The following is a 72,089-nucleotide window of genomic DNA, read 5'->3' as shown; positions in this document are numbered from 1 at the left end:
AGAATGTACCCACACTTATATTGTTTTTAAGGTATAATTTGGTGAAATTTTAAGAACAAAACTCTCGTTACGCAAGTGTGACTCAAGGTAATATTACCCTTGAGTCACACTGCAATCATTTTCTCTTGAGGCCTTCCATGTTAACGAAATAGAATGAGTTTCTCGACAGGGTTTACAATTTTAAAAACGCATGCTGACCTGGGAGATCATTTGAGCACTACGCATTTATCTTCTTACACACCCGCAAAAACACGGACACAGACACATACACACACACACAGTCACTTACCAGGGGTGAAGAGAGGGGGAGGGGGCTGTGTGATGGGGGGTCTCACCCCTGATGTAACAATGGTGGGCACTGAGCTGGTAACGGAGTTGGGGGGTCCGTCCATGCCCGAGGGCTGCAGTGCTGGGAGAGGGGGTGGGGGACCTGGTAGGGCAGCACCGAGGTCAGAGGTCAGATTAATATAGACAGCAGATGTCAATCATATAAATATCAGATAAATGTAAATAACAGACGGTACCCTGGGCAACCACTCACATGGGAAGTGTTACATACCAAAACAAAACTGCAATGACCAGTAGGCTTTGCATGAGAAATGAAACACCATAGATGCCTTCTAAAGCTTCACCACAAGTTGGAGCAGAAAAAGAGAACTCAAATGGCCACACTAGTCATGTGATACACAGCCTTTAAAAAAGGTTCTCTTTCAAAGAAGATATAACTGATATATGGGGCTCTTCCAGAGAGGAAGTACAGGCTATGTTCATGTGGTAATACACAGTACCACTAGCTGATGCCCAGCGGTTCGTACCTGCGACTGGAGGGAGACTGGGGGGCATGGTGCCTGGAGGGGGCACAGGCGGCCTGAGGTTGACAGGTGGCAGCAGGGGCGGGGGAGGGGGCAAGCCGGGGGGAGGTGGGCCGTCCGGGGGTGGCTGGAAGAGGGGGATGCTGGGAAGGTTGACGTCCTCCACTACCACAGGGTCACTGCCGTGGTCAAAAGGACACATGTCACCTCGCATGCAGAAGCCCTTCTCTGAGGGAAGAAAGAAAGAGCGAGACGGAGAGGTTAAGTCAATTGGTAAAGAAATGCAAAGAAAAAGTATACTGCACAACAGTACCCTTTCACCCTTTTTGAGGACATCCAAACAGGCAAATGATATCTGATATGATCTCTGAAAACATGGAACTATGGAAAGAAATATCTATAAAAAAAAACACAGTAGTCCCTTTAGTACATGGCAATTCATGACCTTTACAAAGCCCCTCTGATACTGAAAACAAAATCGACATTAGAATAAAGTGAACAATAGATTAAAAGGACAACTCAAGAATCTGTTCAGATGTAAAAGTGAATGAGAGGCAGTTATTGTTATGAAATGTCAAGTCAAGCAATTCATAACTTTAGAATTGGACCATCAACCAGTTCATGGTACATTTAGATGTATCCAGGGGTCTGCATTCCTATGTAGTCAAATCGTTATCATTAAAACTGTTCCGGTTTCTGATTTGTATCTGTGAAGTTACACCCCAAGTACATTTCGTTTTAAACTAAATAGGCGTACTTTCTTAATTGTCCAGAATATAAACGTTTCAGCCAAAGTGACTGTTTTAAAGTTAACATAAAGGAGCGTGCGGCTAATCACTTTTCAAAGCTGCCATCTTACCATCATAGTCACGGCAGCGTTTCCTCTGTGGAGGCGGCGGTCCTCTGGGGTAGGGTGGAGGCGGGTGGTCCAGCTGGTGGTCTGGAGGGAAGTCAGACCAGGTTTCTGTGACATTGTTGCCGTGGTGGGCGGGGGCGATGACTGTGATGGTGCTGCTGAGCGTGGGGACGGGGAAGTGGGTGGAGGAGGGGCCAGGAAGGAGGGGCGGGTTTGAGTAAGCATCAGGAGGTCCTCCTTCTGGCCGGTCCACCCGGTCCTGCTCGTACTTGCTCTTCCCAGAATCCCTCTCTGTTAAGAGACACAAAGGACATGCCATCACGACTGGGAAATGCCATTTTTGTGGAACTTTGTGTAAAGAGACATATCGAAGGTTTCTCCTTCTTTTGTTGGCATGCTTAACTGTGTCAGTTTTACCACCTCTGCCACTTATAAAGATACAATTTCCATTAATTTCAAACCCAAATGATGACAACGCTCAAAATTCCTCCAATTATCCTCTCCAATGACTGCACAATCTTGGGAGTCTCAAGAGATTTACTGTGCAATGGATCTCACCTGTTGCAAAGATACATCTCCAGCACAGACAAATATACACATGTAGCGGGCCCTTTGGTTAAACCCACTTGAATTCAGGTTGGACGTACTGCTACTATGCAGGTTTTGATCTTTTTTGGGTTTTTTTTTCCCCTGCCCACGCACTCCCCATTTCTCTCAGCAAACTCACAAACACGGGACATTTTGTTGTACCACGGGTTCATTGCCTGCGAAGCTGTTCTTTACTCAGCAGCCGGGCTGCTCACCTCTGCTGCGGCCAGGGCTTCTAGATCGTGAGCGGCTGCGCGTGCGATCGCGGTCTCTCTCACGGTCACGTTCCCGCTCGCGTTCTCTGTCACGGGGGCGCTCTTTGCTGCGACTTCGGCTGCGGCTGTAAGAGCGGCTGCGGCCCCGTCGGCGGTTGTAACGGTCACGGTACGAGTCGCGCCTGGGAGGCGGGTTCCGCTCGTACTCACGCTTCCGAGTGCGGTCATCCTTCTTACGGTCGTCAACTCTCCTACGGGATGCACAGAAAAAGTTGAAAAAGTTCCAGACAGGGAAGACAGAAGTGCCACAGAGAGAAAATAAACTACACTGTTATCAGTCTTTATATTTAACCTATATTACAGGTCGTGGTCTTGAGCTTCTGTTCAGCTCTTACCTGCTGTCCCGACTGTAGCGACTGGGCTGGGGGCTGTGGTTCACCCTTCTGGAGAACTTTTTATCTCGGTCCTCCTCACGACTGGGCTGTTTGGGCAAATTACCATTAACTGGGGTGTTTAAACACTACAAAAGGTCACAGCTCTAAGCAAGTGGAATGTACTATTTTTGAACAAAGGGAAACCACCACAAATGTGTCATCCAACAGTAAATGCTTTTGCTTTGGTTCTTTTATGCCTTTTGTTAGTACAAACTACCCAAATTGCAGACTGTGCTATTCAGATGCTTGGGATTTGCACACATTCTGAAAAATGCATTAAAATGTGTATGGCTGGATTACAGCACCACCTTAACTTAAATTTCACTATACTGAGTGATAGAAATAATTGTTAAACTCTGACTATAATCAAGGATACATGCCTTTGTATTAATCATATGCCTTTGTGTAATAGATGAAGGCTTTTCTTTGTTTCAGTATAACTTTGATTCTCAAGTGCTGATGCCTCTATATCTGTATATGTGCTTAGAAGTGAACATTGTGTGTGTGTGTGTGTGTGTGTCTGTGTGTGTCTGTGTGAGAGAGAGAGAAAGCAAGGACCGATAAGAAGAACTACTTATCCTTCTTCTCTGCCTGGCTAAATGCATACATTGCGGAAGAAAAGCGTGATGGCCTCAGAAGAGGGAAACCCACCATGTGATTATCTCTGCTGACATAATACTACGGCATCAGAGAAGGCTCATTTTAAACATATATAAACACCTGTGTTTAACTTTGCCTCACTTTCACCTGCCAAGTTGTGACTGAGCCCAAAAAGCTTGTTGTTGAATACAAATGTAATTATTCACAACTCCGGAGTCCGAGGTAAACCTTGAGTGTGAATTTTCACCTAACACAGAGCTTTTACATTTCTGTGTGGATTTGACACTTTCCTCTAACCCACTTGCAATCCCGGAAAGGTTCACTGCTAGTACCTTGTGTCACCACTTGGTAACACATTTCACAACTCCACACATTCCCCCAACCCAACTATTACCCAGGGCGCACTCACCTCTTCCTTTCTTGGCTCATCCTTGTCTGTGCGCTGGTGCGGGTCGGCTGGGCGGCTCGTTGAGGCAGGCTGCTCGGGGACAAGCTGAGGTAGATAACTCTTTGAATTCAAAGCTTCAAAAAGTTTATCCACGAATATTTGGGTCTCTGCAAAAAGTCATGAAGTCAGTAAGCATAACTTCAAGGAAAAAATTGAATCATAATGGGCAGCAATATGGTCTCTGTTGGCAACCTCGGATTTGAGGTTTTACTTTTTAAAAGGTTTTAACATAAATATAGCAAAACATGGTGACCAGTCTCCATCACATGTTTAGTGCAGTATTTTTAGAACAAGTAACTGGTGTATTGATCAAAAGTTACCTTTCTGTAGAAAAACATCCAACTGGTCGTTGCATAGTGCTTTCAATTCCTTCTCCGACTTATCTTTCTTTACCAAGGCGACAACATACTTGGCAAGGGCAGATGGGTCTGCATCACATCTGCAAAATAGAGGAGTATAAATACGACGTGAATGGAAAACAGAACTGTGCAAGGAGTAACCTGTCATATCCGTTGTGAGGATGTGTTTACTGCCTGACCAACCTACCTAGCTAACAAGAGGTGGAAGACAACGGGTGACCATCCTCACTCTGCCAAATTGACAGCAAGCATTAATGTTACTTTTCAGCAGAAGCACCCCAGTATATACCTATAACAATGCAAAATGCTCTTAGCTAACCATTTAGACTGAACTTGCTATTTTACGTTCCATAGCAGTTAACTTTAGACCAGATTAGTATTAGCTAGATGGCTACCTTACCCTAACCTATTCTGCCACTACAGAATACATACGCCTAACCACAACATACGTGGCCAACCTGCAACCTTACCAGGCATTCCCGCGTATAAGCTTGACTATTTATGTCACCATGGACTACTAGGTGGTGATTTAGCGAGGTGTTAATAATTCTTTATTAGAGCAATGAAAAGTCTTTCATTGCAACGCCACTTCTTAGCCGGCGCTGTTCACTCCAAGTCACGTTAACGTTAGCACGTAACTAGCTGGCTCGGTCATTTCCAACTTACATGGGTTCAAGCGTTTTGGAGAGCCACGTCTTCAAGGCATCGAGGTTTTCAATAATCATCGTTAATATGTATCATAAATGATCTCCAGGTCTTCAGGGCTGAAACAATTCAGAGAGAACTGACTAGCCAGGCAGTCACCTAGCTGTTAGCTTTAGCTAGCTCCTGTCCAATGTGCCAGTGTTCCCCAGCGTGGAGGCCCAGAGACGTGGTAGAGTAATGATTTTGGAGGCGCCTGTTCTTTATTCCTCACTTCACAAATGATTTGACTATCTGGGCTGGAGAACAGCACAAGTTATTCACAGGCGTTAGACTTCAGACATTCACTTGCCGGGCTATTGACAAGCCATTCGATACTCTTTCAGCTGTTCAGTTTTTATTCCTCTTACTTTCTAGAAATGGCGACTGTTTACTCCCGTTGTAAAGCATCGCGAGATTTAATAAGGTCCCAGACAAGCCTAAGGTTTTCAGAATCAGAATCAGAATTGTATTTATTGCCCATTAGGTTTACACCTACCTGGAATTTGCTTTGATACATATGTGCATACAATAAACATAAAACACAATAAGAACTACACATAAAAAAACAATATATAAAATAAAAGATACATAAAAAAGTAAAGTAAAATGCGAAATGCAAAACAGGAGTGCAATGTGAATGTGCTCTTTGCAATGTGCAATGTAATGTGTGTTCATGTAACACAGACTTGAGGCGTGGGGGCGGGATAATAGTCCAAGTCAGGTGGGGCCCCAGGCCTTGTTGATAAGGCCAACTGCAGCCGGGAAGAAGCTGGTCTTGTGGCACGAGGTTTTGGTCCTGATTGACCGCAGCCTCCTGCTGGAGGGAAGTACCTCAAAGAGTTTGTGACCCGGGTTGGAGGGATCAACCCCAATCTTACCTGCAAGCTTCAGGGTCCTAGAGGCGAACAGGTCCTGTAGAGATGGCCAATTGCAGCCATCACCTTCTCAGCAGAGCGGATGATACGCTGCAGTCTGCCTTTGTCATTGGCAGTGGCAGCAGCGTCCCAGATGGTGATGGAGGAGGTGAGGATGGACTCGATGATGCAGGTGGACCATCATTGTCTTTGGCAGGTTGAACTTCTTCAGCTGCCGCAGGAAGTACATCCACAGTTGAGCTCTCTCAGCTCCCACTTGAGGTCCTGGGAGATGATTGTGCCCAGGAAGCGGAAGGGCTCCGCAGTGTTGTCTGGGGAGTCTCTCAGGGTGATGGGGGCGGGTGGGGCTGGGTTCCTTCTAAAGTCTACAACCATCTCCACTGAAATGCTTCATGGAAATGGCTCTCTAATGTGAATCATAGATTATCATCCTACGCTGGTTCAGTTTGTTCTCTCGACAAGTCTTCATTCTCAATTTTTTACTACATGTTTTTCACAAGGTCTCATCTACTGCAGGTGGATAACATTTTAATTATCACTTAAAGTCTATGGATTTGAAACTGATGAAAAATGTTGAGTAGTGTTGAATGAGTTAACATAGACAGAGGCACTTACTCATCTTATGAATTGCTATACATCTGGTGATCTTCCACAGTACTCTGACCGTTTAATTGTTATCATAACATTCTTAGATTAATCAAAATGATCGTTCATTTTGAATATTTTAAAAGCAGTTAATAAAACATTCATGTCAAGTGGGAAGGTAATTTAGCCTTACTGAAAAGTGGTGTTGCTTAAGACAAAATGGCCATTGAAGATTTGGCAGTCAGAAATCCCTGGGATAAAACATGCAGTCAGACAGTATACTGTATATGATTTCATATTATGATTGTGCTTTATTTAATCAGGAAACATGGTGACAGGACTAGCAGGTGTAAAGCTAAAATGGACCTACTTTTTAACCAAATGTACTGTATGTTTCTTGCTTGGGGCCTGAGACTTCACTTTTTTAGGGGCCTTTTTGTCTTTATGCCTTGATTTTTTGTGTTTCTCAGCATTCTTTGCAGGTCGTGAAGGGGCCCCCTCTTTTTTCTGACCGTCTGCCTTGTTCACAGGTTCTTGCCCATCCATGATGTACACAATTGATGGAGCATTGTTCATCGTCACATGGGACCCATCTGGAGCTGTGGGTGTGGGCCCTAAAGGTGTAGAGGGCATTGCGCCCACTTTGTTCCTTTTGTCTGGTGGTTTCTCAAAGCACCGTCCGAAGCAAGAGATAAATAAAACAGTCATGAACAAGGTAATGATCAGGCAGAAGAAGAGGAATAGGACAACGAAACCAGCAATGTTCCACATGTCATGGAAGCTGTCATCAGACAGCTTGGTATAGAGCCTTTCATACAGGTAAGAAACAAATTGCTTTGAAGACATTTCCATCTTTGCCTGGATCTGTGTGTGTTACCCTGAAGAGAACAGATCTTGATTAGAATTAGGATTGTGTACTGTCTGGTATGAATTCAAGTCATTTAAATACTTCAACATTCATTATTCATCCATTACTGCACCACAGTCACCTACCTTTTTTTTCAAACACCCAGCTTATGGAATTTTGGCGAGGTTACTACATGGCAGTTACATCAAACTGCAGCGCTATAAAAGTAAGACAAGTGCAGGTGGTTTTATTTTCACTGACAATTTTAAGCAGATAACCTATGAAAGCAGCAATACGGAGCTCTGTTCCAAAACTAGTAAGCTAACTACCTAAAAGGCATGCAAAAACCTTATAAACACCGCCAGGATGACAGGAAGCGAATTAAAAACCGCCAATGACATCCTTGGCTTGGCATCACATTTTAGCATATGGTCAAGTTTGCTTTCATTAGGCCTTACCATTTAACAGTTGAAGAAAAGTTGATTATTTACAGACATATTCTTGAATGTTAATTTAACCATTAGGCTACGTCTTACTTAGTATGACTGAAACAACTGCACGATAAAGCGGGTAAAATAGGAGGGTGAACGCCTTTGGCTTTCCTGTTTTACTATTCTGTTTAGCATGCAAGCAATTAGTCTAACTAACGAGAAATAAGTCGCCTATTCATCGCTATATGCCTACATTTAGCTAATGGAAAAAACTACAACCTAGCAATGACCTAATTTGGCTTGTCGTTTTTACCTGCTTTGTGCAGATAACTGAGTCCTAGCAACGGCTTCACACAGTTATTTCAGTCAAGACTAATTTGCATAGCTATCGGTGCCAAGCTTACGTTAAATAACTTGGTTGCAAACACAATAGCTAGCTTAATTAACAATAACGTACAATTCATGAATCCGTCAAATTACGCAATTACCTCATAATAGTCTGAGCTGTTTTCCAAGCCACTACTGAGCAAATGTGCTCTTCCCTAAAAACCAAGTTAGCTGACTAGCCTACAGCTGTTTTGTATTTGCATTTGCTATTTTTTGGAATATTATGCCCGTAACTATGGTGATGTATCATCTGATGGTGCTACCATAGAATTATTTGTTGTCTCTACGCTACGTTGTTGCCCTCAAACAAGTTATAGGGCAAGTTGTATCACTGATGGCCAGATATATGCGTATTGGAAGTTTGTGATATTGCTGTACAATAGTTGCTGTGCTATTTACATTCTATTATTAAATACATCAAAGAGAACCATACACCTATAAATAATTTCGCATTACGAGCAGCAGATCAATGACAACATCTTTAGGCCTACACCACGACTAAAACAAGTTGCATAGGGCTGGAATAGCTGAAGCCACTGAAATATTGGTTTTGCTCAGTGTAGGAGGTTTGAAATGTCTTACTAAAAGGCCAAGGTGTGTGCTTTACTTCAGTAGTATAAAATGTGGGCACGCTTAAAGTTCACTACTGTAACCTATATGTATTTGTTTGGTTTGGAATATGGTAGCCTATCTTGCAAACCAAATATGAATGATTTACATTTCTAATATGTAATTGCTGTTAATAAGTGGATAATTTGATTTTGGCTATTGGATTAGACCTACCTAATACAGATAACATGCAATCTTACTGCCTATTACACAAGTATCCTTCATTCCATTTAATAATGTACTAAATCCATTCAACACAATAGATGACACCTCTTCAATATCGACTGGGGTATGCCACATGACATTATGCAAAGACTCTCTTCAGATACACTGAATCATACTTGGCTATAACAAACAACAGAAGTGTTATGATTATATGAAATGAATATCTTGTATTTATTTGTGCGCTCACTGGTAAATAGCATATGGCATGACAGTGGCATCTAGCCAGAGCGCATCTTTAATACATAAAAACATCTATTGTTTATAAAAAAAATAAAAATAAAACTCAACGTTCTAGGATCTGCGAAGGCAACTAGAGCCAGAGCTTGAGGACATTTTTCCAGAGATTTTCATGGATATTCTGCTTTTGTGAGATGCTCTTGCTCTGGGCCATGTCATTATCACAGAGAAGAATGGATGCTAGATCACTCTATAGAACTGAGACCCGAGTACATGTAGACAATGTATAAACTGAACCCCACACATACAATATGAATTGCTTTTGATGATTTCTGCTTACGAAAAACATTATCTGATTTTCAGGAGGGTGCCCAACATTGCCCTTTGACAACATAGAAAATCATTTCTATATCTAATGTCATATCAAGGGCAAGTGTGTTTGTGTGGGAGAGAGGAGAGAAAGTGCAAAAGTGGTAACTGGAAAAACTGTTCAAAAATTGTGAATAGAAAATAGCCTACATATAAGGGATTTATAGGTACCAAAGGGGATTTTGTCCATCTCGGGAAGAGGGGAAAGTATCCATGACAGCCTTGCATTCCTGTAAATGGGTTATTAGAGAGCAGCTGCACAGGGCCATGTTTCATGCTGAACCTGCCACACTAACACCCCTAATTGGTGAGCGACTCTCGCCAAAGGATTGTCAGAAATTGATGCACCCAGCATGGAAGACAGTCACACTGATGTCAACCACCTCCTTACCACCTCAGCACACACACACACATTCAAACACACATAAACACACGGCCACATACACACATATGCGCGCACGCACACACACACACACACACACACAGGTGTGACAAACACACAGGCATCCGGTTCCTGATGAGACAGCTACCAATTATTTAGATGGCTCAGAGCTTCAAATCCAATCAACAGGATTGTGAACATTATGAAATGGTAAATAGAATGTGAAATGTGTAGCTCATCTGAGCTCTCAAACAGGACTTGATAACTCAAGATAGAAAAATGGTTTTACTTTTTAGGATTTCGAGGACAATCTCACAATATCAAGTCTTACCATATCAAGTTTACATACAATATGAGTCTGTAACTAGTCTTATACAGTTTTTTACCTATAGACTTGTACTATACTTAAAGTTTAGTTTTTTACAAATAGACATTCACTTAACATGATATGCAAATCATAAACTGTTTCTCCATTTATTTTTTATTAAAATTGTTCTTTGGGATGTACTAATTTCTTTCTATTTTAGTCTCAAAGTAACAACAAATTGTGTTTCTTAACACTGAACATATATTGAACACACACCGCACACAGAGTTGTGATCACTCCGTGAACACTGTATTTGACTTCTCCTTTTTCAGAGAGCATCAAGAATCCAAACATGCGTTTCAGTTCAACAGGGGCAAAAGCTCAGCTCAGCGTAGTAAAGAAGGGTATTTCAGAAGGCACACACCAATCCACCCGCTCGACTAATACGACACAGGCTGGCTAAGCAAGGATTTGGCAGCCTTTCTCCAGATCTTTGCATCTGCCTCTTTTGACTGGGCTCTGGCTTAAAAACTGTGTGACAGCACTGCTGAGTCTGAGTAATGGTATAGTGTGTGTGTGTGTGTGTGTGTGTGTGTGTGTGTGTGTGTGTGTGTGTGTGTGTGTGTGTGTGTGTGTGTGAATGTGTGTGTGTGTGTGAATGTGTGTGTGTGTGTGTGTGTGTGTGTGTGTCTGTGTGTGTGTGTGTGTGTGTGTGTGTGTGTCTGTGTGTGTGTATGCCCCTCTGCACATGAACTTACATATATGTGATTCCCCAGGGGAGATAGAATAGGATAATCCGTTCTCTTTAGTGCTGGAACTGAGAGAATAGCTGTTAGCACAGACCTGGATATGCAGCCGAGTTTGTCAAAGTACATGCTCACATTTACATTCACATGCAAGCCAAGCAGTGTACTGACACAAACACGCACGCACACAAACACACACACACACACTTTCCAGTGCAACAATTGAATAACTGTATTAGATTCAAGGAGGATATAAATCTATAGACTCCTTGCCATATTGCTATTGGTACCATCAGTTTTTAAGACACTTCTGAAAATCCATCCTTGTAGATGCATCCTTGTAGAAGCACCCTGCCTAAACTTCTAGCTAAACAAGGAACACAGAAAGCGCTGTTATTGTATTGTTCTAACAATGTGAGCTAGCAGTCTAATCCTATTCAGGCGAACTTGAGCATATCAGAGTGAGAAAGGAACACAGTATACACGCTTGTCACAGAGGAGTTCATAGCATCTGCAGACACTGTTCCCAGCCTTGACTCCAGCGCCTGTGACTGTGCTGTGGCTCCGCGATTACATCGCTGTACCATCCTTGTCCTCTGCGAAGCCGTCAGAACAATAACAGAGCCTATGGCTGCTTAGGCAGATAAATAAACAAAGAATGAACTATAAGACAATCTATTGGAGGCATAGAGTAAACTTGTTGTGTCTGAGGTGCCTTTGAGCGGCACCCTGGGTAATAAGCAAACATTTGAGAACGGAGATAACTGCATTCAGAAATATTGTTATTGCAGCTGTCCTTAGTGCCATCTCTGACGGTCATCTGTGGTCCACTTTTGTTCGTTGCTCTTTCAATATTTCCAACATGCGCAAGCGCAAGCGCTCTCACACACACACACAAACACACACACACACACACACACAGTGACCAAACAAAGAGAATGGAAAGAATATGTCAAGGAGAAACAGAGAATGTGAAGAAATACTAAATGAGAGCGAGATAGAAATGTGATGGGATTTCTTGCTTGAGTATTTGACTTTAGCAAATATTTCATGCTGTGCTCATATTACTTTCTGTATTTCTCACAGAATAGACATAAAGACATAGAAAGCGAGACACTGTTAGACCTATAAACAGATAAACATGGACACATACATAGCTGACCACATGGAGAAATAATGCAATTTCATATTTTTGGGTGTTTTGTGATTTATTTTACTGTGTTAGAAGAGACACACTGGATACTTCATGCAGTTCCGATGCTACAGTAATAGTCTCATGGCTTTCTGAATGAATCTCATAAATTAATCCACAGGTGTGTGTGCGCACCAAATTGTTCCTGTTTAATTACTTGAGGTGCTCAGGGGACAGGAAGATCTGGGGCCAGTAATTTGATGTTTCTCTTCTCTTATTGAGACAAATGACTGAGAGGAGCCCTTACGGGTCTCAGAGGTGTCCCATCAGCATTTAGAATTTAAACAACTGCAAAACTGTATTTGGAGAATACGTTGTTTCGTACCTTCTGGACTTCCACTCTTTAAACTAGTGTGGCAAATGGCGATGTTAAGGATTTTTCAACCCGGGCCCTATTTTTGCTTTTACTAAGGACAATTAATGATCAAAATTGGTCCAGTATTGAATTGGAACTCTATAACTAGCAAAATGTGGCAAGCATTTGTGTCAAAGTAAACCCCGGACAGGCTAATGTTATTATAAATGTCTGGCTACATTGAAAGGATCCCTACAGAGATGGATCTGTGTCTGTTTACCTCAATAACTGTAACTGTAGAACATGACTGTTTATACAGATTCTGTAGTTTAAGCTTCTGTTTCTGCAGAAAATGACTGTTTCTATGACACTGAGCACAATCAGCTGGTCTTGATAGAGACCAATAATGACATACTTTAGGCCTACTTGTAGATGTGTTGCTATAACTAAGAACCAAATAGAATGAAGTTTTGTCTGTCCATAGGTTTCATCTTACCATGACCCGTATAATATAGCAAGTGTAGTGGCAATGTCTTCTGAGGAGGCTGAGGTTGTGATCCTTCACCCTGGCTTATCCCTGGATGGTGGATGGCCTCCAAGGCATTTTCAGTTGCTAACCATAATTTGAATGCAATACCACTTGCAGCCTCACTTGTGTGTTTGGTCTGTGGAGAACTCCCATCTTCTCACTTCTTTAGGATCTCCTTACATACCCTACTGTGTTCAGTTGTATCATGGTTTAGTGGCCACAACCCACTGCCACACCTTTGCATGGGTAATTTATGTCAGCTGCATGCATGTGGAATACTGAGGCTCTCCTTCCATTCTGCTGAGAGAAAGAAAGAAAGAAAGAAAGAAAAGGAGAGAGAGAGACAGACAGAGAGATAGACAGAGAGAGGGAGGGATCCCCAACCCAAAACTATTTTTAGTAGACACAGCTACATGGGTTCAGCGGGTTCGCCTAGAAGGTGGGGCCAGTATGAAGTATTTAGACCAGAGTGTATGGTGGTGGGCCTATGGTAGTCACCATGAATTATTCATCACACATTATTTAAGTTCCGTGTCTGAAAGAGATAAAAGCACAGTGGAACAAATCCTACACTCTTGCTGTAAACCATACCATTTACTAGTTGAAATGTTACGTGAAGGACAAGCTTGTCATGTTTTGCTCAAGTTTTTATTTATTTATTTACTTACTTTGTGATTCAGTGTAAGACATTGCTTTTCAACACCTAAGGGTTTTCATGCCTTTTCATAATAATAGCGTGTATTTAAATATTTCCAATTACTAGGCTTCAAGCAAGCCAAAAAAAAAGGTTTTTCTGAAAACCATTGGCTGTGTGCTCGCTCCCATCCGTTTGCATCACTGTAATGTTAGAGGACGGGACCGCGCCTGGGAGCTGTCCCAGTCATCATGGTGCTGAAACCACAGCAAGAGCAAGCATCCTCCGGCTCAGTTAAGGGAACCAGCCATGCTATACCGTATGATTACGGATTGTCCTGAGCGACCTCGACCAAGACAGTTCTTTATCGAAGACGGACGACAGTTTTAGCCAAAATCTTCCAAAAGACAGGAGAGAATGTCATGACCAAAAAGCACCGAAGAAAGAGAGAAAGGCAACGTTTTTATCGCTGTCGCTTGTGGGTGTGATGTTTCGGGATTGTCTGATATATTCTCTTCTCCCTCACAAAATGCCTGTAAAGACTACTTTCAGATTTTCGGGATTGGGATATTCAGTCAGTAAGAAAGAACGACTTGTTTGGTCCACGAAAACGGAGATAAACCACTGTTACGGATAAAGAATTACGGCAACTGCAGGCACCTCACCTTACCGTGGTAAACGAGAGGTTCTTTCGCCAAACCTGGAGAGTCATTTTTGCAACCGATAAACTAAAGATATCGACAGGATTGTATAACATGTGCAGCATCGGACATAAACGTGTAGGTTACTGTTTTCTACACAAACCTATTACAAACTAGTAGCCTAGCCCGGAAAAGCTCAGTATAACATCAGATAAAAATCGCGTAGCCTACCTTGTTTAGTTTTTGTCACAACCATGCAAGGCACTCCTTGCCTTCATTAGGCTATAAGGTGTTGTCAAATGAGTAGTTCATGTTAATCACGTTAACGTGACATTAAAGTGTTTTACTTCAGTAACACAAATAAAGAAGTAAACCTCGTAGAAGAATTAAGAAACAGTCGTTTGCTGATTAAGGCCTAACAATCTGCCACGTTGTGTGATTTTCTCTTTATGATTAGCTTATTAAAACGTCGACCCAGCAACCTGACAGGTTTTGTCTGAATCAACGTGTGTGCTAAATGTTACACGAGGCGTGTAGCCTGTTTGCTAAAGAACCTGTTGTCTGCTTCCTTCCGAACGTAGAACCCACGTCAAACACAAACAATTAACGATAAATTGCATTCGAGTGAACTCGTAAGAGGAAAGAGGAAAAAGTTGACAGCCAGCTGAAGTTGCTTTGCTAGACAGAGAAGATATTCTTCCACGATAATGTTACCTCCACTGAAACCGTAAGTTTTTGCCATACTTGAGAGGTTAACTTAAATAGATCTACTCAATTCTCATCATAATTAAAACGGGCACATGTTGTTGGATATCAGTGTTATTTTATGGTGCCGGCTATTGTTGAGCCGTCGCCAGGGCATGCAGAAAGGCCGCTGTTGCGTCTTGTTCAGTGACCTGAAGGTTTTCCTGCTCAGGCCACAAACACCGTCGGCACCGCCGCCAGCGCTCCCACTCATGAGTGTACAAAACACGGACAGCCATGTGACGGCCGGCGCCGTGGAGGGGAACAACTCTCCAGCGGAGGCCACGGAAAGCAACAACGGTTGTTTACATAATCCAGCGGTTTGCACAGAGCACCCGTCGTCAAGGGAAGATGTTGGGACCAAGGATGAAATGGAAGAAGAGGCGTGGGAAAGCACAATGGTGGAGTCGCCAGATAATATGGATTGCGGCAGTTTCTCAGAGGACTATTCTAAAGAGAAGTATGACGACAGGACATCCTTATTCAGCTGTACAGACAGCGGTGTAAGGTCTCCCTTATGCCGGATCTGTTTTCAGGGCCCTGAGCAGGTAAGACCATCTCATACTGCCTAGACCAGCTTTCATGTAAAATACTCTGTTTTCCATTATTGGCAGATTACTGTCTGTAGCCTTTGTCATTAGATGCTTTGAGACTTAGACAAGGCCGATAATCGATGATAATTCACCTTAGTTTACTCTCCTAGGGTTAAGTATTATTTGAAGACAGAATGGTGTCAGTTATCAACCCTGATGGTGACATGATCGTCTGTGTCAGTGTGTGATTTAAGGTGTCCAGTTACTGCCAGAGGGGAAATTGCTCCAGCACATCAAAGGTCACCGATCAAACCGCCTGAAGACATGCAATCTCATGACGGAAGCCATGAATACTGATTAGGGACCATGTCCAAGCATGGGTACTATGTTCTACAGATTGATGAGGGATGCCATCTTAAATTTACATCTGTCACTGAGGCTTCTCACAAATCCACTCCAACCACTTGTTTTCCTCAGAAAATCCCTTCACTCCCATGCTATCACACACTTGAATGTGTTTAGAACCTTGAATGTCTTTAGATCAAGGGAAGTCTCTTGGAGACTTTTGGCATCACTGAGCTGTCACTGTCGAGTAGCACAGGAGTAAAAAACCCAGTTATAGCGCGTTGGGTAATTATGTTTCATCATAGCAGAATAAAGCCGGTTGCTCTCTTCTGCGCTCCATTGATCACTCAGACGGGGACGGTATCCTCGGCCTTGCAAGCGTGATGGACAGCCTGGTGTCTGTAATAGGAGTGGAACGGCAAACAGATGGCTGTTGTGAGGATAAACTGCTCTTGGCTCCTGACCATGCCTCCACACGCACACACACACACACACACACACACACACACACACACACACACACACACACACACATGCCTCTCCTGCCTCTATGAACCTGCTTGAGATGACTGACTTAACGCAGCACACCTCAAAGCCACGGGGGGAGGTTTGTCTTCTCTCCAGCTCTTTGATGAATGTGGATTGTTCAAAAGGAAAGGTGGAGGAGTCTGGTGTGTGTGTGTATGTGTTTATGGAAAGAATGTAGGAGAGTGTGAGGGAGAGTCTGTTTGTGCAAGAGCTCAACACTAGCGTGTGGACACATCAACACACAATTACATTGTTGAGGACATTCAAATATTCCCTTTTTTACCCCATTAGTTCATATTGCCTGCTCGCCGCCCCTCACTGGCCAGTATGATAAACGTGCTCCACGTGTCTAGATAACCCATCTGTAAAAAAAAAAAAAAAAACAGGCAGAAAAACACCCCCCTCACTTCCCTCCTATGATGAAGTAAACCCAACAGCAGATCTGTTGAGAATGTTACTGACAGCCTCATTCCGTAGTGTGTTCTGTGTAAATAAGGTAGCGGTGCTTCTCCATGAGTCAGATGAGTCTGTTTAAAGGTCACGGCATAATGAGCTGGCTGAACATAAAACAGGCGAGTGCGCGGCACACAGTCGACCGGTGGAACGTCAGCTGGAGAGGTTAGTCATGTGCGGCCAAGTCAGGGCAGGGGTGAATTGACGAGGGAGGATATGATGCATTATGGGATTGAGTAGCCAGGAGGCACAGCATAGCTAAGCTTTCAGAGAGAGAGACACACAAACACACACACACTCTACTCTGGACCTAGGCAGCTTTAGCATTCTAGGATGGCCCTGCATTATTGTCTCTCTCTTTCTCTCTCTCACACACACACATATGCGCACACACACACACACACACACATATTTTTTATACTCCAAATCATAGGCGGAGATCCCGGGGGGGACGGGGGGGACACGTCCCCCCCTCGCATAAAGTTGTCCCCCCCTCAACAAAATAAAAAAAAAAGTAATATGAAACAAACGCACGACTACACAAGCGCTGCTTATTATAAACGTAAAATAATGTGCTTTTTAAGTGTTGAAAAATCATGATCCCCCTATTCCTCAAAGTGGTTCGGGTATGCTGTTTCCAAAGGGCGGGGCGAGCACCGTGTTTTAGTCAATCTGCCCACACGGTCAGGTTGTGAGATTGTTTCTTCCTCTCTCCCCCTCCCGCTATGATACACGATATGTAAAGATATTTACCTCATTCTCGAACGAAGTAACAACATGTAAGAAGAAGTTTTTCTAAACGCCATTTACGAAGTTCCAATCGATAATCACAAGTATTAATACGTTTATTAATGGATTGACATGACAACGTGAACGTTTGCCATAACACACGCAGGTATCTATAATTACCACCCTTAGCTAGCTAGACAGTTAGGACACGGTCCTGTCAGGGGCAGGTTAATGCTTGTTAATAAACGTAGGTCTAGATGTCAGTGCCTCTCCAGATTAGTTAAATTAACTGAAAGTAAATTAATGTCATTTTTTCGTGGGGTCAATAAATAATACTGGTATTTTCAGCATCGGGTGAGAGTGGTACAGTGGATAGAGGGGTCGTGAGTTACTGAGAAGGTTGCTAGTTCAATTCCCAGTCGAAACGTCCTTGAGCCTTTTGAGAACTTACTTTGAGCATCAAGTTCTCTTGAACTTTGGACATTATTTGTCTGTGAGTAGATATTTCGCGTTAGTTCATATAATGCCGTTTAGGTCATTCAAAAATCACTTCGAATTTCTGTTTGTAAATGTGATACAATAATTCGGTATTTAGCAGTTTATGCTAGCTCTCGTGAAAGCATTTTTTTTCATGTCCCCCCCCCCGGAATTACTCTCTGAAATGTTACCATGTATTGTCCCCCCCTACAATGAAATGGGATCTCCGCCCCTGCTCCAAATACAAAATAAATAGCAGTGGAAATTGAATTTTCTGAATAGTCACACGCTTCATTAGTTTATCATGAGTAGTATTGCAGTTCGTGGGCAAAGGAAGGATCTTTTTAAAATGCCAGTGCTGCTTGTATTTGCTTGTGCAGGCCTTAGAAGGCCACACTCAACACGCTTTTAAACAACCAGAACAGAACTGGAAACTAGATACGTAGTTATTAGAGGTTCATATGTCATTGTTTTTAATGTTAGTGATTTTTGTCCAAAAACTTTAATGCATGATAAAGTATTCATTCTGAGGTTCCATTAACTTTGTGCTGGCTGATAAATGGTAATGTTGGACAGACAGCACACATGCATGCATGCACACACACACACACACATTTCTCTCGTCTTCTCTTTCATGCTCTCTCTCTTTCACTCTCTCTTTCTTTCCCTCCTAAGCTGAAAGTGAGGGGTAGTGGGCCGGCAGCCAGCCGTTCTGTCGATGGCTTAGCCTCGGCTTCAGCGGAGCGTGAACAGCCTCTCTTCCTCTCGCTCGCCCTCCGCACTCAGAATTTCCGATTCGCCCGTGGATTGCCACTCCGCCTCGTGACTCCAGGTCACTGCAGAGTCCCACACCACTTAGTCACCCGGCGCACACCAAATCTATAATTTAATATTCCAGACGGACGGCGTGAGGGCAGGGTTGCTAAAGGGGAGTTTGGTCACACTTTGTCTTCTCTCGCTGTGAAAAATCATTTGGGTGGACCATGAGCTGGGAGATCCCACAGACACAACACACAGACGCACACAGACACACCACACACACACACACACACACACAGACATACAAGTGCTCACACACACACAGCCACGATTGCATGCATATACACGCAAATCCGCGCTCATACGGGTCTGATATTCTCTTTCTGGTGTTCTGCCTAATAGATGGAAAATGTGCCTCTGGGGGCCGGGTGTCTTTGAAGCTCCCCCAGGAGGAAAGAGTGTTCGGCAGGAGCTGTGTGTGTGGCCCTGGTCCCAGAAGGGTGTAATCCCATGCGAAAGCGGACCCTTTTAGGAGGAAAGGCAGCTCGTCTACTGAAAAAACTTTCTGGGATTATCTGTCTAAAACAAGACTCTGTTTCAGCTTCCAGCTTGTGAGAGCCTATGAGGGTGTGGCCTGGCATAGGCTCCTCTATGTATCTCTTTGCTGTGTGTTTGTGAAGGGACAAGCAGGGGGATCAACCCCCACATCATCTTCACAGCTGATCTGTGTACAGTACTCCCATGTCTGTCTACAAAACCTGCTAGCACAGCGAGAACCTTGGCCTGTTGAGGTCTAATAACAGTTCAATCAGGTATCAGATGAGGATGATTTGGAGTAGACCATGGCTTTTGTCAAAGGGTGTGGAATGTAGACAGTTCTCTACAAACAGTTTTGTCTGGGCGTATGGGAAGACGTATGAGCATTTAAGCCATTGGAATAGGCAGCAATGTGGCATCCATCTCTTCATCTCATTCTTTCTCTCTTTCTTATGGTCTTTCTTTCTTTCTTAACAGTCTAGCTCTGTTATTGATATATGTTTTAAGTGCACAAGACATTACATATTCAAGTAATTTCACTCAGAACATCGCGCTTAATGTTGTGCTGTGCTGTGTTTGTGCTGCATTGAGTGTTAAAACTGCCATTGTTTTGAACTACTGTCTACCCCATTGCACCTTGATATTGTGAAGCGGTATGAAGAGCCGTCTATGTAATATAGTATAATAATATCCTGAAATCTGAAGGAAGAGGAGAGGAGAAAAGCAATGTCAGGAGAGAGGAGGAATGAGCTCTGTCTATTTCCTCTTCCTGCTCTTTATTATTCCCCACTTTCTTCCTGTTTCTCTTTTTCCCTCACTACCCGCTCTTTCATTCTTTACCATATCTCTCTCTCTCTCGCTCTCGCTCTCTTCCTTCTCATATGCTAATAACAGAAAATGGGATTTGCTTCATCTGAGCTCAAGGCTGTTTACTGGCATTACACTTTTTTCAAGCTGATTTCCTAAGGAGCCTTCCTGCCTTTCTCACTCTCTCTCTCTCTCTCTGTCTCAATCTCTCTCTTTCTGTCTCTCTCTCTCTCTCTCTCTGTCTGTTACTCTCTCTCCCTCTTAGCCTGGGTGGAGGCAGTTTTTCTCATTCCTCTCTGTTCTTCTGTTTTTCTCTATATTTCTGTTTATCTGTCTCCCTCTATCTGTCTTTCTTTCTCTCTCCCTCCCACTGGCTAAACGTAACCTCTTCAGAGGGATTAATTGTGCTGTAACATTACGTAACTGGTCTTGCCCGGAGCACGGGTGGACTAATGTGTTTAAAAGTAGTGAAGCAGTCTTCCTTCAATGCTTCCGGCAGGTCCTGCTCTGATGTATTGGCAAGGATGTCCTCAGCTCCAAAAAGACTAGATGAGTCTTACCATACCACCCCCCCTTTGTCTGTGAGGCAAAATAAAGTCCTGTTGTCTGTTAACAGAGACCTGTGGTGGGGACTTTGGCCTCATCTCGGTTGCACCCCATCTGATTCCCAGAGTCGTCCAAGCCGTGGTAGTGAAGGAGCCACATCTCGGGCCCCCCCCCCACACTCCCCTGCGGTGGCCACGGTTCTCCTCAGATTTCTTGGGAAGCTGCCGTAATCTGTATTGAACAACGCACGCTTCCTGGGTGATTAAGGTCTGGCGAGTCCTAATCCTGTTAAAGAAACCCTGAGCTCTTCCCGCAAGTCTGCCAAGCACTGGCTCCTGCTCCTGCTCCTGCTCCTGCTCCTGCTCCTGCTCTCACTCACTCTCAGACGTGCTGTCCCATCCTTTCTTTTCTTCACTGGCCACCTCTCATTTACAGTCTTGTTCTTGGTGGAGTGTGTGTGTTTTTGAGTGTGTGTGTGTGTGTGTGTGTGTGTGTGTGTGTGTGTGTGTGTGTGTTTGTGTGTGTGTGTGTGTGTGTGTGTGTGTGTGTGTGTGTGTGTGTATGTGTGTGTGTGTGTGTGTGTGTGTGTGTGTGTGTGTGTGTGTGTGTGTGTGTGTGCAGACCTAGGAAGTGGCCGTGGAGCTCTGAATGAGCAGGCAGACGGCATTCTCTGCACATGTCTGCAGTATGAATGGACCCGTCTGCTTCTCTGTCTGAAGTCTCAGACCAGCTGAGGACTCCCAGGCAGGCAAAGTCTTAAGAGGCAATGGGGTCCAATACGTTTCTTAGCTGCATTGTGTGTGTGTGTGTGTGTGTGTGTGTGTGTGTGTGTGTGTGTGTGTGTGTGTGTGTGTGTGTGTTCGTGGGTGTATGATTCTCTGTGTGTTTGTGAGAATCTGTGCCAGCATCTTTTTTTTTTGCAGGATGACATTTAGTTTCTCGAATGTGAATTCCCAACAACATCCATTTTGGCAGACTTGTGTTCAGCTTCTGATTTGAGCCAGACACAGTACCTGAGACACGGACGAAGTTCCTGAGTAAAAGTTATTGGTATGTTCTGAAAGGCTTTAATTCAGTGAACTATGTGGAGTTCAGTTACAGGCACTGGGAGCTACAGATGTGTGTGTGTGTGTGTGTGATCAGACACTCCCCTAGGCTGTAGTGTGTGTGTTTGGAGTCACATCCTGAGCTACAGAGGCAATCTTCCTCTAGCGCTAGCCGAAGCCGAGAGTGTTCGTACGGAGCCCTGTGGTTAGCTGTGGGTTCAGAAGACAGAGGGGGTCTTAGGCTGTTGTGCTTAATTATCTCCAGTAGGGGGAGCACCCACTGGCCCTGCTCCTAGTGCTGGGTAAGATGGGCTGGCACACTGCAGTGCCACGCCACATGCTCTCCCATAATCACTGCTTATCATAGGCATTGTACTAATGGTGTGTGTTCGTGTGTGTGTGTGTGTGTGTGTGTGTGTGTGTGTGTGTGTGTGTGTGTGTGTGTGTGTGTGTGTGTGTGTGTGTGTGCGTGTAAACATTGTCCCCGTTTCCAGCTATGTTCAACCTTCCCTTTGGGTGTTCAGGCTTTCAGAAGTGTCCAGAAACCTCAGGTTCAGAATGCAACTGCATAGAAGTACTTTCTGAAGCGGCATTGCTGCTTTGGTAGCTGAACTAACACAGCTTTGATAACAAAAGAAACAGGTACCACAGATAGTAGCTCAATCTGGCCCTACTCTGGGTTGTGTGTGTAGACCTAGTTATGTTGCGTTCTGCATTCGATTTATACAGTCTGTGTGTATTCATGTGAACTGATGTGTGTGTCCTGCAGGGGGAGCTCCTGAGCCCATGCCGCTGTAGCGGGTCGGTGCAGTGCACACACGAGCCGTGCCTCATCAAATGGATCAGTGAGAGAGGCTCCTGGAGCTGCGAGCTCTGCTCCTACAAGTACCATGTCATCGCTATCAGCGCCAAGAATCCACTACAGGTGTGTGGGCTTTGGTATTAGTGATGGTGGGTGGGTGGGTGGGTGGGTGTGTGTGTGTGTGTGTGTGTGTGTGTGTGTGTGTGTGTGTGTGTGTGTGTGTGTGTGTGTGTGTGTGTGTGTGTGTGTGTGTGTGTGTGTGTGTGTGTGTGTACAAGGACATCAAGATCAGCAGCAAGAGCCTCTGGTTTAGGTGTGTGTGTGTGTGTGTGTGTGTGTGTGTGTGTGTGTGTGTGTGTGTGTGTGTGTGTGTGTGTGTGTGTACAAGGACATCAAGATCAGCAGCAAGAACCTCTGGTGAAGGTGTGTGTGTGTGTGTGTGTGTGGTTATCATGATCAACATTGAGAAATAGCCATTCAATGTGTGTGGAAGACCGAGAGAATCTGCGTGTGTGTTTGTTTGTTGCTAATTATCAGGCCATCACTGTGAGAGAGAAACAGTAGATCTGTGTGTGTTAAGAAAGATCCTTGCCAACCACACAATGAACCGTCCAGATGGCTATTCTATTATTTGTATCGTTATAAGCTGTAAGTTTGACAGAATAAGTTTGTCATCATCATCATTGTGAGCAAAGAGATCACTATACATGCATGTGTAAGTGGTCACTGCCTTCAACACATGCTTGTGTTAACATGCATGTGTGAGTGGTCACTGCCTTCAGAACAAGGACCCACTTGTCATGCTGTGCAGTCTGTGCTGCGCAGTGCACCCGTGTCTCTGTGTGAATATGAATGTATTTATTATCATGGGTATTCATCTCTCAAATGCATATCTGCGTGTACTTCATTTGTGTTTGTTGGGGAAGTGTTTTTCTGTGTGTGTTGTCTGGTGTGTGTCTGCAGTGTTGGAGTGGGTGCAGAGGAACAGGAGTAATCTCAAGTGCGTGTGGGTGTTTGTGTGTGTGTGTGTATGTATGTGGGTGTATGTGTGTGTCTTCATACAGTGACAGAAGAGGTAGATGAATGTGTGTTCTTATTTTTTTTTTGTGTGATGGCCATATTTGCGTGTGTGTGTGTGTGTGTGCGTGTGCGTGTGCATGTGTGTGTGTGCGTGTGCGTAGGACTTTTTTCTGACATTGATAGATAAGATACATTTGAGTGTAGCCAACTTACATAGGTACATGTATGTATTTTTAAGTGTGAGCACTTGCATCTTTGTGTTTTTGCTATGACAGGTAATACATCTTGTCATGATAGTACATGTACTCATGTATGTGTATGAGTATATGTATGTATTTGTATATGTATATGTATTAACATGCATTCATGCATGTGTGTGTGTGTGTGTGTGTGTGTCTGTGTGTGTGTGTGTGTGTGTGTGTGTGTGTCTGCTCAGTGGCAGACCATCTCTCTGACAGTGATTGAGAAGGTGCAGATCGCAGCGGCGGTGCTGGGCACTCTCTTCCTCATCGCCAGCATCTCGTGGCTGGTCTGGTCCTCGCTCAGCCCCTCGGCCAAGTGGCAGCGGCAGGACCTGCTCTTCCGGATCTGCTACGCCATGTATGGCTTCATGGACCTGGTGTGCATCGGTGAGGCTCACTGTTGTTGTGAATTTGTATGTGTGTGCGTGTGCATCTGTGCGTGTGCGTGTGCGTGTGCGTGTGCGTGTGTCATTGATGAGACACTGCCCTAAACAATAAAAGGGGCTATAAAGTAATAGGGAGAGGGCTGTACAGATGAATAGAGATGTATGTCTATCTTAGTACATTGGCTTGTGTTTGCGTGTGTATGTGTGTGTATGTGTGTGTGTGTGTGTGTGTGTGTGTGTGTGTCTGTGTGTCTGTGTGTCTGTGTGCATGTGTACATGTGTGTGAGGGGAGAGAAAGGAGATAGAGATTGAGAAGAGAGAAATGACTTTAATGGTAATTGCCGCCCTCATAAGTATATCTCATCTCTTATCAATTTTCTCTGATGAGGAATCTGAGGAAGTGGAGAAAAATAAAAAACCTAGATCCATTTCAGCGCTTGAGAGTAATTTAATCTGCCCTCTCAATTTCCTCCCTCATTCTCATGGTATTATCTTATATTAAACCCTCACTTATGCCAGTGTGTGTGTTCCCATCCTTAAAGAACATTTGGTTTACCATAACATTCACATCTAAAAAACTAATGATAAGGTCCTCTATGCTATTGGTAAAAATGTGGTCGAATTACAGCAAACCAACATAACTTAATGTATGGCCTTAAGGTGCTTATGCGTGATAATCCAGCTAATGTCCCTTAGACACAGAGACACACACACACACACACACACACACACACACACATTCTAACAGATACAGACACATTTTCATTTTCATTCTCAATCACTCTCTCTCTCTCTCACTCTCTCTCTCTCTCTCTCTCTCTCTCTCTCTCTCTCTCTCTCTCTCTCTCTCTCTCTCTCTCTCTCGATCACACACACACACACACACACACACACACACACACAAACTCTTCCCCTATCATGTCACCGTAATGGCGAGGGTGAATGAGAAGCTCTCCCAGAAGAAAGAACAAACAATGGAATTTGACTTTTATGTTTCCCGCAAACATGAAACTAATATGGACAAGATTCTGGGGATGACAGCTCTCATTTGTCTGTCCTGTCTCCAGCCTATACACTATATAACAGCTGGGGCACGATAGAGCTCCCCTAGTAATGCACTGTGATGTGTGAGGGGTGTTTGATGTGTGATCTGATATGAGAGGCTGTCTGGTGAAATCCTAGTTGTGTATTTGAGTGGAGGATTTTGGAAGGTGTGAGATGAATGACTGTGTGGCTCATAAAGCCTCGGCTTCCCCGGGAGTTTTATTTATTTATTTTATTTTTTTTTAGCTGCAGTTGCTCTGCAGTAAAGTGTTTCGCCCGAGCACATGGGGTGGTTTGCAGAGCGATCACACAGACCGAACTGTCTTAACTGTTTATCGCTTGGGTCTGAGAGAGAAAATGGTCCCAGTGTGTATCTGTGTGTGAGACTGAGTGGTTGTGTCTGTGAGTGTGTTTGTGTGAGAGCGAGAGAGAGAGAGAGAAAGAAAGAATGGAAATGTGTGCGTGTCTGCACATTTATACCACCGCACTTAGGTGTGTGTGTGTGTGTGTGTGAATGGGTGTATGTGTGTGTGTGTGTGAATGGGTTTGCGTGTGTGTGTGTGTGTGTATGTGTGTGTGTGTGTGTGTGTGTGTGTGTGTGTGTGTGTGTATGTGTGTGTGTGTGTTTGTTGGTGCACACCAGGAGTCTGAGAAAAATCAATGGGTGAGTCCTTCAGAGTCTATGGATGATGCATCAGCCTGTCTGCTTAAGCATTTAGATGGACTGGATGTATGAACCTACCCTCAGAGGATATATATATAAATATATATATATATATATAGAGAGAGAGAGAGAGAGAGAGAGAGAGAGAGAGAGAGAGAGAGAAGGAAATGGAGAGAAAAGAGGAAGGACATGGGAGGGAAAGAAAGGGGCGTCAAAATCAGATTTCCTAGCAGTGCACTCTTTCAAAGAAACATGTGCATGTTGTTCTGTTTCTGCAAGAGAGCGCCCCATAGGCACGGACAGGAGGTAAGTGGGGACATTGCACAGTGTTCCTCTCCCTGTACCACGGACCGACTGGGCCTCCCCTGTCCCATTGACCACAGTTGGACACGTTAGCACTGTGCATATGCATTTACACACTTAGCTAAGTACGTAGGCGTGTCTCATTTCTCTCATTAGACACAGCTCAGTACACATGATGGAGACCGTCTCCACACTCTCACTACTTTAGAACCTACTACATTGTTAGTTGTATCCACACGCCACATTATGACACTACAGTGTTCAAGTGCCCTTAGCCAAGTGTGGAGTAAAAGAATCCTTTCAGCAGTCTTGCTCAGAACGGTTGCATTATATTCAGGTATGCGGCAGACTCCATTCAGTGCAGAGAAGATTGGAGTGACACATAACAGTTATTTGTGGATAGGAAGGAGGAGTGATCATAGAACTCAATAAGCCCTGCATTAAAAGCTGTCTGGTAAGCCATTAGCTTGACAAGTAAGGTTGCCATCCTTATTCTCAGTCCAAAGGCAATTGTGTGGTTTAGCGGAGTATATTTGTCATATACACTCATAAGCCAGAAAGATGCGTGTTCGTGTACCTTGAGTGAATATGCACTTTTGGTGAATGTACGTGAATGGGCTTTTACGAAGAAACAACATGTCGGTTTTTTTTAGACGCTTAAGTTGACCATTTACATAGCAACAGCAATCCAGTAACTCTGCAGTTGGTTGATTTGCATGACAACCACAGCAGGAACCTTCCTTTCAGGGTAGGCAGCACTTGGCCAAGTTTAGATACGGTGTGGGCTAGATTTGATGCAGACAGTCAAAAGTCTGGCTTCCAAAAATGAGGCCATGCTTATGAAGTTCATGTGTTAGCACAAATTTTAGTATTGTGTTGCAGAAAATCTATTGATTCTGATGAATGCTTCTATGGCGGAGAACTGCACCCGCTCCTCTCAGTATATGAGACTCTGTTGATCGTGTCCTACTTCCAAGCATTTAGCCTTAATGCAATCTGCCCTCATTATGTTATACCTCCAGTAACATGAACGTATCTGTTGAATGTCTTCATGTGTCGCAAGGGAAATGGACATTTCAGTGTTGCTGTGAGGGACCCATCACCCTGTTCAATACATATTGGACATTAGAGTCTTGTTCTGTCTCACCTCCTGACAGATGCAGCCGTCCAGGGCGTGAGGAATTAGCCATTTTAACTAGGCTAGAAGGCAGTAATACCAAATCTTAGGAAAGAAAAAAAAAAAGGGGGGGGGGGGGGGGGGGAATAAAAGATGGATTATGAATCTAGGCAGGTAAGCTGCTGAGGCAGCGGCTTTGGGTGTGGGGCTGTGCATGGCCTGCACTCAGCTGCTGCTGCTGCTGCCTAATTGCGACCGAAATTAGCACTTCCCTTCCCAGCAGCCAGCAGGGACGCCTGGGGGGGATATAGGAGAAGGAGGAGGAGGAGAGGAAGAGAGAGGGTGCACAGAGGGAGGGAGGGAAAAACCCTAATTAGATTTTTGGGATTCGAGTGCAGAAAAGAAGAACATTGGGCATGTCTCCAAAATTCTAAAATCCAAAGCTGCTCTGGGGTTTTTCGTTGCTTCCCCAGTCGGATCACTGTGGGGGGATACATAGAGGGAGAGAGAGCGAGAGAGAGCGAGACAGAAAGAGAGAGACAGCAAGAAGAACAGAGTTAACACAGAAAAAAACTCTCTTTGCCTCATAGAAATGCTGAGCATTCCTCCACCGAGTTGGGGGGGGGAGGGGGGATTGCTGCAGACTTCACTCGATCAATGCCCCCCGCCAAACTCTCCTCCACCCAGAGTCTTATCAGAAGAGTGCAGGGGACTGCCCCTATCCCGGCCACTTGAGCAGCAACCAGGCCATCACACATTTACACCGAGGGCTGGGGCCTGAAACAGTTCAGCTGATTCACACGATTAATTTGGTTCCCTCAGTTCCCTCAGCTGGTTCAAATGAGTCCCATAATTCACAGGATTCACTCAGCTCTCATGATTCAGTTCATGATCTGTTCAGTGGTGGACTTGAGTCTGCCTGGTAAACTCTCTCTCCTCCTTAGTTGGAATTGAATGTGTCTTCTTGGCAGCAGAGACAGAGACAGCCTCCTAAAATAGAGCAAAGGCTCATCTCAACTGGCTCAACAGATTGGAGAGGGGAGGATGGCATGTAAGAGTACACACATATACACACACACACACACACACACACACAGACACACACACACACACACACACACACACACACACACACACACACACACACAGACTCCAGGCAGAACATACTGTACCTCAAGAGAAAAGAGTTAAACTCCCTATTTACTCATGAGCTGAAAATGGGTCAAAGCCCTCCTACCCACAACAAGTCTGTTTCAGCTTACTTAGTGTGTGTGTGTTTGTTTATATTCATATATATATATGTGTGTGTGTGTGTATACATACATATATACACACACACGTGTGTCCTAGAGAGAGTATTTGCAAGCTGTCAGGTATTTTCAAACCTGATTTATTTAAACCTGAGAGTTGTTTTCAGATTCTGTTCATGATTTCTCCTTTCGGCCTTGGTCTTACAGGATGTGTGTGTGTGTGTGTGTGTGTGTGTGTGTGTGTGTGTGTGTGTGTGTGTACGTAAGTACCTTATTTTCCTCTCTCTCTCTCTCTCTCTCTCCTTAGTTCTGATCGTACATGAGGGCCCGTCTGTGTTCCGCATCTTTAACCGCTGGCAGGCGGTCAACCAGCAGTGGAAGGTGCTCAACTACGACAAGCTGAAAGACACGGACGAACACCAGAAATACGGGGCCAGCCTGCGGACCCTCGCCTTCCCCGGCCCCCGCGGCGGGGCGCCGCCCAACGGGCTCCCCGGCACGGCCGAGGGCTCCCCTTCATCCTTATTCTCCCTCATGGCTGCCACGGCGACACCCACAGCGACGGCAGTGCCCGTCAACGAGGCAGCCGGCCCCGAGATGCAGGACTCGTCTGAGCCAGGCAACCACTGTGGGTACAACATCCTGCAGCGGCTCAGCCAGCTTAGGCAGTCGGAGCCGCGGACGCAGACGCAGACGCAGACGCAGACGCAGCCAAGGGACCCAGGCAACCGCGAGGTGGTCATGAGGGTCACTACTGTCTGAGGAAGCAGCCGAGGTCTTACCCAACATGCCCTTCACCAAAGAAGTGCCACCCACCCACCCCGTTTGTCTCGGCTCCCTGCCCTTTGTATGAGAAAAACGGTTTTACATGAGCGCAGAAAACAGGAAAAAATATTCAACTTTGGGTGGAGGGTGTGGGCAGGCAATGTGCCTGAAAGGAGGGGGGGGGGGGGGTATTTATTTATTTTAAAAGAAGCCTGAAAGTAGTGAGTGTGGTTTAAGACGATGTGTGAAAAGTTTGGTCTTGTAGTCAGATATTCCAATTGTGGTGGAAAATTGAGTAGCAAACATATTTACAGAATGCTGAGATATAAATGTCTCTGTGCTCATCCTGCCATAATGACTGCTGTTGTCACAGGTACTTCAGCAGGCCAATGTTTCATGCTCTATAAGCAGTTCAAGCACAAACCTACAGGACAATCCAGGTACAAAACACACACACACCAACATGTCTGAAGTCCTATGTTGTTGAACACTGAGTCTTTATCTGTTAAACTCAGTGCTTCTCAGGGTACCAAGTGGAAAAAAGTTTTGAAATTGCAAAAAAATTCATGCACACAATTTCAAGCATGTACCTCTCCCAAATATCTGCTGAACCCAACAGGCTACCTGAAAAGGGGTCTCTCTTTAGTGGCGCATTGTATTGCTTTTTGTCGTAAATGGTTGAATTGTCCTTGAATGAAAAAGAGAAAATAAGTCCTTGTGTAGGCCAAAGACACTCACATGGTGGCATTTTGATTGTTTCAGCTGGTCGTTGTGGAGAGTTGCAGAGGGACCACGGTTGTGGTGGCATTTGGAAAGTTTTCCTTTTTAGGCTGTATGTTGCCATCAAAGTGACACACCGTGAGAAAGATCACCCTGTCAGGCCAACACCACTGATGGGACTCAAATCTGAGCCTTGTTTTGTTTTCCTGTTCTTTTGTAAAAAAAAAATATGTGCATAAATGTAAAAAAGAACAAAAAAAACATTACTACATTAAAAACAGTTCATGACAAAATGTTGTACTGCTGAATTGCCTTGACAGTCTGTTCTGAAAAGCCAGAGGTGAAGGATGGAGACAGAATTGATTGCATCACTTGCAACTTCTTGACCGGCAGCAACAAAAACACTCCAAAGTTGGCAGAGCTGTGGAAGCTTCCAGAGCTTCAGTTGCGTCATAGCTGGCTCCTGTCTACCCACAGAACTCTAAGGAAGGTCCAAATCAATTAGAGCATTTTTTTTTTTGTTGCTTTTAACTTTCGAGAAACAAATTTGGAATATCTGAGCATACAATCCATCCACCCTAAAGAATTCCAAGGAAGACTATAGTCTACCATCCTTTTATATTATTAATTATTAAGGTTGGCAATAGTATTCGTCTTCGCACCATTTAAAGTAACATGCTAGTGAATAATATCTTTGAGCCAGGGGCAGGATGCCAACCCTATTCACAGCCATATACACTTCTTCTGAGTTTCCTGGTAAACTAATCCAAATTAAAATATGTGACTGCATAAACAACTAAATAAAACAGCCTAGGTGGTGAAGTAGATACCAGATATGATTGCATAATCAGAGTGAGGCCCCCTGGTGTTGAGCCATAAGTGTGACATCAAAAGTGTCAACTCCTCCACTGGGCCTGCAGCCCTGTCAAGTGGCTGGCACACACACACACACACACACACACACACACACACACACACACACAACTAAGTGGCATACTACTGTGAAGCAGCTGCTGAGCTGACAGTGGCAGGCCAAGCTGTTGGATTGAAACCCTGAACAATCACCTCAAATCAAGCACACACTGAGCAGATACAGGATTAGAATTGGATATGTTTATTGCATAAAATATGAATTCCCCCAAAAGTATTTTTTTTACAAAAAAAAACTTTTTTTTTCTTTTCAGAAAACCATTTACAAACAAATCAGAGACTCGAGGCGTGTTGGAACGAATAGTGCAGGGGAGCCAGGAGCCGATGGGGGTCAAAGGTTAAGGGTCACGCTTCTGGGCTTGACTGCTGCGGCAACAGAGCAGCAACAACAGAGCAGCAGCTACTACCAGAGGTCATGGCAATCCTGCTCGCATCAGTGTGATCTGAGCAGCAACCTTAATCAATCCATACTAAAAACATCTGAGCGATAGATGTCTCATTATGTACATGTAGACACACACACACACACACACACACACACACACACACACACACACACACACACACACACACACACACACACACACACACACACACACACACACACACACACACACACACACACACACACACACACACGATCAATCATACAAACCCCTTAACAGGCTAGTACAGATACCACACAAACAGACAATTCTTTCGTCATCCTTTGATCCCCCTAGAACAGAGAGAGTGCTGAGGAAATTGTTTATTCCATCTTTGCTCCAGGGTAGATCGCACCTCTGGCTTTTTTTTATTTTTTTGGGGGGGGGGCTTCTGTGTGTGTGTTTGGATTTTAGATGGGATTTCTGAGCGTCTCAGAACCTCAGTACCTCCAGACTACACACACTCAATAAACCAACGAAAGAAACACCGACATATTCTACTTCAAACATTCTAACTATTCTCACTCCTAAAGGATCTCAATGTGTTTCACTACAACTACAGAGGGAGAGAGTTGAGAGATAGAGATTGCTCTACCAGAGCGAAGGGGAGGGGGAGACCTAGTATGAACACCACCCTCCTTCAGTGCCCTCTCCAGACTAAGACTGCATAAGGCAGAGAGACAGCAGCCCACCCGGAGATCAAGCTGCTGGAGGCAGACGTGGGTCTTTGCATGGCAGAGACAAGTTAGTGGAATTTACTGTTGAGTCACGTGGCCTAAGCGCTTGACAGGTAATGCGTGTGGTACAGGAGTAGTTCTAACGTGTGTGTGTGTGTGTGTGTGTGTGTGTGTGTGTGTGGAGAGGAGATATAGCTACAAGTCAAGAAGGCACAAGTGTATGCACATACGTGTGATGGCCTTGCCCTATGTGCGGCAGCCCCATGTCAGGCCCGTGGGGGGCAGCAGAGTGCATTTGAGCGATGAGAGAAGCCCCTGCTAGAGATGGAGCAGAAGAGTTATACACTAACCCAGTTATACACTAAGCCACATAGGGAAGGAGAACCGGGGTGACAGGCAGTGACAGGCAACCCTATTGGTGTAACAAGGGAGGGAATGTGGCGCCTTCTCTAGAGGTGGTTGCTTTGTAACTGGGTTGGTGTGTATGTGGGGTGACTGAGGCACAGTGGGGCAAGTCTGGAGTGAGGGGGGCAAGTGGTAGCGACAGCCTGGGGGATGGGGGGATAGATTAGGTTCCTCAGCTCAAGGTTACTCCAGCTCCACGAGAAGGTCGCCCTCGCCAACGGTCTCCCCAGCTTTACAGTGTACACTCTTCACCTGTTCAAACATGAGAAAGGTGGGTTTAACACAAGGGGGTGTATGCGGAGTGTGTGTGTGTGTGTGTGTCAGTGATAAGTGTGGTAATGTCTACTGACCTTAGCTGTCCTTGCAGCGGTCATGCTGTTTTGCATCTTCATGGCTTCAATGACACAGATCTCCTGACCTCCGGCCACCTATGAAACACACAGACAGACAGACAGACAGACAGACAGACAGACAGACAGACAGACAGACAGACAGACAGACAGACAGACAGACAGACACACACACAGACACACAGACACACAGACACACAGACACACACACACACACACACACACACACACACACACACACACACACACACACACACACACACACACACGATAAATCCTGTTAAACAAACTTACCGGAAATACCTGCATTATTCATCAAACTCTGTACTTGTTCTATTTTGCCATTAACCCAGTCCCACTCAAACTATGGAATATTCTAGAACCTGTTTCCCTCTTCCTCCACGACCATTGCTGCTAACATACCCCAAAGTATCCCAGCACATCTCCCCCTACAGGATACTGGATACCTCCAGTGTTCACTGCATATATATCCTTTGAACCAGAGCCAAGATACTGGAGTTCAGCTCCCATTCATCAGTGAGGAGAGCCATTAAAAGATCTGGCTCTATAAACATATTTAGGTGTATGAATGGAGTCCTGGGTCTCGGAGCAGATTCATGAGCAGATCAATGACCCTACCATAATGTGTGGTAAGTAGGAGGAAGCCGCACTGTTAAGACAAAATGATATCCGGATTAAAAGGCGCTAAAAGCCTGACTTACTGGAAGCAGAGACAAAGAGAGAGAGAGCGAGAGACAGAAAATAAATCTGTAGAATGAGATATAGAAAGAGATAGAGACAGAGAGAGAAAGATAGAAAGAGACTGAAGAACAACGAGAAGATAAGAGAGAAACGGGGGGTGGGGGGGGGAAGAAAATCTGTGGAATGAGAGAGAGACAGTGACTGAAGAACAAGAGAAGATAAGAGAAAGAGGAGAGAGAGAGAGAGAGAGAGAGAGAGAGAGAGAGAGAGAGAGAGAATCCTGGAGGAGGACAGGAGCACAGACGTGGTGGTGTTAGCTGGTGCCAGCAGTCTGGTGTATAATGCATGAGGCATTAGCACTCCGGCCGGACCATGACATCATGCAGCCATCAGCTGACAGCCAGGGCCAGACCTCAGGCCTGACGTGTGTCAGCACCACTCACCAGAGCGGACCTCACGTACGTTTGGTTCATTTCTCTGGTGTAGTCTGGAAAACACTCTACAAGCCTATGAATGTGTTTACTTAGAGAGAAGAAGCTGTCTCTGTGTGTGTGTGTGTATCTTTCTGTGAGTTTGTTTATTTGTGGTGTGGTGTGGTGTGGTGTGAGAGCGACAACATAGCGGGGTGTTAAAAGATGGCTCGATCTCTGTGTGTGTGTGTGCTGTGTAAGAAAAAAAGTGGTTGAGTGTTGGCTCAATTTCTGTGAGTGCATTACCGTGTCTCCCGGCTTGACAGACACTGCCACCACGGTTCCAGGCATGGGTGAGCGCAGGATGCTGCTGGTGTCTTCTGGAACCTTCTCAGGCATGTGCTTACTGAGTGCCGCTGCCAGCTTACTCACCACGCGCAGCTTAAACTGCAGGGGAGAGAGGGACAGCGTTCACACACAAACACACTAAGCTCTGTCGCACAAATATGGCTTAATATATACATCACTGCGTTTATGGCACTTCACATAAAATCTCTTAACTTAACACGATGCTTATCATCATGTCACCACCAAAACTGTACGAAATACGTAACATTGAATATTTACAGCTTAAGATTGCAGAAGAGCGAGAGAGAAGCTAGTGTATACAAACACACACACACACACACACACTATAACCTGCACTTTGACTAAAGAAGTCAAAGAAACACCGAACATGTTACCTTCACACACATAAATTCAATATGTACACACGTTATACTTCACACAGCTTTACTGTTAACACCAGACAGACAGACAGACAGACAGACGCCGCACGCACGCACACACTGTATCCCAGTTGCTCATGTCCCAGGAGTCCCACTCACTCCCAATCATCTTAAGACCTCGGTAAAGAGCCCGTCCTTCTAAAAGTCCCTGGAGGATGTCTACCAGGTCCATTAGACAGAGAGAGCGCAAGAGAGAGTCTTCATCATCATCATCATCATGTCCTCACTGCGAACCCACAGGCCTCTGTCCTCCTTCTCCTCCTTATACCCACATATACATATAATAATAATAATAATAATAATAATAATACTACCTTTATTTTATAGGGCGCTTTTCAAATACCCAAAGTCGCAATATACCCATATACCGTCACATTCATATTCTACACTTCTACACTTCTACACTTCTGGACCCCACCACTGTGCCATCGCTGTGCTCCAACTCTAGTCTAACATACTTCTCACCACCTCGTTTTGAGGTGCTGTGCTATTTATTGCAGTATTGTCCTGTGCATGTATGCGTGTGTGTGGGGGGTGAGACTACAATATGTGGATGATGGCCATCCTAAGCAGCATGCTGAGACTGTATTCTCGTCCATGTCTGCTGGAGTATCTACTACATTAAGTCTCAGTAGTGACGTGCCCCCATTTCTGCAATGTTACGTGGGTGGGATGACAATGGATGAGACCTAGCTTGGCTCTACTTGACAAGGGGGAACTGACTCAGCCTTTACCCTCAGCGGACAGGAGAGGGCAGTAAAGGGCAGACCCTCAAACCACCTCGGCTCTACCTTGGCACTGTAACTGCAGAGGCTGAGGAGATCACTGAGATGGAAAGACTTATTCAAGGATCAAGTATAGCAGTCATAGGTTTTAGTTGTCAGAGGGTTTTATTTATAGCCAGTTTAGTTTTATTCGTATGGCTTTATATTACTAATTTCTCAGCTGCCTTTTCCTTTTATTTCTCCAACTTCAAAATAACCACCGGGTTATGGTCGAGGCTCTCACCAGACCGCTGCATGTGGCAACTGGCAAAAACCTCTTCCAGTGAGCAGAGAGAAAGGTACACCAAAGGAGAGGTGGTGAGAGTCAGAGAGGAGAAGAAGATGAAAAGGAGAGAGAGAACTGAGAGAGAAAAATACTGCTTTAAAACACAAACCAAACCTGACATTTAGAGAGTAATATTAATACTAATAATGCTAAACAAACAGAAATCCATAATTTCTGCACCAAGCTGTTGTCCCCTCTCCACTCTGCTGCAGGCCAGTGGGGGGTCCCTGTCCTTGACAAAGCCCTGTCCAGAATCGCCACCCTGAGAGATCACAGAGCCTTTCCCCTACGGTGGCCTGTTGGGTATATTTAGAGCCGGGGAAACAGGAAAGTCAGCGGGGACAAAAGGGTGAAGTAAGACTCGGGCCGTTAATCATGGATTTGGGGCAGTCGAGCGGACGCTTGGGAAGGAAAAGGGACATTCTTTCCAGGAATTTCTCCCTGGAGTGCTGGCATCATCCTGGTTACATCAGGTCACACAGTTAGGGCAGAGGGGTCGCAACCTCTCAACAGGCCAGAAGAGAGAGCCGACAAGGTCACACACACACACACACACACACACACACACACACACACACACACACACACACACACACAGACTATAAAATACTTCAAAGTCAGGTTGGCTGCAAACTCACGTACCCTCACACACAGAATTAGGAGCTTGGCTTCTTTAAAATCATATGTAATTGCACATTTATGTTAATAATACAATTTCCTTTGAGGGCACCCATATCCAACCACAAATATGAAGCCAGATACCTCCATGGCTCAGCTGAGTACAGTACAGCCGGAGATGGGTGGCTGGACAGGGCAAACACTAACCACTACAGCAACTTCACTGACTACACACACCCAGAAGAGGGATGCACACTCTTCCTTTCTATAAAATAACACTGCATAATGCTCTTCTACCATACACTCCCTTTTGACAACTACTCCATGTGTACAATTACAGTTATTGCTGGCTACTGCCACAAAGGTCCAATATTTCTGCCTAATACTACCTATTTAAACACTCCACACTGGAGTGCTGGGTCTTCGGCATCCCTTTATAACCCACTGAGATTCAGGTTCACATGTACGGACTTGTGGCCTTCGCCCCTACATGCGGCAGGAAAGCCTCCTCTGGGGGGGCTGCCAGAGGGGGGGGGGGGGGCACAGAAGCACTCAGAACCCCGCAGGGGGCTCCAGCTGAAGCAGCGGGTCAACAGGACACAGATGGATGAGCGTGAGCGAGCGCCTGACTCTATATATACACACACACACACACACACACACACACACACACACAGGTGAATACCCACCACATTAACACTTTAAAACCTTAAGAGTGGGCCTGCTTGGGATGAATTTATAGGGCTTGGTGTTGGTGGTTCAGGAGGGCTGGGGAGGCTTGTGAGACAAAGGAGGGGGGGGGGGGGGGGGGGGGTTGTCTTTGATCAGCATCCACCCCGTAGGGCTAGAGTGTGGCCTCTGCTAAATACATCACTTCCTGTTTCCCTCCCCATGATTATCCGGTGCTGTTTGTTTGTTTGTGTAAATGGCTGAGACGGAGAAGCAGGGGGGCGGGCTGGCTGAATGAACATCAATTAGAAGACAGTAGAAAATACATGTGCACGTGAACACCAGGGTTTGTTTACCAGTGGCTCATCATGCCGTGTGTGTGTGTGTGTGTGTGTGTGTGTGTGTGTGTGTGTGTGTGTGTGTGTGTGTGTGTGTGTGTGTCTGTGAGTGTGTGTGTGTGAGTGAGTGTATGTGGGTGTGTGATCATTCAGCTCTGATACAGAGTAGCAAAAAGCATGTTGAGAAACAGGATACATGGCCCACTGCCAAACACAATACAGCATCCATCACACACCATGGGGTACACATGGATGCACTCAGACAAAGACCCTACCTCACACACACACACACACACACACACACACCGCAGCTGGACGCTTGCCAGGTTATGAAAGGGGCTTTTCCTCCTCTGTTCACTCCCATGAGCAGCGGAGGAGGCGCAGCGGAGGAGGAGCAGCTGCGTGTGAGTAGGAGGAGAAGTGTGAGGACAGGAGGAGCTGAAGACTCACCGTGGTACCCAGATACTGCAGGCTGATCTCTCCAGCAGCACTACGAGAGAGACACTGAGAGCAGAGGAGGAGAGGAGAGGAGAGGAGGAACAGGACATAGAGGGAGGGACAGTGGAGGAGACAAGGACAGGAGATGGGAGATGAAAAAGGAGGTGACAGTGAGGAGGAGGGAAAAGGGAAAGGAGGAGATAAAGAGAGAGAGAAATGACTTGAAATGAAATCCATGCATTTCACACATATGCTTCATACATGTGATAGAGGGGCTAAATGGGTGCACGTGTGCATATATCTGTATGAGAGCTTATCTGTTTATCAGCTGATAACATATGGTAAAACTGTCCTATGTGAGGGCAAGTCGACAGTGCTACATATATCTGTGTGTGTGTGTGTGTGTGCGCTATGCATGGTTCTATATCTGCACACATACCTGTAGAGTCCTGTGTGTGCCATTCACTGTGACATTCAACAGAGCTGAGGCGAGGTTCCAGTCCCCACACACCTCCAGCTTCTCTCCGTCAACCTCCACCTTCACACAAACCACATCAGAGTTAGCTCACTAAGAGTCCACTACTTTCCATTATCAACTTGATCTGAGAAACAGAGGTTTTCTGAGAGGTTGTTCTCAGGAGTAAGCAGTGTGTGTGTGTGTGTGTGTGTGTGTGTGTGTGTGTGTGTGTGTGTGTGTGTGTGTGTGTGTGTGTGTGTGATGGATGGAATAGAGTGGAGAGTGGAAGAGACTGAGAGTGAGACTCCAGCAGTGAAACCACACGAGTACTTCAAGCCACTGAGGGAGCTCTGGCCTTTGACACGCTGCCAGTTGTGTAAACATGCTTGGGAATGGACACCAGCTTTGACACACACACACACACACACACACACACACACACAGATCAGGTGTGGCCCCCTGAACTGCCTAAAAAACACTTGTACCCCAGAGTCGAGAGAGCACAGGTGTCCAAACGCCCGAGCAGGGAGTGACGACAGACAGACACATACAGACTGTCAGGGAGAAAGGGGTGAGAGGGAAAGGAATGGGAGAAAGAGAGAGAGAGAGAGAAAGAGAGAGAGAGAGAAAGAGAGAGAGAGAGAGAAAGAAAGAGAGAGTGAGGTGCTGAAATGACTCTTCCTCTCAACCAGAGGATCAGCGACAACCCAACATCTTAAAGGGTCTTTGAGGTCATGAGTGTGTGTGTTCCTACACAGTTTTAAAAGGCCTACAGAAGCAACAGCAGGATATTCTGCTGTCAGTGTGTGTGCGTGCATGTATTTAAACACTGGGAGGACAAGGGCTGTTTTAAATAGCTAGTACAGAAGCACGTGTGTGTGTGTGTGTGTGTGTGTGTAGACGCTCACTGTGTAAGTAGACCCCGACCGAGTCACACCAAGCATGTGTGCCCCCTTGTCCAACTCCACACAAAGTTCCCAGCTCTTCCGCTCCTGTTTGGTGTTGGACACCCTGAAACAAACAAACACACACACACACACACACACACACACACACACACACACACACACACACACACACACAGAGAATTAGAAACATTCAGCCATCTTAGGACAACAGGAAATCCATCCAAACAGGAAGCCTCCGGTGATGAAGCCATTTATAAACACACAAACACACGCACACACACACACACACGAACAGATAAAACACACGTCACATGAGCTGGATCAGCCAAACCATTTCATGATGTTCAATCTCAAACCTTCCCACTCTGAACAGACATCTGATCATGCTGACTGGACGTAGGCAAACACTCAATCTTTACTTCCTCACTCACCCTGATCTCTTCTTAGGTCATGATCAGACGTGGCGTCAACACTGTGTGTTTAGATTACAAGCAGATTCAGTCCCAAAATGTAGCTATTTCTTCCAGCATTCGTCGACGTCTAAATTCAGTTGCATTCTGGGCAACGACTCACCCATACTTTCAATTGTGGGGGCAACAGCTCCGACACCGGTAGCATTTTAATGTTACGTGAGAAACAGACCGTAGGTTTAATTCACTTAAATCCTTTTTTAATCCTTTGGGGCTATTATTGAGATATTTCTTTCCCCTTACCCCCACCCCACAGTGGATCCAGGGGACAGATGAGGGGAGGGAAGAGGGGATAGGTGGGAGAAGGAGAGAAATAGAGAGGTGTTTGGACAGATGGCAGATGATCTTGAGGCGCTGAGTGAAAGCTACTGCTCTGAGGAATTCTCGCACAGGAGCATCCTCCAAGTGTAATCTCACACACACAAGCCTAGAAAGACGCTCTCTCTGCTCACATCGAACACACACACTTTTAAAAATTAGGTTTTTCATACTGGTGAAGAGAGGAGCCAGATGAATTAGACTCACTATAAAGGCAGCAAGAGAGAAGGGAGGAAGGGGGGAAGAACTGTGAGATGGCAAGAATCAGAGAGAAAGGGAGAGAATGAAAGAATGAGAGAGGGAGAGAATGAGAGAATGAGAGAGGGAGAGAATGAGAGAATGAGAGAGGGAGAATGAGAGAGTGCGACCAAAGTACCGCCTGAGCGGAAAGAGAGCGCTTCCTGCAGTTGTATTCAAACATAAATTCTCAAATATTTTGCAGATTAACTTTTTTGGTATTAATATCATAAAGTTCTGCCGCTCTCCCACCGGTCCAATACAGGCGCATTACCAGCGGGAGTGGGCTTCCACACAGCGTTTAAAAGCACATGTGGCAGAGGAGATGAGACGTAGAGGATTATAGATTTTGTAGATGGACACATTCACAGCCCTCCTCTCCCCTTATTTCAGGAAACATCACTAGCTTCTTAATGTGTGATCATCCCTGCTAGGATTTGTATGCCAGCTAATGTTCTGATACTCCTCCTGTTCACATTCAGAGACAATACAGATTAAACCAAAACATTGGTTAGAGATGGAGGTACATGGATCCACTCGACCAGTGGGGGGCAGTAGAGAACCAAATCGTCTGCCTCATATGGGCAACAGGCAGAAGGCAATAAGTCTCAAGAACAAACAGCAGAAGAAACAGTAGGAGAAACAGACAGCTCTTAGGTACACAAACACTCTCACCGCACAGCTGAGATAACAGAGTAGGATGTTTAGAGAGGGACTGCAGAAGTGAGGCAAGTAATCCCTCTGCTGTGGTCACATAAAATGGCACTAAGCCTTGGGTAATAGAAATCTGGTTGCCAATTTGTATGCAGTTATTTGTCCCACAACTTATCATTTTAACCAACATGCTGCTCTTGATGCTCCAACATGATGCTGCTTGAGTTGGTTGAGAAAATGATGGTGGAAGTAAATAATGTAAAATAACAGAAGAGAACAAACAAACAAACAATCATTTGTTCATTCATTCATTCATTCATTCATTCATTCATTCATTCACTCACCCATCCATTCATTCATTCATTCATTCATGCATTCATAGGTTTCTTTTGTGGACGCATCTTCTGGTCCGTGGCTCACCTGAGATCTCCCAGGAACTTTTGCGAGCGGATCTGCGCTGCCACAGAGAGCGCTGCAGCGGTAGCTAGGAGCTCCCGTCGCTCAGGGGCCGTCAGCGGGTGACCTTTGAACCCTTCGGGGTACACCTCCGGAAGGAAGTTTGTGCTGATGTCGCCGGAGATGAAGCGCGGGTGAACGATGATCTCCCGCAGGAGTGGAATGTTATGGGTCACACCTGGAAGGAGGGAGAGAGAGAGAGAGAGAGAAAGACATAGGGAGAAGACAAGAGAGGGAGAATGTGTGTTATGAGGCAAGGTATGACCGAGTTAGTTATCCCAAGCATGTCAAAACTGTATATGTGTATTATTTGTGTGAATCGTGTGTGTAAGAGAGTGGATGAGCATGTTCGTGTATACATGTGAGACTTGGCAAGCTCACCTCTGATTACATAATTATCCAGTGCGTGTTCCATTTTCTTCAAGGCGTCAGCTCGCGTTTTGCCGTACGTCACAAGCTGAAGAGAGGGCAGGAGAAATTGAGAAAGAGATATAAACGGAAGAGGAGAAGATGGAAAGACGTGACTAGAATCAAATACATGAGGACTGCTGATACCAGTAGTCCTCATGCACAACTGTTCTGTATCCCACTGCTCACAATGATGGACCTACACCCCACAAAACTGTAAGAGACGAACCAACCTTTGAGATCATGGGGTCATAGTAGATGCTGATGTCACTTCCTTCTTCAATGCCACTGTCAACTCGAACCTGTTCAGAAAAACAGGAGGATTCCGATTCAGAATGTTAAATATTGGGGAAATCCCATCTTGAAGGATGCTTAAAGCTGCATACCATTAGCCATTTATGCATTTGCCGTCGCCAAACTGTTGATAGCTGGAGATAGTTGATATTTTGGTTTCGAAATGAGTTAAGTGCACCCACTACATGATCTACTATTTCAACGGGTTGAATAACTGCTCTGATTAAGGACTAGTTCTCCAGGACCAGAACAGCTTTATTTTCTTCTGTTGATAAATAAAACTGCTTGTGGAGTCCTAATGGATTATCTACAGCCTTTGGGCAGGCCCCCTCCCCTCTGCATTATGTTTGATTTATTTTTAATTTATTTTATATTTATTTTCCCAAACTGCCTCCGAAGGCGTCTATTGGTCACACAAAAACATTTTTATGTTCTGAAAACAAAAACTGCATGTAACCATTATGGCACTCAAAATATCACAAGAAGGAACACAATAATGTGCCAACTTCAAGTTATACAGCCTGCCAAACCATAACACAGAAACACTGAATCCATCCCTCAGTAGAACAGTGAGTTACAGAGCTGTCCTCCAGGATGTGATGTAAACCTTGTTTGTGTATGTGTGTGTTTCCTTCTGAAGACAAGGCTTATTGCTGCACACATGCTAATAGACGCCCTACAGAGAGTAACCAGTGGACATGGCTGATGGACCTGCCTGCAGATTCAGTGGGGATTGAGTGAGTGACTGCACTTCCTCTATTGATCCACAATGCAGGCACCATCTCTTATGGCTGTCAGGGTCTCACACACACACACACACACACACACACACACACACACACACAAACACACACACACACACACACACACACACACACACACACACACACACAAACACACACACAAACACACAGTTGAAACAATCGCTTGAAGCTGTAGGGTCCACACACATACGCACTTGTAACAATCGCTTGAAGCCTGGGATGCTCACAAGAAGTGGTGGCAAGCTGGAGTTTTCAAAATCTATAACCTAGGCAGCCAAAAGTCCATATTTGTTCAAACAAGTTGTTTTGTTTTCTATGTATGATTATTATTTAATAGCAAGCTTTCTCAGTTCGATATCCGAGGTTAAGGATTACGACCGATCCCCTTCAGCTCGTGGAGCCGTGATAAGTGCGGAATTTCTTTTTGTTCCTTTTTTTGTTCACATTGCAAGGTACTGTTAGGAGAATTGTTTACGGAGGGGATTTTTCTTGATTACTAAAAGAAATCGAGGAAGCAGGCCAACACTGTGGTCTGTCGTGACTCTGGGTTCACTTTGTGTTGTGAAATACAGAAAAAAAATGTGTTGCTTAAATAACACCACTGAATTAGCACTGACAGTATATGTACTGCATTTGTTTAAGAAATGTGTTTCTGCCCTGTAGAACCTGATAATGTAATAATTTCCCGATAATGTAATAACTCCCGATAATGTAATACAAATTCCTTCATAAGTCCCTAAAACATGTAATAAAACCTGATAATGTAATAAAACCCCGATAATGTAATAAAGTGCATTTCCCAATAATTTTGCAGAACCTGATAATGTAATAATTACCTGATATTGTAATAACTTTGGTTGGTGCTGTAGCATCAGGTCTCCAGTTTCAGAGGTCCAAACAGTGAAGCTGTCCAGAGACCTGCTGCTTCACTATTAGCAGATACAGTATATATTTTATAGGATTGCGAATGCACAATTTTTACAAAGGTGAAAGGGATATTCAGTGGTAATCAACTAATAGAGAAATAATAAGAACATTTTGGTATGTTATAGACCGGCAGCTAATGGGCTAATACTGTACCAGGCCAATCAAATTGTCTTTTGTCATTCGTCAGTCGCTCGGATTGGTTGTAGCGCCATTCCTATTGCGTGGCATTGCGTGCAGAGGCAACTTAACAGACAACCGTTAATCCCGCCCACACTGAAAATCGTGTTGTGCCAGACCCTTGTACAGCTTCTTGCTGTACAGGTTTGGCTTGCGAGGCTAAAGGCCTATACCACTGGGATCAAAATATGAGCAAAACAATAGTGGGTGGTTGTCTACACAGCATCACTACTTGATCTGAATAACTGGTGTCCCAACATTTCAGCACTGACCAAAGTTTTTACAATATCAGGAATGTATTACATTATCAGGTTCTGCAAAATTGAGGCTAACCTGATAATGTAATAACTTCCAATTAATGTAACATTTTATTACATTATTGGTATGGCGGTTGTTACATTATTGGGAAATGCACTTTATTACTTTATTGGGATATTATTACATTATCAGGTTTTATTACATCTTTTAGGGACTTATGAGGGATTTTTTATTACATTATCAGGGTTATTGCGTTATCAGGAAATTATTACATTATCAGGTTCTACATGCCCTCACAGCGCTCATACAGACCTCCTGATTTTAAGTTCTAACAGCCGATTGTAACCAGTTCTTTTTGATAAAAATAGAATTTGTTATTGCAAATTAGGTGCACACACACATACGCTCATTCAAATCGGTCAACACTGCCCTACAATAAGATGCATCATCAGTGAAAACCCAGCCACTCTATCAAAAATATAAAAACAGACTTTGATGTTTATGTGTGTGTGTGTGTGTGTGTGTGTGTGTGTGTGTGTGTGTGTGTGTGTATGTGTGTGTGTGAGTGTGTGTGTGTGAGTGAGTGAGTGAGTGTGTAAACAAACTCGGACAGCACTCACATTGGGCAGGTTCACAGGCTCCTGGTACTGAGAGAGTCGCCCAATAGAGGGCAGCCCAAATGACTTGTATGGGTCCTGAGGAGGGACAAAAGACAGGAAACATTAAGCCACATATAAAAGCACACAGGAAACAGAGGTCAGAGCAACCCTACTGCCCCTGGCACTCACCTAATTACCCCCCCCAGGTTAACGAGGGACCCCATCCCCTCTCTCCTCACCCCACTCCCTCTATTCATCTACTCCCTCCCCCTCCTCAACAGCTAGTAAACAACCATAACTTCCTCTTCCTTGGAAGATTAAAAAAATCTGAATCACATTAAAATATATAAATAATTATACATTCAAGTAACACCAACAGAGTGTTGTGTTGAGGTATGTGAGAGTGTGTGTGTATTTAGCGTCACAGCATACACTCTAATGACTCTTAACCCACTCTAGAAGTTTAGGTGCGTGTGTAGTGCATTCCATAACTCTGCAAACTACACACTCAATGGCCATAACACTGGGTCTATGTACAGTCCTTTTGGTGTGTGTGTGTGTGTGTGTGTGTGTGTGTGTGTGTGTGTGTGTGTGTGTGTGTGTAACCACACCACTGGGTACACACAGGATACAAACAAACCAACTGACATGTTTGTTCGGTGGATTGTGTTCAGCATCTCAATGTGACTCAAGCACATATTGGCCCAGCCGCTTCATTTTCAAGAAACGTGTGCTTGTTTGGGTTTTGTGTGTGTACTTGTTTTGCTGTGTGTATTGATTTCAGTAGCTCAGTGTAGACTCTGCTCTTGATAGCCCAGCCCCTAGCTATATATAGAACCTTTTGTGTGTGTGTGTGTGTGTGTGTGTGTGTGTGTGTGTGTGCATTCAAGCTGTAATCAGTACCTCGGCGTACACTCGGCTCTCGATGGCCCATCCGTTGATGGGGACATCCTCCTGCTTGTGCTTTAGTGGGTAACCCTTGGCAACGTGGATCATCTGCTGCACCAGGTCCAGACCAGTGATGCACTCAGTGATGGGGTGCTCCACCTGAGGAGGATGGAAGGGGGGGTAAATCACCATCATCAGCAGCAGCATACAGTGCCTCCACCACACACAGCAGAACCACCGTGAACCACCTCCATCACTCCATTACCAGAGTCTCACTCGCCACATCCAAGGCTCTCAGTGTTAAAGAATCATCATCATCATCATCATCATCATCATCATCATGCAAACTTCACAGACATTTTTAACACAAACCAACCCAGGTTTTTCAGAACCCTGAAGAGCTAGTCCCTGTCTTCACCTCATCTTCAGTCTGTTCTGAAATCTGGCATCTAGCTAATGTAACAACTTCTGAGGCCGTTCAATCCACCAGCCTACTTTTAAGAACTCCTAAGCTTTTAGCATCTACCAGCCTCCACCCCAGTACACCTCCATAAAGGGCACCCAGAGACAGCTGCTACTGGGTCGTTCCCGTGACTGGAAACCCCTGAAGCGGGCCTTCTGTGGGCCTGGCTCTCTCTCTCTCTCTCTCTTTCTCTCTTTCTCTCTCTCCCCCGCTCTCTCTCTCTCTCTCTCTCTCCCGCTCTCTCTCTCTCCCTCTCTCTCTCCCTATCTCTCTCTTTCTCCCTCTATCTCTCTTTCTCCCTCTCTTTCTCTCTCTCTTTCTCCCTCTCCCTTTCTCCCTCTCCCTTTCTCCCTCTCTCTTTGTCCCTCTCTCTCTACTCCTCTCTCCTTTTCCATCTCTCTTTCTCCCTCTCCCGCTGCTTTCTGGGAGGTCTGCCCTAATGAGCTCCTGTGCTGGGCTGCTTTCATCTCCGCTGATGACCAGCTCTCCTGGCCCAGCTGTCTCTTCCCTCCCTCCTTCCCTCTCTCCTTCTCTGTCCCTCCATCTCTCCCTCTCTGCACCAGTGCCATGAAGCCTTTTATGAGCGCCTGTTGAAATGCCGCCTCCAGCCATGCCACAGCCTGAGCGTCTGTCTGTCTCTCTCTTCATGGCTCTGTCTGCTCTGGCTCTGTTGTTTTTGTCTGTCTCTGTTTATTTCTGTTCCCCCCCCCCCCGTATCTCGAACTGCTCCACTGTCCAACATATGTTTGCCGTCGTTGGTGGACTGAACACTCAACTCAGAGTCTCTTTTTTTGCATGTGCATTTCCCTCCTCAGCTTATATTCTAACCATCCTGTCTTCTTTCCTGTCTGCCACAAACCAACATGAGCCTTCTCTATTTTAGTCAATCACAGTGAACGGCACATCATATGCTAATCAAATAGGACCAAAGAGATTGGCACCAGTAATATATCTGACCTTCAGGAGTCAGAGCCCAACAGAGATCACCTGAGTTCACCCAAACATATAGACACAAATGCATGAAAATGCACACACTATAAGACAGACACAAGGCTGCCTTAATAGGCATCTCTGCCTCCTGCAGACAATTGTCCTGGAGCCAATATTATAAGCAAGCTTAGGCAAAGGAAAGCTCCTTTAGCAAAGCTTGCCTTGATCATATGCTAAACCCTGTTATTAGGGCATCTGATAGAACCTGACACCAAATCATCTGGAAGAGGAGCAAACTATTTTATACGGATCCGCAGATCTCTTTGGTTTTATTGCTCTGCAGATTTGTCTTGAAAGAAAGCACACCTCCATTTGATGCACAGTTAAAATGTTCACATCCAATACGCAAGCTCAAAATATCATGGATATTTGCTTTTAATCACCACAGGATGATCTAGAGGAGTGGTTCTTAACCTGGGTTCGATCGAACCCCAGGGGTTCGTTGAGCCACTCTCAGGGGTTCGACAGGGGTCAAGACATACGCAGTACAGCCCGGTTCACACTAGCAATGTCGGGCCGTTTTTATACATGCCTACGTTTTGAAGAAATCATATTTTATTTTTCAAATTACGAAGGGTTCGGCGAATGCACTGATGAAACTTGCAGGGTTCAGTACCTCCGAAAAGGTTAAGAACCACTGATCTAGAGGGGGTACTCTTTACCCACCTGCAGTCGGGTGTTCATCTCAAGGAAGTAGAAGTTCTTGGTGGAGTCCACCAGGAACTCCACGGTGCCGGCTGAGGAGTACTTGACAGCCTTGGCCAGAGCCACAGCCTGTTCCCCCATGGCCCGCCGCGTCTCAGGGTCCAGAAACGTACTGTCAGAAAGGGGGCTCGCTCAATAAGCATCATGTGCTGTAAATGTACTCACATTTGTTTACAAAGAAAAAAAAACATTCTAAAAAAAGAATAATTTCAATGATGGCTGAAGTAAGACTTTCTAATTTCTAATTATTTTTTGAATATGAATGTTGAATGCAGAGGGAAGCCCATGTTGGGGGCATTTTTTGAGTTAAAGACTGTACCAAATGGTCCAGCTGCAGAGGTGTGTGAGGAAATTATAATTCATATCAAAGGACTTTAGAAACTGATTAAGACTGCTTCGGAACATCTTAGGGCTGGACTATGCAATCCTTCAGTTTCGGATCTAGCACCCAAACCACTGGGCTAAATAGGTGAACCCACTTCCTAAAGCATCCTATCAGACATCCATGTGCAGCAGAAGAGGAGAAGGAAGAAGGAAGGAAGGAAGGAAGGAGGGACGGAGGGAAGGAGGAAGAGGAGAAAAAGTGAGAGGGAAAATAGAGCAGAGATGTTCAGACCTGGGCGCCTCCTCCACCACTTTCTGGTTCCTCCTCTGGATGGAGCACTCCCTCTCATTCAACCACAGAGCGTTCCCGTGCTTATCCGCCAGAACCTACCAATCAGAGACCCACAAACGTCACACGACAGCCAATCAGACACACACGCAAATCACAGAACAACCATTCAACACTAACACAAACACACAACACCATTCAACACTAACACAAACACAGCCACATGACCGTGCTTATCCGCCAGAACCTACCAATCAGAGACCCACAAACGTCACACGACAGCCAATCAGACACACACGCAAATCACACAACAACCATTCAACACTAACACAAACACACAACACCATTCAACACTAACACAAACACAGCCACATGACCGTGCTTATCCGCCAGAACCTACCAATCAGAGACCCACAAACGTCACACGACAGCCAATCAGACACACACGCAAATCACAGAACAACCATTCAACACTAACACAAACCCAGCCACATGACGGACAAAGTTTTGCACAGAGCCACCAGGTGAAAACAGAATTAAATATGCATACAAATCAGGAATGAGTCATTCCCATTGGCTATCTGGGGACACTGGTGGGAGGAGTCTGGGGCCTCACCTGGATCTCAATGTGTCTTGGGTTATCAATGAACTTTTCAATGAGGAGACGGTCGTCCCCGAAGCTCGACGCAGCCTCCTGTGACGAGAAACGAAAGCCTTCCCTGCAGGAGCGAATGAAGACAGAGAGAGGAAGAAGGAGTAAAAGAGAGAAAACATACAAACAATTAACTTACTAGTTAATACAAAAACAAACAAAAAAACACATATTAGTGTCTTACACATACAGTATTAAACAGATGGTTGTGCCCCTGTGCAATATCCCTTCAATGTCAAATGATTCAAAATGTTATCAACTTACTAACTTATTAAAGGCACTGTCGCAGCCCAGCACTCAGTACGACGCGACCAGGGAATTCCAAATCATTATTCTTTATTAAACTCTTTTAGGCACTCAAACATTACAACAGAGGTAGTCAAAATTAACAGAAAATAGGGGAAGCCCTACGCCTTGCACCCAGTGCAACCAGCGTCTTCCCCTCTGTCTTTCTCTCTCTCTCAGCCAGCTCTCGTCAGTCATTCCTACTAACGCTTTAAACCCTTTTCGCTTGACTAGATTGGCACTAATCAGCCACAAGTCAAACGATCAACAGGTGAGCTTCCAATTAGGGAAAGTCAGACCTGCCTAGTCCCCAGAACACCTCCTCTGGGTCCTAAAGCCTGCCCCGTATAGTCCTGGTCAGCCATTTTAACCTAAGTGGAAGCCTAAGAGCAGCTTGGGCTACCACACACCCTCCCACTTAACTTCAGGCCCCTTCCTGGGGGTTAAAAGGAAGGTTTTAATTCAAGTCTTTAAATCTAAATACAAGTGTCACCCAAAAACCACACATTCAGGGAAACACCACAATTTCAATTACAATACAACATAATGTCCATTTCACCACAATTTCAATTGCAATGCAACATAAAGTGTCCATCTTAGCCAGTCTCAAACTTTTGGTCTTTCCGTGTCCGTTCCCAATTTGTCTGTCCATTTCGTTCTGGCTTTGAGGTCTACCCTTCCCCCTTCCGGTCGTAGACTCTCTGCCGCTCTTTCTCCTTTTGAGATTTCAGTCTCGGTGCACCAGGTCGAAGCATGGCGGCCATTTTGTGTTGTGGCAGCCAAGCCACCAGGGGAATGCCATATATCCCTCGCCCACGACCTGACATCCACAGCTGGAACCAGGAGTCCAAAAAGGCTTCATGGCAGATCAGGACATCTGGGTCTCCACAGCGCCATCCGGGTCTGAGAACGACAGAGAGGTTACAACAGTGGCAGTTCAGGAGCCATCCACTTACCCTGCCGTTTGTCGCTTCTTCACTCATTTTCTCTGTCTTCTCCGATTGTGCACTTGAGACCAGGCCAGTGTCTTCCCAGTCTTCTGTCGCCTCCTGAACAGCACATTGACTCTCCTGGAGCTCTTTGCATTTTCTCTGGGCTTCTGCAGCCTCAGTGTGTGACACTCGCATGGAGCAAAGCTCTGAACTGAGCCTCTCCCCCTCAACTTCTTTTTCCCGTTTGAGAGCCTCATTCTCGCCCTCCACCAGTGTGAGACGCCCTCTGGCCTCGGCTAGCTGAGAGCGGAGCTGGTCCTCCTGGCTCTGCTGAGCAGAATGCTCCCTCTGCAGCTGTTGGAGGCGGCCGTGTTCTCTCTGCAGTTTTAGCTGGCTCTCCTGCAGCTCTTTCCGCAGCTCACAGACCCTCTGCTCCTGGACGTTCAGTTGAACACACTTGGCGTCACGGACCTGGTGAGACATCAGCAGTTCCTGCCGAAGCCTCTCGATGATGGCGTCCCGAGATAACAACTCAGCTTTCAGCAACTCTGTTCCACTCAGTCCAGAGGCATCACCTTTTTGGTCATCTTTCTTTCGGCAGTCGAAGTCATCTTCCCCCGACTCTTCCTTAGCCTTCACCATACAAACTTCCTTTACTGGTGCTGAAGGGGTGGCATTGGTTGGAGTGAACTTTGCTGGAGCTGCCTGCTTAGTTGGAGGGACTTCTTCCTCTGACTCATCATGGTCATCTTCACCACCTGCTACATCAGCATTTTCATCAACAGCATCTGAGTCACACTCTTCATCTTTCCCGCCACCATAATCTTCACACTCCTCTTCATCATCATCACCTTCATATTCGTCCTCTTTATCGATGAACTCACCCAGGAAGACATGCTCATTGGTCCCGGCCATCTTTGGTAGAGCCTCCCAGGCCTGGACAGTGTTAGCCGCTCCATGCGGTTGGTAACCTGCTTCACGCTGCTTTTCCTCGTTCACGGCAGTAAGCATTGTGGTTACCTTCAGTCCCTTGGCCCCCTCGGTCAGCTTCTCCACGACCTCATCTAGGTCCTCATCAGAAGAATCAGCCGATGCCTGTTTGCAGAGCTCCAGCAGGGCTCCCTGCAGTCTTTGCTGCCCCTGCAAGATGGTGGTCAACATCTCCTCTATCGTCGGATCCATAGTCCACATCTTCCTCACTTTAGCTGAGTCAGTCTGCCCGCATTCTCCACCATATGTCGCAGCCCAGCACTCAGTACGACGCGACCAGGGAATTCCAAATCATTATTCTTTATTAAACTCTTTTAGGCACTCAAACATTACAACAGAGGTAGTCAAAATTAACAGAAAATAGGGGAAGCCCTACGCCTTGCACCCAGTGCAACCAGCGTCTTCCCCTCTGTCTTTCTCTCTCTCTCAGCCAGCTCTCGTCAGTCATTCCTACTAACGCTTTAAACCCTTTTCGCTTGACTAGATTGGCACTAATCAGCCACAAGTCAAACGATCAACAGGTGAGCTTCCAATTAGGGAAAGTCAGACCTGCCTAGTCCCCAGAACACCTCCTCTGGGTCCTAAAGCCTGCCCCGTATAGTCCTGGTCAGCCATTTTAACCTAAGTGGAAGCCTAAGAGCAGCTTGGGCTACCACAGCACCCAGTGCAACTTTCGAGGCTTAAAAATAAACATTCAATTTCTAGTCTTTTTTGCACATAGTAAGTTTCAATAACTCCATACCATTACATATCGACTTTCAAGGAGCAAAGATGAGACGTCGTTGTGTGGTGAGAACTGATAGAAAATCGATAACAACATCAATCGCCGCCATTTTCTTTATTTTTTGTTACCTACAATAAATAAAGCAGGATTCCAGTCAATGGAAAAATGGCCTCTCCCCACCGGCGATTGTTGTTGTTTACGATTTTCTATCAGTTCTCACCACACACCGACGTCTCATCTTTGCTCCTTGAATGTCGATATGTAATGGTATGGAGTTATTGAAACTTACTACGTGTAAAAAACACTAGAAATTGAATGTTTATTTTTCATTGAATGTTTACATAAAGTTGCACTGGGTGCCTTTAAGTAATGCAGTGGATGTAAGTTGAACCAGTTAAGATTTACTATATTACAAATACATCCCACCAAATAAGGAACTCAATGAAACAAAAGTCAGTCCACCTTTCATTGTGGAGATTCAAATCTTTAATTTTTCTACGCTTTTTATGTCCACCATTATTTTCTTTCTCAGCATGGAGGACACCAGTGTTCTGCCAATCTTCAGAGACACTTTTTCAGTTGCTCTTTGCTGAAGGGGCTGTGTTGCTTGACCCTTCTCTTTGAAATAACCCAAAGGTGTTTGATTGGCCTCGAATCAGGCGACATACATAGTTTTAGAAAGCCCATAATTTTGGCAGTGTTCTGGGGATTGCCATCATGCTCTTCTGCCAAGCTTCTGAAGAACTTAATCTTGGTAATATCTGACCAGAGAATGTGCTCCCAATATTCATCACGATTCTTTTCATGTTCTTTACCAAAGTTAAATCTGGCAATTTGCCAAGGAGCAGGCAAGGTTTTTTTTTCTTTCTTGGAAGCCGGTCATAGAGGTTGACGTTAAGCAATATCCTTCACACTTTCTGAGCTGTCACAGAAACTCTGATTACCCCTGTGCTAAGTCTAAAGTGTTTGCCCTATGATCACGGGTGTATTCACTTGAGGCCGGTATTTTCAATATGGTCTTTCTGAAGTATTTGTTTTTCATTGTTCATAAGATTGTTCATTTCTCAACCTAGAAATAATGCAATTATTGAATAATAACGTTTTGAATAATTTTACATTTAAGTGCAGGGGTTTACTCTCCTCTGTTGCATACTGTATGTAAATATCATGAAATCATGAGTCTCTGGTGGCTCTTGAAGTTCAGTTCATATTAGATAAGATAAACCGTCACCCTGACCTTTATCTGCAGACACTTTGAAGTGACGTGCATGTCAGATGAGAGAGCTCAAAGCCCTCACACACACGCCCTCACACACACACACACACACACACACACACACACACACACACACACACACACACACACACACACACACACACACACACACACACACACACACACACACACACACACACACACACACACACACACACACACACACACACACAAACTTCGCCCCATCACCTTTTGGCTAAGATTGGGTATGAAAGCAATCCCCCTGATTGGTGATTTCTCTTTCTGAATCTTCCCCAAGGCTTGTTTGCCTTTGTGTGATAAATCCAATTAGCTGATAAACAAAAGAGCAACTTGGCTGAGGAGATAAGGCTGACAATTATCAGCTTGCATTCTACCCAGAATCCTCTCTGATCAGGGCATCTGGAAAACAGATAGCGGGAAGGCAGGAACTTTGAAGAGTGGAGAGGGAGAGAAAGGGAAAAAGGGACTAAAAACCGTAAGCCAAGATCAAGAGGGGCTCTGTGAGGACCTCACAGGTTTGAAACATCAGCTGTGGTCGAAGCAGACACACAACAACACACACCTGTCTTCATCAGAGTCTTGCTCTTCTTCAAGGCAAACCTCATTGCCTTTCTCCCTCCATTGCTCTTCCCATCTTCACTCCCCCGCCCCCCTCTCTCTCTCTCTTCTCCTCCTCTTTCCATTGCCTTGTTTTTTTCTCTGCATTTCCATATGATTCTGCCTGCCCCCTCTCCCTCCATTTCTCCCCCTCTGTCATGCTGAAGAGTAAACACTCCCCACAGGGCTGTCCTCCTGTCATCTCCCCCCCGAGCCCCTCATCAGACAGGACCACCCTTGATTAAACTCAGAGTAAATATTCACCCCCAAAACGCCCACCCAGTAGAGACCAGACTCAAATTACCATATGGTATTGCAATTGCATATCCATAATATGAAACTGATAAGCCTGTTCTATGCTCAGGCAACCCAGCACTGTCTTATAACAAGTCACCAGTTAGCACTGCCCTCTGTCTGTTTTCCCAATGCACTAGCATAGCAGTCACCCAAGTCTGCCCAACCTCCATCAGTGCTGTGGTACTGTCCCTAACGTCTCTCAAACACATTGACGGTGGCTCATCCATCACGGTCTCACCGGGTCTCGTCGTCGTTCCATGATATCCTCATGCCTTTGCCTCCTCCTCCAGCTGATGCTTTGATCATAACGGGATACCCTGTGCCAGAGAGAGGCCAGATTAAAACACAAACTCTACACCTGGGGCCGGACACACAGGAGTGCCTTCTTTTGCCCCCAAGTTTAAGGCGAATATGGAGTTATGTGGGAAGTGCTGACAAAAGGATCATACCAATTTGATTAGAAATCTTCACGGCCTCCTCAGCATCCTACAGAGATGACAAACAAGAGAAAGCATACACATCATCAACATTAGTCCCATTCAAAATCAGACGTAATCTTGATCTGCAGTCTCTCATCTCATGCCATTGACTGATTATAATAATACTGTAGTTCAGCCAGGTGGCCAACAGGGGTCAGAGTTTGTCCTGGTGATCTAAATTATCGTATCCCATTTATAAGGACTAACTAATTGCCTCGGAATCTTGTAAACACAAACTTGGATCATTTAAAAATATATAGACTATTGATAGGGCAATACATCCATTCTAAAGCTGAGAAATACCAGGATAAAAAACAGAACATATACAGTACATTATGCTTTTACAGTTCAAATTACACACCCTTAAATAGTTGTCTGTCCATCTTGATAACTAAGAAGGCGTCAACCAAGACAACAAAAACATCTCTCCCCGCTTTCACACATCAGAGGTGAGTTTGCTTTTGCAGCTGCGGGGTGTCAGGGCCGCCTCTCGCATTAGTGTGTGAGTGTGTGTGAGTGTGTGTGAGTGTGTGTGTGTGTGTGTGTGTGTGTGTGTGTGTGTATGTGTGTGTATGTGTGTGTGTGTGTGAGTGTGTGTGAGTGTGTGTGAGTGTGTGTGTGTGTGTGAGTGTGTGTGTGTGAGGTGTGTGTGTGAGATATCACCCCCCCGGCTGAGATAGCGACGGATAGCGGGGTGTCGTCTCAGACAAAGTTAATGACTCTCAACGTGTGTGAAGAGCAGTGCTGAATGTTGTTATCATACGTGCATCATTCGAGGTCGCAGATGTCACTTGGACAAGCATATGCCTATTTGATTGGTTGATTTGATCAGCATGCCATGAAAAAGCATGACACTTAACAGGCATGTCAGACCTTAAAGAACTAAAGTTCTATATCTCGGTGTTCTGCACAGTGATTCCTATGAACTCAGTGATGCATGAAGTTACTGGATGGCAGCATCCTCCACCAAGAATGCACACGGATTAATGCATCTATCTCCTATCCACTAACAAGTTGTAGAACTCATGCGAACTCATTTCAGAGCTTATAAAAACAACCCTGTAGCAATCTACAGTGCCACTTGAAAGTATGTGAACCCCTTGAGGACTTAAGCGTTTTCTGTTGTTTTACCATGATTTTTCATTTTTTTATCACCAATTTTCCATAGATGAAATGTCAGGTTTATGTTTATCATTTGCATGTACTTGTTTAGAGGAAATTGTTTGAGAAGCTGAAAAACTACATGAAACATGGAATTAGTCCATTTCAAAAGTAAGTGAACCCCCAGCTGAATTGATAAAGTCAAGCAGGTAACAGATTCAGTGAAACTTATTTGGGTGAATAATTAGTCAATTGAGCAAACCGATCATCTGAGACATCCTTAGGGAAAGGTTATGGCCATACAGATTAAAAGAGAGAGGAAACCAACCGAACTACTGTAGTGCCAAGGTGTACCCACACAGATCAACAATGCAGAGAGGAAACGAGATATCCGAGAACATCAGGAAGAAGGTACTGACAGCCCATCAGTCTTGGGAAAGCTATAAGACCATCTCCAAAAGATTCCAGCTCCATCCATCCATCCAAGACAAATAATTTTGAAATGGAGGGTATTCAACATGACCGCATCTCTGCCTAGAAGTGGACGCCCATCAAGACCATCACCAAGAAGCACCAGAAGAAGAATAAATCAGGTAAAAGTCAACCCACACATCACCTCTAAAGAGTTTCGGACCTCTCTGGCAGCATCTGGGGTAAATGTACATGGGTCTACAATCAGACGAAAATTGTTGGTTTTGATCGTGACAAAATAATTCTATCTCGGACTCATCTGTTTAAAGAAGGGACTTCCAGAAGGCCTTTGGTTTATCCAAGTGCTCTCGGGCAAAGTTGAAACGGGCAGTTTTGTTCTTTCTTGAGAGCAGAGGCTTCCTTCTAGCAACCCGATCATGAATGTCATGTCTATTCAATTTTCGTCTGATTGTAGACCCATGTACATTTACCCCAGATGCTGCCAGAGAGGTCTGAAACTCTTTAGAGGTGATGTGTGGGTTGACTTTTACCTGATTTATTCTTCTTCTGGTGCTTCTTGGTGATGGTCTTGATGGGCGTCCACTTCTAGGCAGAGATGCGGTCATGTTGAATGCCCTCCATTTCTAAATTATTTGTCTTGGATGGATGGATGGAGCTGGAATCTTTTGGAGATGGTCTTGTAGCTTTCCCAAGACTGATGGGCTGTCAGAACCTTCTTCCTGATGTTCTCGGATATCTCGTTTCCTTTCGGCATTGTTGATCTGTGTGGGTACACCTTGGCACTACAGTAGTTTGGTTGGTTTCCTCCCTCTTTTAATCTGTGTTGCCCAAACCTTTCCCTAAGGATGTCTCAGATGATCGGTTTGCTTAATTGACTAATTAAGCACCCAAATAAGTTTCACTGAATCTGTTACCTGCTTGACTTTACAAATTCAGCTGGGGGTTCACTTACTTTTGAAATGGACTAATTCCATGTTTCATGTAGTCTTTTGGCTACTCAAACAATTCCCTCTAAAAAAAGTACATGCAAATGATAAACATAAACCTGACATTCCTTCTATGGAAAATTGGTGATGAAAAAAATGAAAAATCATGGTAAAACAACAGAAAACTCCTAAGTGGTCAAGGGGTTCACATACTTTAAAGTGGCACTGTATATAGAAAGTTCTGAGAGAGACGACTGTGGGGCTTTCTTTGCCAGCCCTGTCTTGTGTGTACGTGTGACATCAGTGATAACATCAGCGGGCTGAGAAGCCCCCCCCCCCCCCCCCCAATGGCCACAGCTGATCGCCTCCAGCATGTGATAGCAGTAGGATATCAAGGAACACCTCTGAGGAATTTCTCTACAATGACGGATTGGGACAATTAAAATCCCAATGTTAAGATAATGAATGAGGAAGCAAAGCTCGCCAGTGAAGTACAAACAAAGTGAAGAACAATTTAGCAAACTCATCCGTTTCTTTCCTACTCCGTAACCTTCAGGGATCCAACATCCACACATGAATGAGACTCTTCATTAATATCTACGTCCACATTTTCATATCTTTGAAAGGGGACCACTTCTACCTACTTTAAAAACTACACATGAATGCTTTACTGTTGGGGAGATGGATTCCCTGTCCATAACTAGGGTTGACAAAGACATTCAGATTGAAGAAAGGTGAAGAATGTGGGACAGTACTGAATACAGGTACTGAAACCAATATCCAATTCCCAACTCACATCGAACCGTGTTTATTTGTTACGATAGAGATGTATTGGTGCTGTGTGGAAAAGGAAGCCAGTGTCAAGAATAAGGTTTATGACCTAGTGACATAAACATCGATCTTCTGGCAGGTTCGAGTGGGAATTTGTGCAAAAAGATTCCTGTCTTCGAGAAGGGCAAGGGCAATAGGGGACTTTCCCCCTTTCATTCACTACCTTGATATCAGAGTAAACCCTTGCAACATTGATGTTCCATTATTTATCTCAGTATAGTTCAATGGCTATGTGAATTCATTTAATAGTATCCACAAGTGGTTTGGATGATATGAACCCTTTTATTGGTGAGCTGATTTTGAGATATTAATTTTGCTTTAGACTCTGCAGCCAACGGTGTTGACAAGTTCACTATGGTTGTCTATTTGCTTTGCTAGACAGTCTCCTCAATTTGACCTATACAATTTTGATGAGAAAAGATAGAAACACACAGAGTGCCTGTGCAATGTTTTAGTTTGACTAAGATTCAGGGCAATTTCTCCGTAGCAACGTATTTTAGTCTAGTTTTAGCTATTGTTGCTTTAAATAACCTTGCACTCTAGCTGAAACCACATACTTGCCTAACAAACACCCACCGCACTGTTAGCACTGATAAATGTTAGCTACATGCTGTGAGAGCTGTTTTAAGGTTTTGAGAATGATGACACAATCGTTAGTGTTTAATTACGTCTGTGCCATCTCGTCCCATTCGCTACATATTACTTTTAGTTAACCTACTACTGTTAACACATCCATCACCATGGTAACCTTAAACATCTCCTCCATCACTCACTCACACACACACATACACACAACAGGGCTGTGGTTTGCTTTTGCAGTCCCGGGGTCTGTTTCACACCAGTGTGAGAGATGACAGATAACATCAGCAGAGCTCAAGATGGCGATGGCAGTCCCCCCCACCCCCCCTCCCCAATAACTGTTCCTCTCAGATGCAAACGCGGCCCAACGGCCGGCCCTTTCAGAGTCCCCACTAGACCCCCCCCCCTCTTCATTTTTATGAGGCCCATCAATGCAGGAAGTGTTAAAACGGCCAAACGTGGGACAATTAAAGCCCACTCCAGCAGCAGGGAGAGAGAGGGGGGAGAGATGCTGATGGTCGAGCCCTGTGGCAGTTCCATCAGCTTGTTTTGGTTAGGAAAGAGGAGATTGAGATCCGTTTTTGGAAGAACTCTCTCTCTTTCTGGCCCTATTTCTCTCCCTCTCTGCTTTAATGTATAAATGAATGAATAAATTAATCAATGAATGATTTAAAAGCAGTATTAAGTATTTATTCCCTGTCTATTATCCTTTCATTACGTACTATCTGCCCACTACCTCTGATTGTGACCTGCACAACTGGACTTCTTAATCTACTTCAGAATCAGATTTTATTTAACAGCATGTGCATTTACAGGATTCATTAATGCCGTTATTTATCCATCCTATCTTAATAATTCTATCTGTCTGTCTATGACTGGGATGCACTAGAGATGTTGGCCAGTAGAAATCACCAATATAAGAAGACGAGAGGCAACATAAAGGAACATGACATGGATGAAGTGATTTTTGATATTATGATTATCTGGTCACCTTGACAACTCCATCAAATCCAGGGATGGTGTTGACATTGGCTGCCTTGGCGATGATCTTGCTCTCGATCTTGTCGCCCATGGCTTGAATGGCGTCTGTGTCAGGCCCAATGAAGGTCACCCCCTCGCTCGCCTGCCGAGAAAGAACAGACCATTAGGCATATCCAAAAGCAGAATCACCTAGGTTATTCAGGCACATCCATGGACAGCTTTCAGCTCCTGCAATATATGCTTTTCCAACATTAACAGCTAGGTTAGTGTAAATAAAACACAGCGGATACTTCAACCAAATTAACTCTACTGCACAAACTCTTAAAGTTTTCTCCATAAAACTCCCTTTTATGAAACAAACCTGACATAACATAAGTTTTATATCTATCTGACCCTTCACACAGCCTTCTAGGTTTAACAAGCCGTGTTAATGTAAAGGCATTCCCTCCCGTTGGAGTAATCGGGCACGGGGGAATTCTCCCATGAGATGACTCAGGCCAGTGGCCTGTGCCCCCTGGGGGTATTCACACCAGGGTATAGATGGGCACCCTCGGGCACGGCCTGCAGATACAGAGAGCCTGAACGACGCCATGAGAAAGGACGGGAAAGTGTGATCCCTCTCTTTCTCCCCATCCCTTTGTTGGACCCGAGCATCAGGTGGGACTTATTTCCTGAGCTCGAGGCCCTTGCGAATCCTTAGAGAAGGCCCTTTAATTACAATGGAAATGTAGCTGCATGACTCCTCACTAAATGCCATTACAGTCAATGGGGACTCAGTGTAATGGCAAACAAACATTTCGGTTGTAGTAGATAATTAGGAGGAAACGGTAACCATGCTGAATGAATTGATATTTGTCTGATTGTTATCTGGTTAAAAAATTGGCCAAAGCAAATTTCTGACAATTATGTAAGACATAACTTAACTTTTCTCTATATTGAAGAGGAATTACACAGGCTTCTCCTCTGCTCGTGTTCATGGTGGTTTAAATTGCACAACTATTGATGTTCAACTACCGGTAAACTAAAAACTTTTTGACATCAAGAACTTTGTCCTTAATCCATACCAAAAAGCCTTTTTTTTCTCACCCTAGTGTCAGTGTGTATGTGCAAACGTCTGTCCAAATGTTTGCAGAATGAGACAGCTCTGAGTGTGAGAGCAAGTTTGTGGTGTTCTTGTCACCAGGTCTGATACACATCCACGGGGTGACAGAAAAGTCACTCCATAAGGAGCCGTGAAATTTCTCAAATTAAATCCAATAAAATTGTCTTCTCAGCATCACACTCACAGTGTGTGTGTGTGTGTGTGTGTGTGTGTGTGTGTGTGTGTGTGTGTGTGAAAGAGAGAGAAACAGTGTCAGTGTGTGAGTGTAAACAAGTCATCACCTTCAACAATAAAAGCGTGTGAGATGCCCAAAAGTCAAGTGAGACCAGATCAGTGTAGATGTGTAAAGAGTGTGTGTACTGAGCGGGTATGTGTGAGCGTTTATGTGTGTATGTGGAGAGCGGCACTGTGTGGAGAGCTCAAAAAACTGCAATATTTTAAAATAGAATGGCTCTAAGGAAGCACTATCCACACACACACACACACACACACACACACACACACACACACACACCACCATCTCCTCCAATTCAATTCCCATTCATCCTCTGAGTCCTTTAAGATGCTAAAAAGGCCATTGGGGGCTTAAGCCCCACAGATCTCTTTCTGAGGACCCTTCAACGAGCCCCTGGGCCATGCGGCTCGTTTGCGCTGCATAAAACTGTACTAACTGTCGGGGGGCAGGAGGAGGGGGTGGGCAATTCACCTCTCATTCAGCCCCCGGAGGAGGGGGCAGAGGGCTCACAATTCAGCTGCTAATGTAATGACATCTTCATTTCCACACACACACACACACACACACACACACACACACACAAACACACAGAAGGTAAAGGACTGCCCCCTCAGCTGCACAAGTGTGTGTTTGGGGAAGGGGGAGGGGGAAGGGGAGGATAGAGGATAGCAAGAAAATGAAAGGATTAAAAATGAATACTTAAATGAGATATGGTTATAACCGTTGTAAAGTGAGACATAATTCTCTCATCCTAATAATAGGAAATGCTGATACCTAAACCAAACACTATTCTTCACTTAAAGCAGCAGTACAGAGTTATGGGCTAAACCAGGGGGCAAACTACCTTAAAGCAGCAGTACGGAGTTATGGGCTAAAACCAGGGGGCAAACTACCTTAAAGCAGCAGTACGGAGTTATGGGCTAAAACCAGGGGGCTTACTACCTAAAAGGCATGCAAAACATACTTGCAATTGCTGCACTGATAAAAGACTGCTTTTGGTCTTTTGGTGATGTAGTTGGCCAGGAAAGCTTTTCTTACATTTTTCATGACGTGCCAAATGTGTGTTTATCTGTCTTTATGTGAGCCTTTGCATGACCAGGTGCCATCAGAATGAATTTCGGAGCAGATACAAAAACTAGTTTCATATAAAGGCATAGTGTTTTACGATTTGCATAGTGTTGCTATAAGGGATTTGGTCAAGCTTTGACCGAGACTTAGTATGACAACATGTTGATCAAAAAGAATGTCTTTGCAAATATGTGGTGTGTTCTAAAAAAAAACACTTTTTACTGGTTATTGTTCAGCCCTGACCATACACCTAAAAATCTATACTGATGACAGCACTTGAGACTGACAAGCTGCAGTTTGATATTTAAATCTGGACACATTTTGACTGGCGCTCTAATAGACAATTCTTTCCTTCTTTGTCTCGGTGCAACTGCAAACCCAAATACATCCAAACCCATTAAGGGTTATAGGCTCACAGGCCTGTAAAATCAACTCAAAAAAATGAGTCAAATCAAACTTCGGTGGTTTCTTGCCTCCCTGATTACAACCTGTGAACCATAGATTGATCAAATCTGAGTGAGTGAGTGCACCCTGGTTTGTTTTTCGTGTCAAGACAGGGAAGCAGGCAAAGACCAGGGAGCGAAAACAGAAGAAAAAGACGAAGAAAAACATGTAGCCATACAGGTGTGTGAATGACAACAGTCATTTTGAAAGCTTATTGCTTAATTACCGTGACCAAAGAAGCTGGCCTAAATTAACATAGCATTTTATGGGCCAATCTGGGACAGGCCAGGACGGATGTTGGTCCCGATATGTCAGGAATGAGCGCTATCCTGGCAAACAAGCTGATCTATCAGGGGTGAGCTGAGTGAGATCATTCCACACTGGTTTCTAAGCACAGAAGTAAATCAACTATTTCACTTCACCAGTACAACCAGCTCTCTGTGTGTATGTGTGTGTGTGCGCACGTTTATGTATGTGTGAGTGTGTGTGTGTGTGTATATATATATATATATATATATATATATATATATATATATATATATGTATATATGTGTGTGTGTGTGTGTGTGTGTGTGTGTGTGTGTGTGTGTGTGTGTGTGTGTGTGTGTGTGTGTGTGTGCACATGTTTTGAGGGACACTCAACCGACAATCATTCCTAATAATTCAATACAATGTTGTTGAGCTTACCAGCCTCTTAGCAAACTCTTTATTTTCAGACAGAAATCCATATCCTGGGTGAACCTTTAGAGAAAACACACAACACAAAAACTCCTTGAGCTCAGACAAGACAGACGTTCTAAAATATCTATTAGCCTACTCTTCACCTCCACCCCTTTCATAAACATACACACAAACATATTTCTCCTTGTGTTCCCAAATCTCTCAGTATGTCTTTCTTGTCTCGTGTTTTTATTAGCATCTCGCTACTGATACATTATTGATATAATGGGATAGAATAGGTGAGAATGGGATTGAATGCATTTTGTCAGACAGCACTAACACTTCATTGCAGGTTTATTAGGACCCAAAAGACTATGCCAACTAGCTATTCCTTATGTCATTATGTGGACGGTTCTCAAAACATTCCCCTTGGTCTGGTTCACAAACTCCCTTCAATGCGCTCTCTGACTCACAGCCTGCGCTCCGGTCCGTCTGACGGCGTCCATGATGGCATCCATGTTGAGGTAACTCTTGCTGGTGGGGGCGGGCCCGACGCACACTGCCTCGTCGGCCATCTTCACATGCACCTGGAGGAGTTGGGATAGGTCACATGGCCCGTCAATCAGATCAGAGAAGCAAGAACAGGACTTTCAAACAACAAGAGGGATATTGTATGTTAATACTGTTTGGGCTCCAATGTGCTTATTTACTTTGCTTATTAGGACGAGGTCACAATGTTCAGCATACAAACACAAACCCTCCTCTACTCTCCCTCACGGACAGACGCTCACACTCACACACACAAATGTGTTGACAGACCACTTAATTAGGTACAGGACAGCACTCTGTTGAGGTGTCAGAGTCGCCAACTGGAGCACATGAGGTGTGTGTGTGTGTGTTTGTATATGTGTGTGTGTGTGTGTGTGTGTATGGGGGGAGGCTGTGGTATTTAAGGATAATCAATGTTTTTTTTTTACACAAGTCTCCCATGTCACATACGTGTCAAGAGACACAGAGCTTTTTTAACACACTTTTAATGGGGCCATCACTGTCCACACCAACATGGAGACCACCCAATGCTCCATCATGTAGCAAAAAGGGCTTTCCAGAATATCACTAAATGGTGTAGATTACAATTCACTCTGACGGAATAACAGTATCTGCAATTTTGAAGTAACAAAAAAACTGACTATTGACGCCTTAACATTCTGCTAGTAGGCCCAACCAACCTGGAGCTTAGAGATCAATCTTGCAACCAAGTGAGACATTCCCAAAATGTAAACACCACAGACACATTGTCTACCTATGCAGCTAAGCGTTTTTAGGAGAGCTTTTAAAACAATTATGGGGGCTCCACAGTCAAGAGCACTACTCCAGCTCTTCACACCATTTGTCGCAAGAGACCAATAAAACTCTGTCACCTGTCAGTCTACTGGTGACAGAGTTTATTGGTCTCTTGCCACTAAACTACACAAAGCCAGGAGAGAATCCACTACATCTAGCCCAGCATGTCAATAAGACATTCATCAATAGATATTGTCCATGTAATATATTTATCGATTATAAATCTATCAGCAGTATACATTATTACTGCATATCGCCAATGCAGACTCATAAGCTGCATTCAAGCAACTACTAATGACCTGTTGGGTTTATTCAGGTACATATTAAAAGGAAGTTTTAAATATACATGTAAACATGACTTGAGAAGATGAACAGCATTAAACAAAAGCTTTGGGGGTAAGAAAAGAATTAAGAGAATGAAGTGATTGGTGCGGGGGTGGACAGAGGGCCATTGCAACAGACTACCCCCACAAACCTCCTCTCCTCCTCCCTCCCCCCATCTTTCCATGCCCATCCTGACCAGGACCAAGCACAGCAGGGCTTTCTACCTAACCCTCCCCATCCATCCACCCACCCCCCTGAGCCACAACCCCCCTGCAGATAAGGGGATGGGGGGAGGAAGAGGGGATAAGAGAGATAGGGCATAGAGAGAAAATAAGAACAAAGAAAAAGAATAAATGGTAACTCCATTAATAGGTGAATAAGGCTCACCGCGCTAGAGTCCACGTCGCTGTGTACCGCCACCGTCTTAATCCCCATCAGTTTACAAGTCTTCATCACCTGAACAGAACACACAGCCTTTCACTATACCATCATGTGCCCTGACAAAACACCACATGACTATAACGTACTCATAGGATCTGGACATAGACTACTATTTAAAACTGAATCATTAATTTAACAGCTATTCATATGTTTTACTTTACATGGAGATACCATTATTTCATTATTACAAAAACATGCAGCACATCAGTACATAAGCTCATTTGGTCAGTACCTGGCCTATTTAGTTCCACCTTCATACACACATTCACCCTGAAGTGAGGACATGGTCCCACACACTTACCCTGCAGGCGATCTCCCCTCTGTTTGCAATGAGGATCTTATCAAAGGTCTGGGCAAAGGAAATGGGGAAACAGCAAACAGAAAAGGTGCGTTAGAATTGTGTTTTGTCAACAGGTGAGGGGCTTTGTTTGGGATGTGTTCTGTGTGCTTGTGTCTGTGAACATACACACAACGCTTTCACTGGCTGAGCGCAACAATGACCTGATGCCACACAATCGCTTCCTTAAAATTCACTTAACAGACAATAGCTGCAATTACAAATGACGTGACTGGGCTTAAAATATGATTGTTGCTTAAGTGCCACAGTAAGACACAGATATTGTCAGGGAAGCATTTTCGTCTTTTTTTTGCATCAGTATAACACATCTAACAGAGGGCATCATATCTGAATCAGTGACTCACACAGAAATCCAGTGGTGGCCTAATTGGCTTAATAAGCACCCTCTTTAACACACTTCTCAACATTTACATGTTTGTACGACCTGCCGTGGCTACCATTCTCTAACCAGGCCTACTTCTTAGGCATCTAGGGAAAGTTTTTCTTTATAAATAAAAACATCACATTTTAAGGTCACTTTTTTGCCACGCACAAAGAAAAGCAGCATCTGATCAGCTCTTCTGATTGGCCTTTACAGAGAGCACGGATCAAATTATTTAGCATGAATATCGGAAAATAATGACCAGTGTCCAATCAATCGGTGCATCTCTGCTTGCAACCATAAAAGCAGTGTAGGTCAGATACTGCTTTATGTGGCAGAATTTTTTGGGGGGGGGAGTCACAAAATTGTTTTACTGATACACATTTTTCAACCGTTTTGAGATGAGATGGACCACAGAAATGCCTAGTTTGCTGTTGCTAGGTAGGTCGTTTTGAAGCCATTTCGTGCACTGGTTCACCAATAAGTAACAGCCTCCAACGAACAGCATAATAAGCAGAATGGCCCTACGAGATGTTCAAATCCCATAAATCATTTATGCGTAAGCATCAGCAAAACATGGTTTGAGCACACAGATCTGCCACAGTTAAGTGAATTACTTATCATTTAACAGGTAAAGGGATGTGTGTGTGCAAGGGAGGGAGAGAGCCGAGCCATTTGTCCCTGTTAAAATAGTCAGTTTTAAATGCCATAGCTAGATTGCTGCTTCACATCTATAAATACTGTATTGTGCAAATATTCAAACATTACAATTTAATTTCATTATTGTTGTTCGCACTACCACGGACACTTGTGTTGTTTGTCTTTTACAATATCTGTATGTACTTGTATATTGTGTATTGTCTGTTCATAATATTAGCCATGCCTGTATATTGTATGATTCCTTGTGTGTGCTAATATACTTGGCCAATAACTCTTATTGTGATTTGAAAAACAAATTGAGGCACTGTGACAGCTCATGACTGAGAGAAAGCTGTGTAGGTAAAGCAAGTTATAAGAACTCATAAACAGAAGCACTTGTTTGACCTTACCTTCTCATTGTAGTCATAGGCCGTGGAGTACTCAACCCGACTGAGAAGAACACAGCATCGCGAATGGAGAGATGCATGCTAAAACCACAACAGAAATTAATAACACCGTAGAAACCAGCAACAGTGGAAATACAATCATGTGTTAACTTAGCATGAAGTTTGGATGAACTTATTGCGTAAACAAATTCACTTTATTCTATTCTCAATTTACAAACTGCACATTTATCAGTGGGGTCATGTGGACATAAAGATGCAGTGTGTTATGAGAGGGATATTTACCCACAAAATTTCCAACATACTGCGCATTCATCTAATTCTGTGGTTTAAACCGTTATATATATATGAATATATGACTATGCAGTTTAGTTATCATTACTTTGTCATCATTTCATGACATTTATCAGGAACGTCCAGCAAACCAAACGCTACTTTGGCAAATGACGCGTAAGATAAAAGCGCACTTAAGAAAGGAGTAAATGCTCATTTGTTAAGACATATTTCCAGCAATTTAGTAAAAACAATAATACTAAGCGTCCACACACTTGATGCTATCATTGGGAAACGTCTGTGTAGCGATGGAGGTTAGCTTCAAAGCTGTCTGACTGTGGGCTGTCTCGACAACCGATTATCTGTACTTTGACATTGACAAGAACACGTTTATATAACTACGCTGAGAAAGAGAAACTAACTGTCTACTTTACTGGTTGGTCAGAGGACAGTCTCAAAAATGTCGTACAAGGCGACACACGGCACAATTCACCGAAGGACACTTAACCAGTTGTTTCATCTCGCTAGTGTAATGTTAGTGTTGCCTAGCTAGCGTAGCTTGGCTATCTGAGCTACCAGTTATGGTTGTCTATATGCTGAGGGAATAACTTTCAACTCTTCCGGAATAACACCTGAACCCACAAGAAATGTGCAGTATCGTGCTGTTTTGAGTCAAACTGGCATTCTCTCTCAGAGTCATTGTAATGCACTGCTCACCTTCACAGCACGTATCACTCTTTGCCAAGCTGGTGTTACTCTGTAGGCCGCCATGACGGTCGGAGCGTGGAGGCTAGGGCGCTTGCGTGGAGACGTTTTGTGCAGAAGAAGGGGAGTATGCTCGGCCCTCCAATCACAGCTCAGCGTTTGTGCGTCGGGTGAGAGCGCTACAGAACATTTTAAGATGTGCCAGTATCTCCAAGCGCATCTGCCCCATTGAAGGAGAACCATGCGCAAACAGATGGGCCTAATTGAAATCTAGTATTATAAACCGCAAACCCTGGTGAATAGGACCATCTCTGTGGGTTTGAATGTGTCGATTAAACATGTCTAATTCACCTTAAAATAAAACTGCTGTCATAATGGAAGGTGTAGGCCCACCCAAGTATGGTTGGCTTAATTGTAGTGTTTGTATAGCTATACCTTTACATCTAATCTTCATAAAAATAGTGATGAAACAGCCTGCCCTGAAAGGTGCATAGTTTGCAGCTGGGGTTTTTTCGGTTCTAGGGGCTTGAAGCTTGATGTGCTTTTTATATGACTAGATTGCCAGATAGGCTAAACCCAAATTGGCAATATAAGATCAATGAAAAAGTGTTAAGTCTAGTTTACACCAGGTCTTTAACATTAATTTTGCCTGTAATGTTTTATGTTGCATCAATTTCAAATCGGGGTTCGATAAGAGCATATGACAACATGGAAAATAGATCTCAGGATGATTAGAGCTGGTTAACCCTGTTTAACCTCCACTAAATATAGATGTTTTTATCTATTGGAATATCCAGACATCTTGATGATTTTTTATTTTTTTGAAAAAACCCTACCAGCTAAAGAGGCTAAACCAAGGACAAAATGTAGGCTACTACTCCTTTCAATGGTCCTTTCAAGTTCAAACACCTTAAATACAACAGAGTGTAAAGTACCAGTGTGTGAATTAAATTAAATGTGTGAAGTCTATCTGAACAAAAAAAGAAATTAATAATGATATTTTATAGTTAATTTCGTAATTAGATGGGACAAAGAAATAAAGTTCAAGAGTTTATTGTAACTTTGTCGGCCTTTAGCCTCTTATCATTCTCAAAACAACAAACCAGTCATGAAACATCTCTTTTATAAATATGGTTTAATCTGTATCATATTAAATTACAAAATTAATAATATGGTCATGATTTATTCTTACAGTTTTGCAGTAGCAAGGCATTGCTTCTGCAGCTCAACCATTACGATTCGAAACATATACATTCACAAGATAAAACTCTATCACTTTGGTCAGGTCACACAATCCTTCATATGAATGACATCATTTATAAACGTACTTAAGACACAGGCACAGCTATAAAATGTCCACCTGAGATTGTCTGTATAAAGCTGGGCAGTGTTTTCCAAAGGCTTCTTAAGGTACACTTTAATAAGGTAGGTCTATACCTATTAAGTCTTTGTAAAATGCTAAGAGACACCGTGATCGGGGCAACCCGGCCCTGGTCATTAGCAGAACAAAGTTCTAGACAAGCTACCAGGCGTATCCAGCTTAGTTGGTATTTGGTCCATAATACATTTCTCTGTATGAAGCGAGGATTTTGGTTCCATCTCAATGTTGCCCTGCAGCGGAGAACGAACTGCTTCAGATTGGGACATACCACTCGCTAAAGTTGGACGGCATGCTGCCGTGGCCACCACTGAGGATAACGGAATCGGGCGACATGTTGCCCTGCGTTTCCGAGGACGGGGACACTAAACTTGAGGGTGTGGATGAATCGTAACCGGAGCTCTCTGTGGGGGATGCGTCTGGTGCTGAGGACGTAGACTCATGGACCTGAGGAGGAGAGAAATAGTTGAGCATCGTCAGAAATCAGAGCTTCATTAAATATGCATTATATACAGCCCTAGTATCCTATAGCCACAGGTCTTTTGTTGTGAAAGTGCTGGAATCTCAACAAGATATTTACCTTCATGTGTTTCCTCAGGGAGCTTGGGTGAGTGTAGGATTTGTCGCACAGTTTGCACAAATATGGCTTGTCAGACGTGTGCACGTGCATGTGCTTCTTGCGGTCACTGCTGTTGGCAAAGCGGCGATCACAGCCGTCAAATTCACACTGGAACGGCTTCTCTCCTGAAAGTGCAAGGGGGATCATTAGAACTTTGGCAAAATACTAGTTTTGTCTAAACACACACACAAGCATGTATAGAAATAATTTGTATTAAAGACCTTGATTTGTATTTGCATGCTGAAGCCACTCAAATGTGCCACAGTCTAGATCTAGATCACTGCAGTAAGTTGCCCAGCACGGCCTATACAACTTTAGTCAATCTAATCATACAGAAAAACCTGCCAAGTTAAGACATTTTTATATTAGCATAGAATTACAAAAAAAATAAGAAATGCCCAGCCCAGAAAAAAAATTACCTGTATGTGTGCGTTTGTGGATTTTCAGATTTTCCGATCGCGCAAATACTTTGCCACAGCCTGGGAAGGGGCAAGGGAACGGCTTCTCCCCTGTGTGCACGCGAATGTGGTTCACCAGTTTGTATTTGGCCTTGAATGGCTTGCTAGCCCGCGGACAGTCGTCCCAGTAGCACACGTGGTTACACTGCTCCGGGCCGCCGACGTGCTCCACGGAGACGTGCGTAACCAGCTCGTGCATGTTGCTGAAGGTTTGGGCACAAGATTTCTTGCGGTCTGTGTGCTTGTCCGGGTCGATCCATTTACAGACGAGCTCTTGTTTGATGCCTTGACGCATATAACGGAAAAATGCGCCCGGATGATGATGGTGATGATGATGAGGTGCCATGTTCATGTTCAGACCCATTGACCCGTACTGGTTGTAGTGATCGGCCCGGGGATTGGGCACCTGGTGGTACTGTTCAGCACGGCTGAAGACTTCCCCCAATCCAAGCCGTCCGTTCAACATGTTTGGAGAGCCATGGTGCGCTGCGTGTTGATCATGGATCCCCGGGAAAAGTAAATGGCCCTGATTCTCTGCGTGTGAGTGATGGAGAGAGCCAGCTGCTGGGTTGAAGATGGGGTGCTGCTGGCCGCTACTTGGGTTGGACTCTCCAAACCCTCGGCTCCGCAGGATGAAATCCCGCGTAGAACTGAAAGATGAATTAGCGTAAGATGCCGCGTGAGCCAACGCAGCAGCAGAGTATCCTGGCGCCTGGGAGGCGAATGCCGAACTCTGGTTCGGAGAGTGGTCGTGGCTCAGCTTGAACGCACCCATGTGTGCCGACTCCATGAAGCTCATGTCTCTCTCCTGACTTTCGTGATGCCTGGCGAACGTGCCAACTCCTAAACTAGGGAGCTGGTGGCCTGCATCAAGTAACATCACCGCGATTACTTTACAATCCCACGGCGCGTAAAAGTTACTTCAGCCGCACAGAGTAGAAACACTATGAACAATGTTGAAAACTACCTGAAAAGGATTTTAACAGTGACTCATAGAAAACATATTCGAATATGTATCTGTAAAAGCCTTGAATTGAAGAACTCTTAATGAGAAGAAAAAAAATCCTGTGCTTTGTTTGTTCTATAATCAACTTGAATATCGATTCTTTCGATTTCCAAGGTTGGAAAAGCTGTCAATGAATTTAACCAGTGATAGTCCACGAAGTCTCGTCACTTCAGTAGGTCTACTCAAAGTAACAATCCTTGGGGTCCTCAGCGGAGTTTAAGTGCGGGCGCTTCACACCCCCTTTACAACCGCAGCCCCACGATTTACACACTCAAATGTCATTGGCTACAGCACTTCACCAATCCAACCTATTCGTCCAATCGCCTGAGTGCTTCTGATTATTATCAATGCCCAAATGCAGGCCAGTAAAGGGATAGAATATTGCCTCGGGGTAAGTTATTATTAATAATTGCCTTAGCTCTTGATGCACATTTTCCGGCTACATGTTTATCTGCAAATTTGACTGGTGCTCAATATGGCTGCCTACGTCTGGTTCACAAAATAATTCTTGTTTTATTGAGGTTGATTTCGTTCAAAAGTAGCTTGTAAACCCTCTAATAATGTAATTGTTATTAAAAAGCACAATTGTAGTTTTAAATAAGTGGCTGCTAAAAATAGATTTCAGAAATAAAGTAAAGGCTTAATAAATGGACACAAACACAAAAACTATTTAGTGTACACAAACTCTTCGAAAATGTAACACCATAGGGTTAACGTTTAAATAAATAACACCATTTTACAAACAGATATACGCAAAATGAAAAGGAAAAAATACT

General features: G+C 44.4%; 4 protein-coding genes across 5 annotated transcripts in view; 1 reads left to right on the top strand and 3 right to left on the bottom strand.

Annotated features, from left to right (window-relative positions):
- The window catches only part of rbm26 (RNA binding motif protein 26), a 13,033-nt gene extending 7,661 nt beyond the window's left edge, over nucleotides 1-5,372 (bottom strand). For both annotated transcript variants that reach the window (XM_080833992.1, XM_080833993.1), the window contains exons 1-8: nucleotides 4,979-5,372; nucleotides 4,274-4,392; nucleotides 3,915-4,060; nucleotides 2,867-2,952; nucleotides 2,472-2,722; nucleotides 1,672-1,959; nucleotides 816-1,040; nucleotides 290-430 (exon numbers count right to left, since the gene is read on the bottom strand). In XM_080833992.1, the coding sequence (XP_080690118.1) occupies nucleotides 290-430; nucleotides 816-1,040; nucleotides 1,672-1,959; nucleotides 2,472-2,722; nucleotides 2,867-2,952; nucleotides 3,915-4,060; nucleotides 4,274-4,392; nucleotides 4,979-5,037 (1,315 nt within the window). In that variant the 5' untranslated portion in view covers nucleotides 5,038-5,372. The remainder of the gene's footprint in view (nucleotides 1-289; nucleotides 431-815; nucleotides 1,041-1,671; nucleotides 1,960-2,471; nucleotides 2,723-2,866; nucleotides 2,953-3,914; nucleotides 4,061-4,273; nucleotides 4,393-4,978) is intronic.
- Nucleotides 5,373-15,027: 9,655 nt separating this feature from the next.
- Nucleotides 15,028-29,321, top strand: marchf4a (membrane-associated ring finger (C3HC4) 4a; the record flags this gene model as incomplete). The annotated part of the gene is made up of 4 exons (XM_080835943.1): nucleotides 15,028-15,519; nucleotides 22,501-22,656; nucleotides 23,990-24,182; nucleotides 28,867-29,321. The coding sequence occupies 4 exons, from the start codon at nucleotides 15,028-15,030 to the stop codon at nucleotides 29,319-29,321; spliced, it is 1,296 nt and encodes a 431-aa protein (XP_080692069.1).
- Nucleotides 29,322-31,137: 1,816 nt separating this feature from the next.
- On the bottom strand, nucleotides 31,138-67,930 carry pcca (propionyl-CoA carboxylase subunit alpha). Its single transcript, XM_080834139.1, has 23 exons — nucleotides 67,865-67,930; nucleotides 66,881-66,958; nucleotides 65,414-65,461; nucleotides 65,059-65,127; nucleotides 63,477-63,590; nucleotides 63,031-63,084; nucleotides 59,505-59,636; nucleotides 54,615-54,651; nucleotides 54,404-54,482; nucleotides 49,047-49,149; nucleotides 48,434-48,528; nucleotides 47,779-47,929; nucleotides 45,675-45,818; nucleotides 44,793-44,867; nucleotides 41,986-42,054; nucleotides 41,726-41,801; nucleotides 41,309-41,522; nucleotides 39,210-39,312; nucleotides 38,284-38,382; nucleotides 37,857-37,910; nucleotides 34,250-34,390; nucleotides 32,832-32,909; nucleotides 31,138-32,733 (listed from the first exon to the last, which is right to left on the bottom strand). The coding sequence occupies exons 1-23, from the start codon at nucleotides 67,916-67,918 to the stop codon at nucleotides 32,665-32,667; spliced, it is 2,136 nt and encodes a 711-aa protein (XP_080690265.1). The 5' UTR covers nucleotides 67,919-67,930; the 3' UTR covers nucleotides 31,138-32,664.
- A 1,555-nt stretch (nucleotides 67,931-69,485) lies between these two features.
- LOC308361923 (zinc finger protein ZIC 2-A-like) lies at nucleotides 69,486-71,187 on the bottom strand (the record flags this gene model as incomplete). Its single annotated transcript, XM_080834408.1, has 3 exons — nucleotides 69,486-69,677; nucleotides 69,811-69,974; nucleotides 70,269-71,187. The coding sequence occupies 3 exons, from the start codon at nucleotides 71,185-71,187 to the stop codon at nucleotides 69,486-69,488; spliced, it is 1,275 nt and encodes a 424-aa protein (XP_080690534.1).
- Between the last annotated feature and the right edge of the window lie 902 nt (nucleotides 71,188-72,089).

Source organism: Sprattus sprattus, assembly GCF_963457725.1.
Source record: "Sprattus sprattus genome assembly, chromosome: 3".
NCBI classification, from domain to species: domain Eukaryota; kingdom Metazoa; phylum Chordata; class Actinopteri; order Clupeiformes; family Clupeidae; genus Sprattus; species Sprattus sprattus.
The sequence above is the reverse complement of the archived record's forward strand: the minus strand, read 5'-3'. Positions and strand labels throughout refer to the sequence as shown.

Coding starts and splice junctions, on each gene's coding strand:
- pcca (XM_080834139.1), bottom strand. CDS start 67,918: ATGGCGGCCTACAGAGTAACACCAGCTTGGCAAAGAGTGATACGTGCT. Junction 44,868..45,674: donor AGAGCCGAGTGTACGCCGAG/GTACTGATTACA, acceptor GTCCCTCCTCAG/GACCCATACAAGTCATTTGG. Junction 38,383..39,209: donor GGTCGGGGTCTACTTACACA/GTGAGCGTCTAC, acceptor GTTTGTGTGAAG/GTGGAGGTTGACGGAGAGAA.